The 72,089-nt window shown below is 38.0% G+C and overlaps 2 protein-coding genes across 2 annotated transcripts; one reads left to right on the plus strand and one right to left on the minus strand.

Moving 5' to 3' along the window:
* The first annotated feature begins 7,457 nt into the window (after positions 1 to 7,457).
* LOC125028748 lies at positions 7,458 to 26,257 on the plus strand. The gene is made up of 19 exons (XM_047618230.1): positions 7,458 to 7,482; positions 7,988 to 8,470; positions 8,937 to 9,440; positions 10,403 to 10,885; positions 11,348 to 11,851; positions 12,315 to 12,797; positions 13,261 to 13,764; positions 14,228 to 14,731; positions 15,183 to 15,686; positions 17,085 to 17,567; positions 18,031 to 18,534; positions 18,986 to 19,468; positions 19,933 to 20,436; positions 20,901 to 21,404; positions 21,868 to 22,371; positions 22,833 to 23,336; positions 23,800 to 24,282; positions 24,747 to 25,250; positions 25,702 to 26,257. The coding sequence occupies exons 1-19, from the start codon at positions 7,458 to 7,460 to the stop codon at positions 26,235 to 26,237; spliced, it is 9,003 nt and encodes a 3,000-aa protein (XP_047474186.1). The 3' UTR covers positions 26,238 to 26,257.
* A 16,744-nt stretch (positions 26,258 to 43,001) lies between these two features.
* Positions 43,002 to 49,451, minus strand: LOC125029185. Its single transcript, XM_047619043.1, has 2 exons — positions 49,172 to 49,451; positions 43,002 to 43,793 (listed from the first exon to the last, which is right to left on the minus strand). The coding sequence occupies exons 1-2, from the start codon at positions 49,428 to 49,430 to the stop codon at positions 43,333 to 43,335; spliced, it is 720 nt and encodes a 239-aa protein (XP_047474999.1). The 5' UTR covers positions 49,431 to 49,451; the 3' UTR covers positions 43,002 to 43,332.
* Positions 49,452 to 72,089: the final 22,638 nt, after the last annotated feature.

A 72,089-nucleotide genomic window follows, 5' to 3' on the forward strand; every position in this document is an offset into this window, starting at 1 on the left:
ATTAACTTGGACGCGGGTAATGTTGATATTCCTCTGCCAGACCCGCCCATCAGCAAGGATCCACCCTCCCTGACTAAGGTCATGGAGGCGATTTCCAAGCTGAAGAGTGATAAAGCAGCAGGTGTTTGCGGCATCCCAACTGAACTGTTAAAGACTGGTGGAGAACCTATGGCAAGGGGCTTGCCTGCTGTCCTGTCTGCCATCTGGCAGACTGGTACCATTCCCACTGACTTGCTGAGAGGTGTGGCCATCCCTCTCTGGAAGGGGCAAGGGGATCGGTGGGACTGCAGCAATCACCGAGGCATTACACTACTCAGTATACCAGGCAAGGTACTCATGCATATCCTACTGAGACGTATCAGAGACCAACTGCTGAGACATCAAAGGCCAGAGCAATCTGAATTCACTTCTGGTAAGTCCACAATAGACCGTATCCTGGCGCTTCGAGTTATTGTAGAAAGCCGTCGTGAGTTAGGACGTGGGCTTCTCGCAGCTTACAAGAAGGCGTTTGATACCGTGCATCGCGAATCACTGTGAGATTCTGAGACTAAGAGGAATTACTTTTTTTTTTTTTTTTTTTTTTTTTTTTTTTAAGAAACTAGACCAGGTCCGTTTTCAACGGTCAAAATCGAAAAATTTATTTTTATAATCGAAAAATATTCTTAAGCGCTAATTCGTCTTGAGTTAGCGCTATAGAAAAAAAAATATTGGAGCACAATTTTTTTTTATATTTTCATTGCAACTGTCGATTTCTGTATTCTTATTAAAATCCAGGATTCCTCTGCATTAGCCTCTCGTGTGACCTCCACGGGCCATGGTGGAAACGAGAGGCTTATGATGTAATTTTTTTTTTCTGTACTTATCATGTAATTTTTGAACTTACTCCGTTTCGTGTGCCTTTGTCAAGTGTCGCTGTCAGTTGTCAGTGTCTTTGTTAGCTACTTAGCTGTCGGGTAGTGTTCGCCAGAGGAAGGGAAACGATCGTCTACAGATTAAAGTTTGGGGCTTTCTGTCCCAGATATTCAGCATACGTGAATAATTCCCTTTTCAGAGCATGTTTAATAATGGGCTCGTGAGAATAGAAATGAGGAGCCTGTATAGAGAACATAGGGAATGGCCTTAACTCCTTTGATTAGTTTTAATCTTGTAATATCAAAAATAAAATAGTGAAGTTAGGTTCTTCAGAGTTATCATAGTAAAACAAAGGATGGAGAATACACCTTAATAGAAGAATTTTGAGGATACTCTTGTTATTCCCTAGTATCGATAAATATGAATATAAATAGATACAATGATAAAACATAATACTATTCTCTGTGCGATATCTTCAGTCAACAGGAAAGAAAAGACTTTTGTTTTTTTCAGTCAAAAATCTTCCTGAGAAGGAGTCACTTCCTCGGGGAACGTCACAGAGGAAATCGAACATGTTCTCCAAGATTAAAGAGAAAAGGAAGAGGACAGAGAACCCCAGCCACTGCAAAGCACCGTCTCTCTCTCTCTTTTATTCCAGAAAGAACATAGGAGAACATGCCACGTAGCCCCATTCAGGGAGTACATTGTATATTTCATCTTGTGATGGGATCACGCGCTTGTATTTCTCTGCAGAACATAGACACACATAATTACATATTCAAGCAATGATAAACAATACACATGTATGACACAGACAGTAGAATTAACACACATTCAGCTACCAGCACATCCTTTCACGAGGAGACACGTAAAAATGACTATACAGAAGAACATGCTTGCAGAATGCACACGGCCTGCTTAGTGTTGTGCTTATTCCTTTAAAGTTCCATTCTTTATCTTTTGACTCGTATTTTTTTTTTTTTTTTTTTTTTTCTGTCACGAAATTAATCCATTTTCTTCTAAATGTTCATTTTGCCTTCCAGAAGGACGAAAACATGACTCTGACGAAAATTGTCCAGAAAGTAAGTAAAATACTTTTTTTCAGCATCAAACACAATTAATATCCTTTATTATATATCTTTTTACATACAAGTCTATGCAAATATATATATTTAAAAAATCAGTTCGGCGTAAGGCTAATCTGAAAATCTAAATTTTTTGACACTGTCACTTTTAGCTCTCGGCCCTAGAACTGTTGTAAATATACCTGCGGTAGAGAAAGGTAACACAAAATAAAAAGTAGCTACTCACTAGCGAGCCGGTGAGATCTCAATGGCAATTATGCTTAATTGGGAGTCAAATAAGTCACAATCTAAAGGCATCAATGTCAAAACTGCTCTTGACTGCATAAAGATATTAGATATAAGCACATCTTATGTTACGGATGAAGTCTAGAAATCTAGACTAGCCTTGTTTTCACTGAACTCAAACCTCTTACACCTATTGAAATCCTTCATTTTTAATCAATATTCAAAAGATCCCAAGACAACTTTCCATTTTCCAAAAATGAGTTCAGTTGTCAGAACCTCCATTATTACAGATGAACCGGGACCAACCAGCGGTCCTGTTCCAATCTCAGAAGTGGGAGGTAAGTTTTACTCTGTGATAATGTAACTTGTAACACAATATTAACCTTAGCTGAGTGTCATCTTTATCTCTTTATTTTATACTTTGGTATGATAATGACGACCCTATTTTCAGTAAAATGTAAGATGTTATATGATACCATAATGAATTCTAAATCACTCAAGCATTTTTTTTTCTTTTATCAGTTCTAGAAAAGCCATGTCGAGATCGTATATTGGCTGTGCAGATCTCGATCAACCAAACAATGACTGAAATCGAACAAGTTATATCAAATATCATTTCACAGATCATAATAGCAAATCCTGTAATACCCGATGAACTGTTCCAAAACTTAAGCATTTGTCTTGAAAACGTCTTAATCCTTTTCAACACGACCCTAGAACTTAGTGAGATCCTTAGAGAACTGACAAGCAATGCAGATACTACGGCATCTTGTCCCGTTGAAGAATTCGAGGAACTGCTAGAGGACTTGCAGGCGAAGGTTACAGAACTGCAGTCTTACGAGGACGTGATACTTGGACTGCCTGCTGTGGTTAGAGTGAAGAGAGTCGCCGGAATGGATGTCATGCCTCAGCTTCAAATGTTCCATGGACAGATTATTAGAATTAGAATTCAAATCACCATAAATTTTATAATTGTTACGGAGATATTTGTCGAAATAGAAATGGAGGAAAATGCAGAAGCTTCTGAAAATATAAATCAAGACATACACACAACTACTGATCTTACAACTCCTTTGGCAACAACTACGATGATAACGACCACGTATGAAGGTAAATTTATAATGTATTTAAAGATCAGATCATTAACAGATCATCATAAATTATGTTTTGAATAAAACTTCAGAATGTAATCGATATGCTGGCATCTAAATGCGTGGAAAATATGAGTATGTGGAGTACCCCACATTTCCAACTGGTACACCATGAGTTAAGGTGACAGTCTGGCAATACTTGTGCAGTAAGAAGCATTCCGTAAGTGGAGAGGTCGGTCTCTAACTGTGGCTGTGATTGGTTGTAATATTTTACAAATATCTACAACAGGAAAGAAATCTGACTGAGAAAATATCAAAATGTTATAAATTAAGAACAACTATTGACTTCCATTTGCAACAGGTGTCTCTGAAAAAAGCAACATTTCTTAGATTGGACATTGCACTTAAGCAGTGCTTAACATCTACAGTGTATTGTTGTATTTCTATAAATTAAAAATACTCTACCAAATACTGAATAGTGAAGGGTATTTGTTACCGTGAGCGACTCGTCCTCCAGAGACTAATTCCAAAATCAAGGATATCACGTGAACCTAAAATCCAAACCTAAGTTTTCCTTAGGTTTGGATCTGATTATTACTGTATTTTTATGCACTATATGACAGTGGCTCTTTCCCTCTGTCTCTGCGTCTCTGTCGGTAACATTAACCCAAGCGAAAAATAAAAAATATATTTGTTTAAATCCAAAATCCAGTGTCTATCGCTCTCTCTCTCTACACACACACACACACATACATACATATATTCTCTGCAAATATTGATATCATTCTAAGGGCATCACTCTATTTGACCCCAGTGTGTATTCTGGACCTCTTACATGTCGTCAGTATTAACAGCCCATTAAGCAATTGGGTAATTTGTCATTCATACATTCCACAAGGAAGCCGAGCAGAGACAATGATTCAGATGAGAAATCCTTATGAGTTACATTTACAGATTGTATATGAGATTCGTAGTTTATCTTCTCAAATAATGTTTTTCATTGATAAATTTACCAAAAAATTAATATAGGTTGTTACTAATTATAATGTGAAAATATTTGCGAAATATTCCAGTCTTTGCATCGTATTGGTGTACCAATTGGAACTGTGGGGGACTGTACAATTTGCCTCCAGAAATTATGATCTTTTCTTATTTCAGATAAAGTGTTTCACTCAGATATATAAAATAACTGATATTTATATAACTGAAAGAGGGAGAGAACAGGAAGTTTATTTCGTAAATTGTATATGTTTTTTTTTTTTTTTTTTTTTTTTTTTTTTTTTATCTTGTTTCAGTTGCAGATGAAGAGTGTCGTGAAGCAATCTTCTCAGTGTGGGCCTCCATCAACCAGTCCCTGAGTGATGGTGGCGAGTTACTGCTGAGAGCTCATGAGATTCTGTTGGGATCTGATCTTGAGAATCTTGGGGAACTGGAAACAAATTTTATTCATATTGTTGAAGATCTTGAAATCCTTTTCAATAACACTTGGAAATTGGCCAAACATGTTGAAATGTTAGCAGAAAGTGGGAGTGAGACAATCCCTTGTCCTGTTCAAGAAATGGAAAAGCTGCTACTTAACCTGGAAACTAAAAATGAAGAATTACGTGCTATTGTCATTGAGCTTGAGGAGCAGCTTTCAGCAGGGTCATCGGATGAATCGAGTGTCCTTGTCATGCTGACAATGCAAGTTTATATGATATGTAGGGCTGCGCAAGATGAGTCTATCGTAATCTATGAAAAAGTCTACGTGATGTTCTACGGTCAAGTGACAACGGAAAAAATGACTACTTTATATGGAAAGACAAGTAAGTATCGTTTGTAAACGTCTTATATTTGAAAATGTACTCTCTGATGTGAATATTGGTCAGAACATTATTTGGATCAAGATATTAAAGTTCTATTACTTAATGCCTGGCGAAATACGAAAAGGCATTAAATAATATAATTTTCTCATTTACTCATTTTTCGGTGCGTTTCACTTTAAAATAGTAACCCAATCGACACGGATGGCAAGAATACATGTCATGCCCACTGTAATATAAGTTTATTGTATTTACATTTTTTTTTTTTTTTTTAGGAAGTTTCTTTTGTATTATTTCATTGTCTTTAATGTTATCAAGATTTTAGGAACACTTTGATAATCATGATATCAATAAGAATAACTTGCTTGTTGAGTTATTTGGTTATCGACCCACGGCATATGAGACAGACCAAAACCACCTCCTCCCATCTGACTTTCCTGTGGGCTGTATCCCACAGTTCTATTTCCAGTCTGACTTTGTTAATCAGCTGCAGCTTGGTCCACTCACTTTGCCACAGGAGATGGATTTTTGGTTTTATAAGGGACACAAAACATTTGAGATCTGTGAGGACTATGCTTAGGTCCAGATCACCCATTGACCCTGCTAATTTCTCAGCCTGCTCATTGGCATAGAAACCAGAGTGGCCTGGTACCCATATTAGCTTGATTAATTTATTGGTACTATGTAACGTACGAGTGATATTACCCAGCAATTCACGTTTAGTGGTTTCTAGTGATTCGGTGGTTTTAAGTGAACTTGATGCTTTTGAATAAATGACTTTTTTGTCGAAGGCCGTCGATAGTGAAAAATCTAAAGTTTTATCAAATAGCAAAGAGTTCAGGAAGATCGATGTATGGTTCGGTAGTCTGAACTTTCAATTCACATTCAGTCGACATACACCCGCTCCCACACATTCATCTGTCTTGGAGCCGTCGGTACATATATATATATAGATAGATAGATAGATACAGCACATTTGTATTTTTATCACTGCATCGTAATGAGCTGTGTCCAAACTTTTGGCGCATAGGTTTTTATATATATGGTCGCACTTGGATACATTCATATCCAACAGTGACATACTCTGGAATTTTACTTGAAGCAAAAGTCTGAAAGTACAATATGTTTTTTGTTCGCACATTCCATCTTTCTTGGTCATTCGTTCACGCTCACTACACTTTGGTCATCATATTTTCAAGAATTTTACTCTCCATTGTCCTCAAATCCCTGTTAAAGATTACTGCTTTATGACTGTTTGGGCCGACAGGGATAGTTACTGTGTCAGTTTAATTAAGGCATTAACCTGGGTGTTGAATTGAACTTTTACAAAGAGGCTGCGATCTCGCAATTTACGGACAAAATCAAAATCGCCGTCCACTTGATTTTCATTCATGCATGTGACAGTCAAATACCCTGCACACTCTGGAGGGATTGCAAAAATTCGTCGTTCACGTTTATCTGTAGTAGAGTTTCCACTGTTCAAAGTCGCGTTAGTCTTCTTTAAGAAGAAAAAGGGGTAGCCAGGGAGTCAATCATGCTGGGTTTCGTACCGAGTCCAAACTCTGGGGCCGTGCCCTTTGTCCTGAAGGGACCAGATAAGCCTTAACTATTGGTAATCAACCTAACAGCAATAGCTAAGAGAGAGTATGGCAGTTTTCCGTCCTCTACCTCCCCCACCCCCCATGCCTAAGCGAAGGACGGTAATTCAGTGCCCACCCCCGAAGCGAATGCGGGAGCCCATAAAGGAACTTCGGCAGGCTCAGGAAAGTCACATGAGAGGAAATTAAATCAGAACAAAAGAAAAAGTGTTTCCAAAGGACGCCCCAGACTACTGGGCCTCCTTACACAGGGTTCAAAGCCCGAAGGGTTACCCTGGTATAGGAAAGTACTGCGGGACCTACTGCAAAAACAAAACACTGAAGGTGCAGGCAAAGCACAATGCTGCAAGTTCAGAAAAATCAGATTGTTACTCTATATATTCTACCTTATAAAACTAACGCAGAGCGTGAGAAGAGGCCCCAGACACCAGGGTAACTCATATGGCACAAGGCTTTTTTAAATTTATTGCTGCTGCATCTGGAAAGGAAAGGGGTCTGACCATATCAAAATGTAATAAACGGGTGTGAGAATAATGGCAGTATCGATATCAATAGTATTATATATATACATATATAAATAAAAAAATGTGGAAATCAGGAGCGATCACTAAGGCCTGCTGATAGATGCCTTGCTGGCTGAGCACATGTTGGGCCATCTATTTGTAACAAAATTCATTTAAAAAAAAACAACTGCAGGGGACAGTACATAAATCCGAAGAAAAAACGTAAATAGTAGGATGAGGAGGCAGAGGAAAAGGCCTGTGGATAGATGGGGAAATAAAAAACATTTATAGGTCGTTAAATATGATCAAAGAATATAGTGATAGGAGTAAAGAATACAATTTGTATATATATATATATATATATTGTCTTTAAGGACTAACAAAACATCAGAATAGATATCAATGAAATAATCTACTGAGATTCTTAGTATAACAAATATTTATTCGAATTATACTAATCTTTAGGTATAGACGATATTCGTAAATCTAAGAGACCATTTTCACCTGAGAAAAACTACTGATTTACATCAAGGCAGAATAACATTAGCCAAATATAAAAATGTAGAGGGTGTACATAATAGTCAGATAACTCGTCAAATTCTAGAGAATATATTGAAAAATAGACGATTAGTAATAAAAATGAAAAAATCAATTATGTCAGTTACATTGATAAGAATATTTAGTGATCATTGTATATGGTAATGATAATAATAAATAATAATAACAAATATACATACTTTTGACTTTATTCAAATGAAGTCAAAGAGGCTGAGAACAAGAAGTATATTTGATAAATTAGGATGACTCATATGAAATTTTATCATGTTTCAGTCGCAGATGAAGAGTGTCGCCAAGCAATTTTCACAATGTGGGCCTCCATCAACCAGTCCCTGAGTGATGGTGGCGAGTTACTGCTGAGAGCTCGTGAGATTCTGTTGGGATCTAATCTCGAGACTCTTGGGGAACTGGAATCGAAACTTTTTGCTGTTGGCGGAGAACTTGAAATCCTTTTCAACAACACCTGGACATTGGCCAAACATATTGAAATGTTAGCAGTGAGTGGGAGTGACACAGCTCCTTGTCCTGTCCAAGACATGGAAAAGCTGCTACTTAACCTGCAAATTAAGAATGAAGAATTACGTGCTATTGTCATTGAGCTTGAGGTGCAGCTTTCAGCAGGTTCATCAGATGAATCGGGTGTACTTGTCGTCTTCATAATGCGAATTTATATGGTGTGCAGGGCAGCGCAAGACGAGTCTATCGTAATCTATGAAAGCATCTTAATAATATTCAGCGGTACAACTTCAGATACAAGTATGTATTATTGTTTTCTCTAAATTGAATATTTACCATTGTCTATAAATCGGCATATATATATATATTGTATACTTCTGATTATAAGTGTGTCGTGTATCTGCTAGATTAATGTATCTGTAAAGAATCTGATGTTTGTATATGGAAACTTTACCATTTTTTATGAATTATAGTCTGAAATTGTATATTTTGCTCAAGGTGTATTTTTAATGTTTGGTTAAATAGGAGATTGAATTAAGGAAACGTTATTTTCTCTTTATTTAGTATTGATTTAGATATCCAATAAGAATTTCATTGTTAAATATGAAAGGGAAGAATGTTATTTTATGCATATATATCTTATACTCACACATAGACATATACGCACACATATTAATATGTGTGTATCCGATCAACTGAAAGAGAGAGAACGTTAAGTGTAGTTGCTAAATGGAGCTGGCCATTCATATAAACTTTCACGTTTCAGTTGCAGATGAAGAGTGTCGCCAAGCAATCTTCACAGTGTGGGCCTCCATCAACCAGTCCCTGAGTGATGGTGGCGAGTTACTGCTGAGAGCTCGTGAGATTCTGTTGGGATCTAATCTTGAGACTCTTGGGGAACTGGAAACGAAACTTTTTGCTGTTGGCGGAGAACTTGAAATCCTTTTCAACAACACCTGGACATTGGCCAAACATATTGAAATGTTAGCAGTGAGTGGGAGTGACACAGCTCCTTGTCCTGTCCAAGACATGGAAAAGCTGCTACTTAACCTGCAAACTAAGAATGAAGAATTACGTGCTATTGTCATTGAGCTTGAGGTGCAGCTTTCAGCAGGTTCATCAGATGAATCGGGTGTACTTGTCGTCTTTATAATGCGAATTTATATGGTGTGCAGGACAGCGCAAGACGAGTCTATCGTAATCTATGAAAGCATCTTAATAATATTCAGCGGTACAACTTCAGAGCCATACACCTTACCTGGAGATACAAGTATGTATTATTGTTTTCTCTAAATTGAAGATTTACCATTATATATTAATTGGTATGTATATAACGTGTTCTTCTGATTATAAGTGTGTTGTGTATCTGCTAGATTAGTGTATCTGTAAAGAAACTGATGTTTGTAGATGGAAACTTTATATTTTTGAATGAATTATAGTGTGAAAATTTTATATTTTGCTCAAGGTGTATTGTTAATGTTTGGTTAAATAGGAGATTGATTTAAGAAAACGTTATTTTCTCTTTATTTAGTATTGATTTAGATATCCAATAAGAATTCCATTATTAAATATGAAAGGGAAGAATGTTCTTTTATGCATATATATCTTATACTCACGCATAGACATATACGCAAACATATTAATATGTGTGTATGTGCCATTATAACTTTCAGTTCAGTTGCAGATGAAGGTGTCGCAAGATCTTCACAGTGTGGCCTCATACAGTCCTGAGTGATGGGGCGATTACTGCTGAAGCTGTGAGATCGTTGGGATCTATCTTGAGACTTTGGGAATGGAAACGAAACTTTTGCTGTTGGCGGAGAACTGAAATCCTTTCAACAAACCTGACATGCAAACATATGAATGTTAGCATGAGTGGAGTGACACAGCTCCTTGTCCTGTCAAGACAGGAAAGTGCTATAACCTGCAAATAAGAATGAGATTACGTGCTATTTCATTGAGCTTGAGGTGCAGCTTTCAGCAGTTCATCAGATGAATCGGTGTACTTGGTCTTTATAATGCGAATTTATAGGTGCAGAGCGCAAGACGAGTCTATCGTAATCAGAAGCATCTAATAATCAGCGGTACAACTCAGAAACAAGGTAGTTTATTGTTTTCCTAAATGAAGATTTACATTAATTAATTGTATGTATACGATCAACTGAAAGAGAGAGAACGTTAAGTGTAGTTGCTAAATGGAGATGGCCATTCATATAAACTTTCATGTTTCAGTTGCAGATGAAGGGTGTCGCCAAGCAATCTTCACAGTGTGGGCTTCCATCAACCAGTCCCTGAGTGATGGTGGCGAGTTACTGCTGAGAGCTCGTGAGATTCTGTTGGGATCTAATCTTGAGACTCTTGGGGAACTGGAAACGAAACTTTTTGCTGTTGGCGGAGAACTTGAAATCCTTTTCAACAACACCTGGACATTGGCCAAACATATTGATATGTTAGCAGTGAGTGGGAGTGACACAGCTCCTTGTCCTGTCCAAGACATGGAAAAGCTGCTACTTAACCTGCAAATTAAGAATGAAGAATTACGTGCTATTGTCATTGAGCTTGAGGTGCAGCTTTCAGCAGGTTCATCAGATGAATCGGGTGTACTTGTCGTCTTCATAATGCGAATTTATATGGTGTGCAGGGCAGCGCAAGACGAGTCTATCGTAATCTATGAAAGCATCTTAATAATATTCAGCGGTACAACTTCAGATACAAGTATGTATTATTGTTTTCTCTAAATTGAAGATTTACCATTGTCTATAAATCGGCATATATATATTGTATACTTCTGATTATAAGTGTGTCGTGTATCTGCTAGATTAATGTACCTGTAAAGAATCTGATGTTTGTATATGGAAACTTTACCATTTTTTATGAATTATAGTCTGAAAATTGTATATTTTGCTCAAGGTGTATTTTTAATGTTTGGTTAAATAGGAGATTGAATTAAGGAAACGTTATTTTCTCTTTATTTATTTTAATTTAGATATCCAATAAGAATTCCATTGTTAAATATGAAAGGGAAGAATGTTATTTTATGCATATATATCTTATACTCACACATAGACATATACGCACACATATTAATATGTGTGTATCCGATCAACTGAAAGAGAGAGAACGTTAAGTGTAGTTGCTAAATGGAGCTGGCCATTCATATAAACTTTCACGTTTCAGTTGCAGATGAAGAGTGTCGCCAAGCAATCTTCACAGTGTGGGCCTCCATCAACCAGTCCCTGAGTGATGGTGGCGAGTTACTGCTGAGAGCTCGTGAGATTCTGTTGGGATCTAATCTTGAGACTCTTGGGGAACTGGAAACGAAACTTTTTGCTGTTGGCGGAGAACTTGAAATCCTTTTCAACAACACCTGGACATTGGCCAAACATATTGAAATGTTAGCAGTGAGTGGGAGTGACACAGCTCCTTGTCCTGTCCAAGACATGGAAAAGCTGCTACTTAACCTGCAAACTAAGAATGAAGAATTACGTGCTATTGTCATTGAGCTTGAGGTGCAGCTTTCAGCAGGTTCATCAGATGAATCGGGTGTACTTGTCGTCTTTATAATGCGAATTTATATGGTGTGCAGGACAGCGCAAGACGAGTCTATCGTAATCTATGAAAGCATCTTAATAATATTCAGCGGTACAACTTCAGAGCCATACACCTTACCTGGAGATACAAGTATGTATTATTGTTTTCTCTAAATTGAAGATTTACCATTATATATTAATTGGTATGTATATAACGTGTTCTTCTGATTATAAGTGTGTTGTGTATCTGCTAGATTAGTGTATCTGTAAAGAAACTGATGTTTGTAGATGGAAACTTTATATTTTTGAATGAATTATAGTGTGAAAATTTTATATTTTGCTCAAGGTGTATTGTTAATGTTTGGTTAAATAGGAGATTGATTTAAGAAAACGTTATTTTCTCTTTATTTAGTATTGATTTAGATATCCAATAAGAATTCCATTATTAAATATGAAAGGGAAGAATGTTCTTTTATGCATATATATCTTATACTCACGCATAGACATATACGCACACATATTAATATGTGTGTATTCGATCAACTGAAAGAGAGAGAACGTTAAGTGTAGTTGCTAAATGGAGATGGCCATTCATATAAACTTTCATGTTTCAGTTGCAGATGAAGGGTGTCGCCAAGCAATCTTCACAGTGTGGGCTTCCATCAACCAGTCCCTGAGTGATGGTGGCGAGTTACTGCTGAGAGCTCGTGAGATTCTGTTGGGATCTAATCTTGAGACTCTTGGGGAACTGGAAACGAAACTTTTTGCTGTTGGCGGAGAACTTGAAATCCTTTTCAACAACACCTGGACATTGGCCAAACATATTGATATGTTAGCAGTGAGTGGGAGTGACACAGCTCCTTGTCCTGTCCAAGACATGGAAAAGCTGCTACTTAACCTGCAAACTAAGAATGAAGAATTACGTGCTATTGTCATTGAGCTTGAGGTGCAGCTTTCAGCAGGTTCATCAGATGAATCGGGTGTACTTGTCGTCTTCATAATGCGAATTTATATGGTGTGCAGGGCAGCGCAAGACGAGTCTATCGTAATCTATGAAAGCATCTTAATAATATTCAGCGGTACAACTTCAGATACAAGTATGTATTATTGTTTTCTCTAAATTGAACATTTACCATTGTCTATAAATCGGCATATATATATTGTATACTTCTGATTATAAGTGTGTCGTGTATCTGCTAGATTAATGTACCTGTAAAGAATCTGATGTTTGTATATGGAAACTTTACAATTTTTAATGAATTATAGTCTGAAAATTGTATATTTTGCTCAAGGTGTATTTTTAATGTTTGGTTAAATAGGAGATTGAATTAAGGAAACGTTATTTTCTCTTTATTTAGTATTAATTTAGATATCCAATAAGAATTCCATTGTTAAATATGAAAGGGAAGAATGTTATTTTATGCATATATATCTTATACTCACACATAGACATATACGCACACATATTAATATGTGTGTATCCGATCAACTGAAAGAGAGAGAACGTTAAGTGTAGTTGCTAAATGGAGCTGGCCATTCATATAAACTTTCACGTTTCAGTTGCAGATGAAGAGTGTCGCCAAGCAATCTTCACAGTGTGGGCCTCCATCAACCAGTCCCTGAGTGATGGTGGCGAGTTACTGCTGAGAGCTCGTGAGATTCTGTTGGGATCTAATCTTGAGACTCTTGGGGAACTGGAAACGAAACTTTTTGCTGTTGGCGGAGAACTTGAAATCCTTTTCAACAACACCTGGACATTGGCCAAACATATTGAAATGTTAGCAGTGAGTGGGAGTGACACAGCTCCTTGTCCTGTCCAAGACATGGAAAAGCTGCTACTTAACCTGCAAACTAAGAATGAAGAATTACGTGCTATTGTCATTGAGCTTGAGGTGCAGCTTTCAGCAGGTTCATCAGATGAATCGGGTGTACTTGTCGTCTTTATAATGCGAATTTATATGGTGTGCAGGACAGCGCAAGACGAGTCTATCGTAATCTATGAAAGCATCTTAATAATATTCAGCGGTACAACTTCAGAGCCATACACCTTACCTGGAGATACAAGTATGTATTATTGTTTTCTCTAAATTGAAGATTTACCATTATATATTAATTGGCATGTATATAACGTGTTCTTCTGATTATAAGTGTGTTGTGTATCTGCTAGATTAGTGTATCTGTAAAGAAACTGATGTTTGTAGATGGAAACTTTATATTTTTGAATGAATTATAGTGTGAAAATTTTATATTTTGCTCAAGGTGTATTGTTAATGTTTGGTTAAATAGGAGATTGATTTAAGAAAACGTTATTTTCTCTTTATTTAGTATTGATTTAGATATCCAATAAGAATTCCATTATTAAATATGAAAGGGAAGAATGTTCTTTTATGCATATATATCTTATACTCACGCATAGACATATACGCACACATATTAATATGTGTGTATTCGATCAACTGAAAGAGAGAGAACGTTAAGTGTAGTTGCTAAATGGAGATGGCCATTCATATAAACTTTCATGTTTCAGTTGCAGATGAAGGGTGTCGCCAAGCAATCTTCACAGTGTGGGCTTCCATCAACCAGTCCCTGAGTGATGGTGGCGAGTTACTGCTGAGAGCTCGTGAGATTCTGTTGGGATCTAATCTTGAGACTCTTGGGGAACTGGAAACGAAACTTTTTGCTGTTGGCGGAGAACTTGAAATCCTTTTCAACAACACCTGGACATTGGCCAAACATATTGAAATGTTAGCAGTGAGTGGGAGTGACACAGCTCCTTGTCCTGTCCAAGACATGGAAAAGCTGCTACTTAACCTGCAAACTAAGAATGAAGAATTACGTGCTATTGTCATTGAGCTTGAGGCGCAGCTTTCAGCAGGTTCATCAGATGAATCGGGTGTACTTGTCGTCTTCATAATGCGAATTTATATGGTGTGCAGGGCAGCGCAAGACGAGTCTATCGTAATCTATGAAAGCATCTTAATAATATTCAGCGGTACAACTTCAGAGCCATACACCTTACCTGGAGATACAAGTATGTATTATTGTTTTCTCTAAATTGAAGATTTACCATTATATATTAATTGGTATGTATATAACGTGTTCTTCTGATTATAAGTGTGTTGTGTATCTGCTAGATTAGTGTATCTGTAAAGAATCTGATGTTTGTTTATTTTTGAATGAATTATAGTGTGAAAATTGTATATTTTGCTCAAGTTGTATAGTTAATGTTTGGTTAAATAGGAGATTGATTTTAGAAAACGTTTTTCTCTTTATTTAGTATTGATTTAGATATCCAATTAGAATTCCATTGTTAAATATGAAAGGGAAAAATATTATTTTATGCATATATATCTTATATTCACACATATAACACATATACGCACACATATTAATATGTGTGTATCCGATCAACTGAAAGAGAGAGAACGTTAAGTGTAGTTGCTAAATGGAGATGGCCATTCATATAAACTTTCATGTTTCAGTTGCAGATGAAGAGTGTCGCCAAGCAATCTTCACAGTGTGGGCCTCCATCAACCAGTCCCTGAGTGATGGTGGCGAGTTACTGCTGAGAGCTCGTGAGATTCTGTTGGGATCTAATCTTGAGACTCTTGGGGAACTGGAAACGAAACTTTTTGCTGTTGGCGGAGAACTTGAAATCCTTTTCAACAACACCTGGACATTGGCCAAACATATTGAAATGTTAGCAGTGAGTGGGAGTGACACAGCTCCTTGTCCTGTCCAAGACATGGAAAAGCTGCTACTTAACCTGCAAACTAAGAATGAAGAATTACGTGCTATTGTCATTGAGCTTGAGGTGCAGCTTTCAGCAGGTTCATCAGATGAATCGGGTGTACTTGTCGTCTTCATAATGCGAATTTATATGGTGTGCAGGGCAGCGCAAGACGAGTCTATCGTAATCTATGAAAGCATCTTAATAATATTCAGCGGTACAACTTCAGAGCCATACACCTTACCTGGAGATACAAGTATGTATTATTGTTTTCTCTAAATTGAAGATTTACCATTATATATTAATTGGTATGTATATAACGTGTTCTTCTGATTATAAGTGTGTTGTGTATCTGCTAGATTAATGTATCTGTAAAGAATCTGATGTTTGTTTATTTTTGAATGAATTATAGTGTGAAAATTGTATATTTTGCTCAAGTTGTATATATAATGTTTGGTTAAATAGGAGATTGATTTTAGAAAACGTTTTCTCTTTATTTAGTATTGATTTAGATATCCAATTAGAATTCCATTGTTAAATATGAAAGGGAAAAATATTATTTTATGCATATATATCTTATATTCACACATATAAACACATATACGCACACATATTAATATGTGTGTATCCGATCAACTGAAAGAGAGAGAACGTTAAGTGTAGTTGGTAAATTGAGATGGCCATTCATATAAACTTTCATGTTTCAGTTGCAGATGAAGAGTGTCGCCAAGCAATTTTCACAATGTGGGCCTCCATCAACCAGTCCCTGAGTGATGGTGGCGAGTTACTGCTGAGAGCTCGTGAGATTCTGTTGGGATCTAATCTCGAGACTCTTGGGGAACTGGAATCGAAACTTTTTGCTGTTGGCGGAGAACTTGAAATCCTTTTCAACAACACCTGGACATTGGCCAAACATATTGAAATGTTAGCAGTGAGTGGGAGTGACACAGCTCCTTGTCCTGTCCAAGACATGGAAAAGCTGCTACTTAACCTGCAAATTAAGAATGGAGAATTACGTGCTATTGTCATTGAGCTTGAGGTGCAGCTTTCAGCAGGTTCATCAGATGAATCAGGTGTACTTGTCGTCTTCATAATGCGAATTTATATGGTGTGCAAGGCAGCGCAAGACGAGTCTATCGTAATCTATGAAAGCATCTTAATAATATTCAGCGGTACAACTTCAGATACAAGTATGTATTATTGTTTTCTCTAAATTGAAGATTTACCATTGTCTATAAATCGGCATATATATATATTGTATACTTCTGATTATAAGTGTGTCGTGTATCTGCTAGATTAATGTATCTGTAAAGAATCTGATGTTTGTATATGGAAACTTTACAATTTTTTATGAATTATAGTCTGAAATTGTATATTTTGCTCAAGGTGTATTTTTAATGTTTGGTTAAATAGGAGATTGAATTAAGGAAACGTTATTTTCTCTTTATTTAGTATTGATTTAGATATCCAATAAGAATTCCATTATTAAATATGAAAGGGAAGAATGTTCTTTTATGCATATATATCTTATACTCACGCATAGACATATACGCACACATATTAATATGTGTGTATTCGATCAACTGAAAGAGAGAGAAAGTTAAGTGTAGTTGGTAAATTGAGATGGCCATTCATATAAACTTTCATGTTTCAGTTGCAGATGAAGGGTGTCGCCAAGCAATCTTCACAGTGTGGGCTTCCATCAACCAGTCCCTGAGTGATGGTGGCGAGTTACTGCTGAGAGCTCGTGAGATTCTGTTGGGATCTAATCTTGAGACTCTTGGGGAACTGGAAACGAAACTTTTTGCTGTTGGCGGAGAACTTGAAATCCTTTTCAACAACACCTGGACATTGGCTAAACATATTGAAATGTTAGTAGTGAGTGGGAGTGACACAGCTCCTTGTCCTGTCCAAGACATGGAAAAGCTGCTACTTAACTTGCAAACTAAGAATGAAGAATTACGTGCTATTGTCGTTGAGCTTGAGGCGCAGCTTTCAGCAGGTTCATCAGATGAATCGGGTGTACTTGTCGTCTTCATAATGCGAATTTATATGGTGTGCAGGGCAGCGCAAGACGAGTCTATCGTAATCTATGAAAGCATCTTAATAATATTCAGCGGTACAACTTCAGATACAAGTATGTATTATTGTTTTCTCTAAATTGAACATTTACCATTGTCTATAAATCGGCATATATATATTGTATACTTCTGATTATAAGTGTGTCGTGTATCTGCTAGATTAATGTACCTGTAAAGAATCTGATGTTTGTATATGGAAACTTTACAATTTTTAATGAATTATAGTCTGAAAATTGTATATTTTGCTCAAGGTGTATTTTTAATGTTTGGTTAAATAGGAGATTGAATTAAGGAAACGTTATTTTCTCTTTATTTAGTATTAATTTAGATATCCAATAAGAATTCCATTGTTAAATATGAAAGGGAAGAATGTTATTTTATGCATATATATCTTATACTCACACATAGACATATACGCACACATATTAATATGTGTGTATCCGATCAACTGAAAGAGAGAGAACGTTAAGTGTAGTTGCTAAATGGAGCTGGCCATTCATATAAACTTTCACGTTTCAGTTGCAGATGAAGAGTGTCGCCAAGCAATCTTCACAATGTGGGCCTCCATCAACCAGTCCCTGAGTGATGGTGGCGAGTTACTGCTGAGAGCTCGTGAGATTCTGTTGGGATCTAATCTTGAGACTCTTGGGGAACTGGAAACGAAACTTTTTGCTGTTGGCGGAGAGCTTGAAATCCTTTTCAACAACACCTGGACATTGGCCATACATATTGAAATGTTAGCAGTGAGTGGGAGTGACACAGCTCCTTGTCCTGTCCAAGACATGGAAAAGCTGCTACTTAACCTGCAAACTAAGAATGAAGAATTACGTGCTATTGTCATTGAGCTTGAGGCGCAGCTTTCAGCAGGTTCATCAGATGAATCGGGTGTACTTGTCGTCTTCATAATGCGAATTTATATGGTGTGCAGGGCAGCGCAAGACGAGTCTATCGTAATCTATGAAAGCATCTTAATAATATTTAGCGGTACAACTTCAGAGCCATACACCTTACCTGGAGATACAAGTATGTATTATTGTTTTCTCTAAATTGAAGATTTACCATTATATATTAATTGGTATGTATATAACGTGTTCTTCTGATTATAAGTGTGTTGTGTATCTGCTAGATTAATGTATCTGTAAAGAATCTGATGTTTGTTTATTTTTGAATGAATTATAGTGTGAAAATTGTATATTTTGCTCAAGTTGTATATATAATGTTTGGTTAAATAGGAGATTGATTTTAGAAAACGTTTTCTCTTTATTTAGTATTGATTTAGATATCCAATTAGAATTCCATTGTTAAATATGAAAGGGAAAAATATTATTTTATGCATATATATCTTATATTCACACATATAAACACATATACGCACACATATTAATATGTGTGTATCCGATCAACTGAAAGAGAGAGAACGTTAAGTGTAGTTGGTAAATTGAGATGGCCATTCATATAAACTTTCATGTTTCAGTTGCAGATGAAGAGTGTCGCCAAGCAATTTTCACAATGTGGGCCTCCATCAACCAGTCCCTGAGTGATGGTGGCGAGTTACTGCTGAGAGCTCGTGAGATTCTGTTGGGATCTAATCTCGAGACTCTTGGGGAACTGGAATCGAAACTTTTTGCTGTTGGCGGAGAACTTGAAATCCTTTTCAACAACACCTGGACATTGGCCAAACATATTGAAATGTTAGCAGTGAGTGGGAGTGACACAGCTCCTTGTCCTGTCCAAGACATGGAAAAGCTGCTACTTAACCTGCAAATTAAGAATGAAGAATTACGTGCTATTGTCATTGAGCTTGAGGTGCAGCTTTCAGCAGGTTCATCAGATGAATCAGGTGTACTTGTCGTCTTCATAATGCGAATTTATATGGTGTGCAGGGCAGCGCAAGACGAGTCTATCGTAATCTATGAAAGCATCTTAATAATATTCAGCGGTACAACTTCAGATACAAGTATGTATTATTGTTTTCTCTAAATTGAACATTTACCATTGTCTATAAATCGGCATATATATATATTGTATACTTCTGATTATAAGTGTGTCGTGTATCTGCTAGATTAATGTATCTGTAAAGAATCTGATGTTTGTATATGGAAACTTTACCATTTTTTATGAATTATAGTCTGAAATTGTATATTTTGCTCAAGGTGTATTTTTAATGTTTGGTTAAATAGGAGATTGAATTAAGGAAACGTTATTTTCTCTTTATTTAGTATTAATTTAGATATCCAATAAGAATTTCATTGTTAAATATGAAAGGGAAGAATGTTATTTTATGCATATATATCTTATACTCACACATAGACATATACGCACACATATTAATATGTGTGTATCCGATCAACTGAAAGAGAGAGAACGTTAAGTGTAGTTGCTAAATGGAGCTGGCCATACATATAAACTTTCACGTTTCAGTTGCAGACGAAGAGTGTCGCCAAGCAATTTTCACAGTGTGGGCCTCCATCAACCAGTCCCTGAGTGATGGTGGCGAGTTACTGCTGAGAGCTCGTGAGATTCTGTTGGGATCTAATCTTGAGACTCTTGGGGAACTGGAAACGAAACTTTTTGCTGTTGGCGGAGAACTTGAAATCCTTTTCAACAACACCTGGACATTGGCCAAACATATTGAAATGTTAGCAGTGAGTGGGAGTGACACAGCTCCTTGTCCTGTCCAAGACATGGAAAAGCTGCTACTTAACCTGCAAACTAAGAATGAAGAATTACGTGCTATTGTCATTGAGCTTGAGGCGCAGCTTTCAGCAGGTTCATCAGATGAATCGGGTGTACTTGTCGTCTTCATAATGCGAATTTATATGGTGTGCAGGGCAGCGCAAGACGAGTCTATCGTAATCTATGAGAGCATCTTAATAATATTCAGCGGTATAACTTCAGAGCCATACACCTTACCTGGAGAAACAAGTATGTATTATTGTTTTCTCTAAATTGAAGATTTACCATTATATATTAATTGGTATGTATATAACGTGTTCTTCTGATTATAAGTGTGTTGTGTATCTGCTAGATTAGTGTATCTGTAAAGAAACTGATGCTTGTATATGGAAACTTTACATTTTTGAATGAATTATAGTGTGAAAATTATATATTTTGCTCAAGGTGTATAGTTAATGTTTGGTTAAATAGGAGATTGAATTAAGGAAAACGTTATTTTCTCTTTATTTAGTATTGATTTAGATATCCAATAAGAATTCCATTATTAAATATGAAAGGGAAGAATGTTCTTTTATGCATATATATCTTATACTCACACATAGACATATACGCACACATATTAATATGTGTGTATCCGATCAACTGAAAGAGAGAGAACGTTAAGTGTAGTTGCTAAATGGAGCTGGCCATTCATATAAACTTTCATGTTTCAGTTGCAGATGAAGGGTGTCGCCAAGCAATCTTCACAGTGTGGGCTTCCATCAACCAGTCCCTGAGTGATGGTGGCGAGTTACTGCTGAGAGCTCGTGAGATTCTGTTGGGATCTAATCTTGAGACTCTTGGGGAACTGGAAACGAAACTTTTTGCTGTTGGCGGAGAACTTGAAATCCTTTTCAACAACACCTGGACATTGGCCAAACATATTGAAATGTTAGCAGTGAGTGGGAGTGACACAGCTCCTTGTCCTGTCCAAGACATGGAAAAGCTGCTACTTAACCTGCAAACTAAGAATGAAGAATTACGTGCTATTGTCATTGAGCTTGAGGCGCAGCTTTCAGCAGGTTCATCAGATGAATCGGGTGTACTTGTCGTCTTCATAATGCGAATTTATATGGTGTGCAGGGCAGCGCAAGACGAGTCTATCGTAATCTATGAGAGCATCTTAATAATATTCAGCGGTATAACTTCAGAGCCATACACCTTACCTGGAGAAACAAGTATGTATTATTGTTTTCTCTAAATTGAAGATTTACCATTATATATTAATTGGTATGTATATAACGTGTTCTTCTGATTATAAGTGTGTTGTGTATCTGCTAGATTAGTGTATCTGTAAAGAAACTGATGCTTGTATATGGAAACTTTACATTTTTGAATGAATTATAGTGTGAAAATTATATATTTTGCTCAAGGTGTATAGTTAATGTTTGGTTAAATAGGAGATTGATATAAGAAAACGTTATTTTCTCTTTATTTAGTATTGATTTAGATATCCAATAAGAATTCCATTATTAAATATGAAAGGGAAGAATGTTCTTTTATGCATATATATCTTATACTCACACATAGACATATACGCACACATATTAATATGTGTGTATCCGATCAACTGAAAGAGAGAGAACGTTAAGTGTAGTTGGTAAATTGAGATGGCCATTCATATAAACTTTCATGTTTCAGTTGCAGATGAAGGGTGTCGCCAAGCAATCTTCACAGTGTGGGCTTCCATCAACCAGTCCCTGAGTGATGGTGGCGAGTTACTGCTGAGAGCTCGTGAGATTCTGTTGGGATCTAATCTTGAGACTCTTGGGGAACTGGAAACGAAACTTTTTGCTGTTGGCGGAGAACTTGAAATCCTTTTCAACAACACCTGGACATTGGCCAAACATATTGAAATGTTAGCAGTGAGTGGGAGTGACACAGCTCCTTGTCCTGTCCAAGACATGGAAAAGCTGCTACTTAACCTGCAAACTAAGAATGAAGAATTACGTGCTATTGTCATTGAGCTTGAGGCGCAGCTTTCAGCAGGTTCATCAGATGAATCGGGTGTACTTGTCGTCTTCATAATGCGAATTTATATGGTGTGCAGGGCAGCGCAAGACGAGTCTATCGTAATCTATGAAAGCATCTTAATAATATTCAGCGGTACAACTTCAGAGCCATACACCTTACCTGGAGATACAAGTATGTATTATTGTTTTCTCTAAATTGAAGATTTACCATTATATATTAATTGGTATGTATATAACGTGTTCTTCTGATTATAAGTGTTGTGTATCTGCTAGATTAGTGTATCTGTAAAGAAACTGATGTTTGTATATGGAAACTTTACATTTTTGAATGAATTATAGTGTGAAAATTATTTATTTTGCTCAAGGTGTATAGTTAATGTTTGGTTAAATAGGAGATTGATTTAAGAAAACGTTATTTTCTCTTTATTTAGTATTGATTTAGATATCCAATAAGAATTCCATTATTAAATATGAAAGGGAAGAATGTTCTTTTATGCATATATATCTTATACTCACACATAGACATATACGCACACATATTAATATGTGTGTATCCGATCAACTGAAAGAGAGAGAACGTTAAGTGTAGTTGCTAAATGGAGCTGGCCATTCATATAAACTTTCATGTTTCAGTTGCAGATGAAGGGTGTCGCCAAGCAATCTTCACAGTGTGGGCTTCCATCAACCAGTCCCTGAGTGATGGTGGCGAGTTACTGCTGAGAGCTCGTGAGATTCTATTGGGATCTAATCTTGAGACTCTTGGGGAACTGGAAACGAAACTTTTTGCTGTTGGCGGAGAACTTGAAATCCTTTTCAACAACACCTGGACATTGGCCATACATATTGAAATGTTAGTAGTGAGTGGGAGTGACACAGCTCCTTGTCCTGTCCAAGACATGGAAAAGCTGCTACTTAACCTGCAAACTAAGAATGAAGAATTACGTGCTATTGTCATTGAGCTTGAGGCGCAGCTTTCAGCAGGTTCATCAGATGAATCGGGTGTACTTGTCGTCTTCATAATGCGAATTTATATGGTGTGCAGGGCAGCGCAAGACGAGTCTATCGTAATCTATGAAAGCATCTTAATAATATTCAGCGGTACAACTTCAGAGCCATACACCTTACCTGGAGATACAAGTATGTATTATTGTTTTCTCTAAATTGAAGATTTACCATTATATATTAATTGGTATGTATATAACGTGTTCTTCTGATTATAAGTGTGTTGTGTATCTGCTAGATTAGTGTATCTGTAAAGAAACTGATGTTTGTAGATGGAAACTTTACATTTTTGATTGAATTATAGTGTGAAAATTATATATTTTGCTCAAGGTGTATAGTTAATGTTTAGTTAAATAGGAGATTGATTTAAGAAAACGTTATTTTCTCTTTATTTAGTATTGATTTAGATATCCAATAAGAATTCCATTATTATATATGAAAGGGAAGAATGTTCTTTTATGCATATATATCTTATACTCACACATAGACATATACGCACACATATTAATATGTGTGTATCCGATCAACTGAAAGAGAGAGAAAGTTAAGTGTAGTTGGTAAATTGAGATGGCCATTCATATAAACTTTCATGTTTCAGTTGCAGATGAAGGGTGTCGCCAAGCAATCTTCACAGTGTGGGCTTCCATCAACCAGTCCCTGAGTGATGGTGGCGAGTTACTGCTGAGAGCTCGTGAGATTCTGTTGGGATCTAATCTTGAGACTCTTGGGGAACTGGAAACGAAACTTTTTGCTGTTGGCGGAGAACTTGAAATCCTTTTCAACAACACCTGGACATTGGCCAAACATATTGAAATGTTAGTAGTGAGTGGGAGTGACACAGTTCCTTGTCCTGTCCAAGACATGGAAAAGCTGCTACTTAACCTGCAAACTAAGAATGAAGAATTACGTGCTATTGTCATTGAGCTTGAGGCGCAGCTTTCAGCAGGTTCATCAGATGAATCGGGTGTACTTGTCGTCTTCATAATGCGAATTTATATGGTGTGCAGGGCAGCGCAAGACGAGTCTATCGTAATCTATGAAAGCATCTTAATAATATTCAGCGGTACAACTTCAGATACAAGTATGTATTATTGTTTTCTCTAAATTGAAGATTTACTATTGTCTATAAATCTGTATATATATATATTGTATACTTCTGATTATAAGTGTGTTGTGTATCTGCTAGATTAATGTATCTGTAAAGAATCTGATGTTTGTATATGGAAACTTTACAATTTTTAATGAATTATAGGCTGAAAATTGTATATTTTGCTCAAGGTGTATTTTTAATGTTGGTTAAATAGGAGATTGAATTAAGGAAACGTTATTTTCTCTTTATTTAGTATTTATTTAGATATCCAATAAGAATTCCATTGTTAAATATGAAAGGGAAGAATGTTCTTTTATGCATATATATCTTATACTCACACATAGACATATACGCACACATATTAATATGTGTGTATCCGATCAACTGAAAGAGAGAGATTATTAAGTGTAGTTGGTAAATTGAGCTGGCCATTCATATAAACTTTCATGTTTCAGTTGCAGATGAAGAGTGTCGCCAAGCAATCTTCACAGTGTGGGCCTCCATCAACCAGTCCCTGAGTGATGGTGGCGAGTTACTGCTGAGAGCTCGTGAGATTCTGTTGGGATCTAATCTTGAGACTCTTGGGGAACTGGAAACGAAACTTTTTGCTGTTGGCGGAGAACTTGAAATCCTTTTCAACAACACCTGGACATTGGCCAAACATATTGAAATGTTAGCAGTGAGTGGGAGTGACACAGCTCCTTGTCCTGTCCAAGACATGGAAAAGCTGCTACTTAACCTGCAAACTAAGAATGAAGAATTACGTGCTATTGTCATTGAGCTTGAGGTGCAGCTTTCAGCAGGTTCATCAGATGAATCGGGTGTACTTGTCGTCTTCATAATGCGAATTTATATGGTGTGCAGGGCAGCGCAAGACGAGTCTATCGTAATCTATGAAAGCATCTTAATAATATTCAGCGGTACAACTTCAGAGCCATACACCTTACCTGGAGATACAAGTATGTATTATTGTTTTCTCTAAATTGAAGATTTAACATTATATATTAATTAGTATGTATATAACATATACTTCTGATTATAAGGGTGTTGTGTATCTGCTAGATTAGTGTATCTGTAAAGAATCTGATGTTTGTATATTTTTGAATGAATTATAGTGTGAAAATTGTATATTTTGCTCAAGTTGTATATATAATGTTTGGTTAAATAGGAGATTGATTTTAGAAAACGTTTTCTCTTTATTTAGTATTGATTTAGATATCCAATAAGAATTCCATTGTTAAATATGAAAGGGAAAAATATTATTTTATGCATATATATCTTATACTCACACATATAAACACATATACGCGCACATATTAATATGTGTGTATCCGATCAACTGAAAGAGAGAGAACGTTAAGTGTAGTTGGTAAATTGAGATGGCCATTCATATAAACTTTCATGTTTCAGTTGCAGATGAAGGGTGTCGCCAAGCAATCTTCACAGTGTGGGCTTCCATCAACCAGTCCCTGAGTGATGGTGGCGAGTTACTGCTGAGAGCTCGTGAGATTCTGTTGGGATCTAATCTTGAGACTCTTGGGGAACTGGAAACGAAACTTTTTGCTGTTGGCGGAGAACTTGAAATCCTTTTCAACAACACCTGGACATTGGCCAAACATATTGAAATGTTAGCAGTGAGTGGGAGTGACACAGCTCCTTGTCCTGTCCAAGACATGGAAAAGCTGCTACTTAACCTGCAAACTAAGAATGAAGAATTACGTGCTATTGTCATTGAGCTTGAGGCGCAGCTTTCAGCAGGTTCATCAGATGAATCGGGTATACTTGTCGTCTTCATAATACGAGTTTATATGATTTGTAAGGCTGCACAAGAGGAGTCTATCGTAATTTATGAAAGCGTCTTGAGAATATTCAGCGGTACAATTACAGTGGAGACATACACCTTATATGGAGAGACAAGTATGTATCATTTCTTGTTTAAATTGTAGGTTTAAAGTCTACATACAAATATTTGTATGTATATAATGCATACACCCAATTTCAGGTGTATTGTGTATCTGCTAGATTCATGTATCTATAAAAAAGTGATTTTTTTGTTTAAAGTTGCAGATGCAGAATTGTGATTTAAAGTTTTCTAAACTCCATGCCCACGGGATCTACTTTGCAGTAATAAATAACAGTGGTAGCAGCGGCAATTTATTTTCTTTGTTTCAGCTATAGATACAGACTGCCAACATTACTGCTTATTTGAGGCCTCAATGTAGTTGCTGATGGCGAAGGATGGGAAATTGCTGTGTTGCTTTTGCTCATAAGACTTATTAGCACTATCAGATTCCACCAGTGGTTACCGAACGAGCCATGCATTTCAAAGAACATATGAAACATGGAGTAGTTAGGTCATGTGCATATACACTGACTACAGGACTGGGATGGTTTTTACATACCTATTTAGAATAATGGATTAAAGATCCATTATGTGTGCAAACATTCTCATAATTTCACTGTAATAATAATGAGGATGGCCATAACTATGATGGTAAACACAAAATTGCATTGTTATTATAGTCCTAATTCACTGGCGGGAACTGAAAGTGTATAATGCGCTTTTGCTGCTAATTGAATTTATATTATTAATGCCAGGATCAACCATGAATAGATTTACCCCATCACTACCAGTCTTGGACAAATTTGTGGGAATCTAGTTTTGTCACATGACAAAATGCACATACCATTATTATAGTTGAAGAGTGTGGTCCGTCCAGCCAGACTTTACGTACTGTTCTTACAGGAAAACGTCTCTTCGTCACCACAGCAAGTAGCATCATTCTTTGCATCCCATGAAAAATGCTGGAGAATCTATTGGTTAGCATCTGTTCCACGTATGGAGATGCTGTTCTTAACTTATAGGGCTTTTACAGATGCTTCAGGTTTGACAGCCCTGTCTGGGGCCGAGACTGCTATTATGTTGAAAATGATAATCAGGCTTTTTTCATATAATTTTTGACACATCAGAAGGCATCTGCTTTCCATTCTACCCATAACAATACGTATGAAAACCGTCATATTATGTGTCGTCAGCTCGAAAGTCATTCATTCCAGAATGATTTTGTTGAGGGAAACTTTCAGACTGATTCGCTGTTCGTACGATTTTCTCGAAGCGACCTTATCACATTACTGCAATTTATGTAATATGCACATCCGGAACTTATAACCAGTGATCAAATACGAGGATTATTTTTTCATGGTAGCTGCACGAGCACTATTCGGCTATTTTTTTATAACGGTAAATTTGCAAAGGGCATGTCGCCGGTAGTTACAACGAGAGCTTCACATGGCCATCTACATCAAAAAGTGAGTGTGATCATTTTTGCAGTTAGTAATGCTATTCATTGGTACTATGGTAAACCCATTATTTGCGTGAAACTTATCCAGTTTCAATATAATGATGATAATGGACACTAATCAATAAAATCAATAAATAGGAACATCTGAATGTAAATCCATTAACTTAATATGGAGACATCACGTAAATTTGCCAACTGTTGATTTGATGTCTCCAAATTGATCTGTTAAAAACAATTTTCAGAAATTGTGGATGTCAAATGCCGGTGGAGTTTAATACGGAGGATGCCTTGTTGAAACATGTCGACGATGGTGTGAGCAGCGTTAGCAGACCCTAATATATCTTAAAGGATCCCCTCCTGTCACTGGTGCCGATGAAACTCGCCCGCCGTCCTTGATGACACAGGTGATAGTGGACCCTAAAACTGGGTTAAATATGTACGTGTGTGTTTCTGTGTATATATTTCTAGATATTGGTGGATATATAGAGATGAATATCATATGTATATATAATATTTTTTTTAACAGGTCAGGTCATTTTATGAAATACTCGGAATAGATCAGTTTTACATTCGTGAAATTGGATGTAAACATTGCCACCGATTTCCAAAAAATGAATATTAGAAAGGGCGAACACTGGTATGCATCACGAGCCAGCAGGGAATATTCATAATATACGTATAATCTAATATTTAGACAGAAGTACAATGCAGGATTAACATGTGTAGATATTTGATAATTTGATATATGCACGGTTTAGTGATATACTATGTATATATATGTATATATATGTATATATATATATATATATATACATGTGTGTGTGTGTGTGTGTGTGTGTGTTTGCGTACGTAGACGCATACACACATACACACACGTATGTATACATATATTCATATGTATATATGAATATGTATATATATATCTATACACACATACGTGTATATGTGTGTGTGTACACACACACACACACACACACACACACACACACACACACACACACACACACACACAAACAAACACACACACAAACACACACACACACACATAATACCCAGCAATGAACATACCTGTGTGTACGATGAGAGCAAGCACCCATCTGGAGTATGGTTATGAATATCCCTGCATACTCCCTTCCCGACCATTGAATTGTGATCTTTTGTTCAAACTAACCATTGATAAATAACTATCATAATTTACTCTATGAATTCTAACCTAAATTTTGCTATATCGATATGCCTTCCAAATAAAAATACGTAAATAAACATTTCGGTGGGACCCGGCAACTCGGCATGGTCCTAAGATCTTCACACATAACCAGTGCACCTTTTATATGTCGAATCAGTATTGATCTCGACACACACACACACACACACACACACACACACACACACACACACACACACACACAAAAGAGACTGGGAAGGGACTCTCATTATTGTGCTCTCAGACAGTTGCATTTCCTTCAGTGCCAGCCAGAGGAGGCCGCCTTCTGCAAAGTAGTGCGGCGCGAGTCTGGGAGAGAAGATGTGGGTGTTCTTAATATATAGTTGTTCATTACCATTCTTTTTTATTATAATGTTCTGCAGAATGGACATAAATCAACCCATTAATAAAATTGTCTCTGCTAGACTCATATGCCAATGGTTAACAGTTCAATCACTTACAAGGTCATCTCACCTCATATCTATATTTGATTGGTGATTATTATGATCATATAGCACAGGGATTTCCGTGGAAGGCCCTCGTAACCAACCTACCTCATAACGTATTCATAATTTAGCTGATATTTTGTTGAAAGTTAGTAAGTTAGTTGTCTCTTGTTTGAATTACCAGAATTACCTGGTAGTGGCATTGCTAACAACAAAAGTTCATCTGTAATTGTCAAGTCAAAAGGGCAAAGATACTTCTACCTAGGAGCAAACAGATTATATTTAAGATAAAAGAGCAAGAGAACAGGTGTTGAAGGCGAAAGATGGACCAAAAGGGCATGGACGGAAGAGGCACGAAGAAGACAAAAGAAGCTGCGGAAGAGAAGGCCGGTCGGTCGCGCCCTCTACCAGGGCCGGGACAGAACGCAGGGAGTGATTGCATAGGCCTAGCGCGAAGGCCCCAGGGACAGTGGTGTTGTGGCAGTGGCAAGTATGAAGACAGAACCTCAGTTGCTGCTTCATGAAGTTCAGCCTTATAGTCGATAGGGTATGGATTCTGGGTTTCTTGTACAACTTGGTTATTCCCTGTCTGCCTCTCATTATTTGGTTATTACTGAGAAGTGAACATTTGTATTATGATTGAACATGCATCTGTGTATCTTGGTGTTTCATATTTAATACATTATGCATAATTGTTTCATATTTTATGCAATTTTGCAGATTGTTATGTTAATATTAGAGAAAGGATTTAAAACATACAAATCTAGGATTCTAGTATAGTTTAATAAGATATTTTTTATAATTCAGTGATGGAGCTATGTTATATCATCTATTTTAGAGTCAACAATTGTAGCTAAATTTTGAAGCCTTTCTTTTCCTACATTTGCCAGGTCTGAGTACCAACCTCTCTAAGTGAATTAGTCACCTATTTGTGAAACTTCAGAGACTGGTCAAGGATAGAAGGTGGATGAATTTACACAGCCAGAGAATATACATAAAGTCTGACAGTACCATAGAAGGTTTCATAATGTGTAGACTTTTAATGTGTGTAATCCAAAAATGATGCCAGCTCATGATGTAGAGGTCTAAGGCCGGTAGAGACACCATATCCAAGCATATCCAATGGACACTAACTGTTATTAGCGCCAAAGGAGAATGCCCTTGTAAAATAGACCTGGGAGACAATTAGGGTATTAGAAATGCAGGGCTAGGAAGTGTGAGGGTGTACCAAATCTGACGGTGACTGGATTGAACGAAGGAAAGTGTTCTGGTCTCTTTTCTGTGTACCAGTATTTAAGGAATGAAGTCCGCTGTTGCAACTGTTACAATGTTGGTAATTTGATAGGAAAGAGAAGAGTAAATGAATAACAGAATCGCGGGATAAATATGATTAGGTGTAAAAATGTTTAGAAAGTGTGACTGATTTAGTAGTAGACAATGTGATGGATTTCCATGGAGAAGAGTAACTAGTTTTCGCCTGGTTAACATTTAAATTATTATTATTATTTTTTAGTAATAAAATTGTTCTGATAAAACCAAAACAAATTGAAACAAACTAATGGCGGTTTAACTGAAGAAAGAGTAATGACTGATTTAGAAACTTTGAAAGCCATTTGTATAAATATTGTTTTTTATATGGTCCATTTATTCCATTATTGTTGAATAAATATTTGTTTCTTATATGTGTTTACTAATGTCCTCCCTCTTTAGTATGGGACTATATTAGCCCTTAAAATCGAGGTGTCAGTCCCAGATTCGTGTCTCGTTGATTGACAGTTCGATCAATCACCTGTCAGCTGTATGTTGACCTTTATTTGTATTTGATTTGTTTATTATTATCATATAACAGATATTTCCCTGGAAGTTCACACACACACACACACACACACACACACACACACACACACACACACATACAAACAAACATATATTGGGTAACTGTATAGAGACATCCTCTATCAAAGGAGACGTAATACGCCTTCTTACCTCTGTTAGCCCACGGGTCATCCTAGGTCAAGTTGGAGCACCTGCTCAGTGGTAATGACGAAGCTACTGGCAGCAAGGCAGCTGTTACTTTTGTATATTTTGGTGCGTTTATTTGTGTATATGTATTTGATTATCACACACACGTACACACATATGTATGTATATATATGTTTATGTATACATATATAGATAGATAGATATATTCATATGTATATATATGTATACACTATATATATACATATATATTATATGATATATATGTATACACTATATATACATATAGATATGCATATACTTGTATGTACATATATGTTTTTTTTATATGCATATATGTATTTATATATATATATATATGTATATATGCATATATGCATAAATATATGCATATATACATTTACACATGCATATACATATATATATGTATATATATATGCATATATATGTATATATCTATGCATATATATATGTGTATATATATGTATATATATGCATATATATATATATATGAATATATGCATATATATATAAGAATATATGCATATATATAGATATATAAATATATCTATATGTATATATTTATATATACGCAACACATATACACACAATATATATATATGTGTGTATATATATAATTTTTTATATTTACACACACAGCCCCTGCACTGGGCATGCACAGGAGCTCAAGAGAGGCACTGAATACAATGGTGGTTTTTGTAAAATTGCATGCTTTCATTCTCGCTATGGAGAGAACTCTTACCCTGGTAATACCATTTGCACGCATCGTCTCATTACTGCAACATACATTTTTTTCTAATCGGCTTTATTTGAGCATGTTTAATTAACGCAATTCACTCAATGAGATTTCTCTCAAACATCAGAATGTTCATTGCTATTAAAGCCACATTACATGTTCAAATATTATATACACACACGTTATTGACAATATACAACATCGAAGAAAGGAATGGAGCCACCGTGTGTTTGAGGGGAAAAGTTTCCAAATATTCCCAGTAGCTATCAAAAACAAACAAACAAACAAAACATCTCCGTGTTCATGGTTTGCTTCTTTGAGCTCTGGATACAGAAAGATCTAGAAATACATTTAACGCATTTCCGTTGTAAAATATAAGCACGGGTAGGCTACTCTGGTGAAAAATAAGCACGAGGAATAACACGAGGTTTGCCTTTAGTAACATTTTCAGGCTTGTTATTCTGCTAAAAAGGTTTAAACGTAAATTATCACAACACGTTGCAGAAACTCTGAACGCCTCTCCCGAACGTTTAAAAAAATCCAACTGTTGGTACTTAATTTAATCTACTAGATAGGGAAAATCCAATGACCAACGACACTCACTGATTCATTAAACATCAGAAATGAAGAAAATGCTGCGCGGAGAATAATCCACGGCGATCAGGTGTTGGTCCAGGGAAATACAGCGATCGGTTGGGGGTCTGGAGGCGAAGCCCACGGGTTTGGAAGGATTTGGGTTCATATGACACACACACACACACACACACACACACACACACACACACACACATACATGTATCTCTTGTACTGTCAGTCAGTCAGAAAGGTGGTCAGGGGGGAAATTTAAAACCAATCGAGACCCCAAGATTTTTTTGTTTTCTTTGTTCGAAGTTGCATCTAACGAGGGGGAATACCTCTGCCATTTATTCAATTGTATTAAACTTGAGGCAAGTTTAGTGAATAAATAAAAAAAAACAATGAAGTGTGAAGAACTCAAAATGAACGATGGGAACAGACAAACAAGGATAATTCTCAATATTGCGACCCCCCCCCCCAAAAAAAAAATAAATAAAAATAAAATGCGAAAAAACTAACCACTGAAGAGCAACGAGTGACATACAAAGAATGTAATAAGAAAATTCAAAGAATGACGGGACAAGATAAAAAAAACTTACCGATATATAACTAATCCGACAAATTCCATGTCTCAAGGAATAAAATAAAACACTAAAAATGGCCATAAATAGATGAATCTCGTTCTGCGAATCTCTGTACGAAAAGAATCCCACAGAACAGCAACTGTTTCGGAATCCGTAGCAATTAAAACAAGCGCCTGACTTTCAGAAGTTGAAAGGGTGATGGCAAAGGAGCAGGGGCGGTATCCACGAACGCTCTCGGACAATTTAGAGAAATAGCAACAAATAGATAGATCAAAAACATGCTTTTATATTACTCAAATTTGTATATTACTCAAAAGACGTGGATACGTTCAAATGACGATCAATGAAATTATGATAACTTTTGCTGAAGTACCGGGTATATGGTATCGCTTTTCTAAGGGAAAAATATTTACAAATTACGAAGTAAAACGCACAATGAGAATTAATATTTATTATCTGTTTAATAAATTCTGCCTTGTTAGCATCTAGGGCTATTAGCGGCGTATTCAAAATACAGTGAAAAAGTTAGGCGATGTTTGTAAATCCCCACAGAGGTTAATGGTTAAATCAAATAACTGTGCTAGACATCAAAGGTCATACAGCATTGTGATAGAGTATTGTGGCGAAAAAGGTAAAAATGAGTTAACTATTAGGCTAAGTGGATAGAAGAAGGGGATGAAGAAATGAAAAAGAGGGACTGGGGAGAAGAAAAGATCATGCACAAATTGAATATAAACACATATACATATACATACATATCTATATTTATATATATATCTATATCCATCTATCTATCTACCTATATATATAAATATATATATATATATATATATATATATATATATGTGTGTGTGTGTGTGTGTGTGTGTGTGTGTGTGTGTGTGTTTATATTCATACACAGATATGTAGGCATATATATGTATATTCATATAGATATGTATACATATAATATACACATAAACATACATAAACATATATATATATATATATATATACACACACACATACGTAAGCATGTGTGTATATATATATCTTTATATAGATATATATATACATAAACACTCACATACGTGAGCATGTATACATATATATCTATATATATCTATCTATCTATCTATCTCTCCTCTATATATAAGGATGTCTATATGTATATATATACTATATATATACACACATGCAAATAAGCATGTATATACTGTTAATACATGATTTAGGGTAAGGATGGTAGTGCATTGAGGGCACTGTGGAGGGAAAATTCTCTCTAGATAGGGAGTGAGGTGAGTGATTCTGGTGACATTGATCCTGAGACGGGCCAAACCCACCTCCTCCCTTCTGACTTTCCTATGGGCTGTGTTCCACAGTTCTATTGTTGTTTTAATCGTATTGTGTATTTGTAGGTTGGTCCACTCCCTTTGCCACAGATGTATTTTTGCTTTGTTGAAACACAAAACACCTGAGATGTCCAGATCGCCAATATGTCAGCCCGTTCATTGCCATGGATACTAGAGTAGCTTGGTACCCATATTAGCTTGACTGATTTGTTGGCACCATGTAGCTTACGAATGATATTACCCAGTAGTTCATTTTTGGTGGTTTCTAAGGATTTAATAGCGTTAAGTGAACTTAGTGAATCTGAAAAAAATAACTATTCTATCGTGGGTCGTCGATAGTGCAAAATCTATAGCTTTATCAATAGCAAAAAGTTCAGCAAGAAAGATCGATGTATGATTCGGCAGTCTGAACTTCAATTCACACTTAGTCATCCATACACCCGCACTCACACACTCATCTACCTTAGAGCCGTCGGTATATATATGGAAAAAGCCAGGCTTCCATGATGGAAAAGTTGGGTGTTTCCCATGGCACTATGTTTGACTGAACTAGGGAATCGATGGTAGAGAGATCTATACCGACTTTATCGATGAGGTTGTGGAGTCTCGTGGCAAAGGGCCTAATGCCTCCATTGCCATTAGGATGGCTCGGGTCTCAAGCCATCTTTGCGGCATAGGTCAGTGCTAACTGGCCGCGTCTGAGTCGGAGGGAGGTACTCCTGACTCCACCTAAAGATGCTCGATACAAGGACATTTCTTGGTTCCAAGACATACACGCAAACACGCTTTATATATTAGCAAAGACTTTCTATCAGTTCCCCATTTATTACCAGCAATGAACTTTAATAAATTTAGTGCTCTTTGACATTTCTTCTTTAATTGACCAATATAGTCTTTCCAATTAAGTCTACTATCTAAGAGTAGACCAAGAAATCTAGCAGAATTTTGAATAGGTATTGGGTGATTGTCTAGTTAGCCTGATGTTCGGCTTCCTACAATGTGAAAAACATACCCCAGTACTCTTTCTTGTGGAAAATTTAAAACCCCACTGGAGGCCCCAGTTATGAATCATATCCAATGCCAGTTGGATGCGATTTGCCGAAAAAAGTGACATTGTCAGAAAACAATTAGACAGCAAAAATTCTGTCAGAAATGAAATTTTGAATAAAACAAGGCAAGTTTCCACGTAATCCAAAAGATAGTTTTCTGGGTAGGCCATATCGCCATGTCATGTTGTAGGCTCTCTCTATATCTAAAAATACTGAAATCAGAAAATCTTTTTTGGCATTTGCCTCTTGAATATGACTGTCCATTTTTATTAGTTGATCGAGAGTTTGGCGTCCCTTTCGGAAGCCGCACTGCTCGTCAACTAGTAAATTACTGGAATTTAAGAAATGCAAAAGCCTAATATTAACAATTCGTTTCATGACCTTGCATTAGAAATTGTCAACGCAGTTGGGCGGCAGGAGATGGCAGAAATGGGATTACCCTCTCCTTTCAATATGGGAATAATGTGGGTGAAGTGCCATGAGTTTGGAAAAGTGTGGCTTTTCCAAATTGTATTGTACACTTCTAGCAACTTAGTCATGGCATCATGATTAAGATGCTTTATCATCTCATATCGAATCTCATCGGGACCTTGAGATGTTCCTCTAAAGACTTCTAGGGCTCGGCCCAGCTCATCCATTGTTAGATCTTTATTGTCATTTCCTGTGGCAAAGTGAATAGGTTGCAGCTCAGCCGCTTCCTCGGTGGCCAGGAGTGCGGGATGGTAATTGTCTGAGCTGCTTGTATAAGCGAACTGCCTGACAAGTGCATTAGCAATGTCTCTAGGTGAATCGAATTGAGTACCCTCGTGAATGATGTTTTTAATTTTGAGATGTTTTTTCTTATTTATTTTATTGGTAGACCAAACCTCTAGTATTTGTGTATTGCTATTTATTGTAGAAACAAAGCTCTGCCAGGGGTCTCTTCTTGCTTGTCTTATTATTCTAGGAGATCTAGCTCTTGCTTGTTTATAATCGCAAAAGTTGTTATTAATGTTATTTTTGAAAAGCTTGTAAGCCCTATTGCGTTGGCACATTACCCTGCGGCAGTCTGGTGTCCACCATGGATCTCTATGGTTAACACTATCTGTCGAAGTTTTAGGAATGGATAGCAATGCTGCATCTAAAATAAAAATCTGAATATTGTTTACTTTATCATCAATGGTTTCTCCAACAAGCTTGATGCTCCTTGTGAGGGCGACCCAGTCTGCTCCTTTTACGTTAAATTTAGGTGCTGAAGGCGTTCTAACTGTGTCGCATGAATATTCAATAAAAATAGGAAGATGGTCGCTTCCCAACGAGTCGTCAATGGTGTGCCACAGGCACTTGGCTGCTACTGATGAAGAGACCAGTGATAGGTCAATAAAGCCCAAATTACCGGTGTTATCGTCCACCAGCGTCGGACTACCATCGTTCAGAAGGACCAGATCAGAATCATTTATCAACTTAACTACTTGCTCAGGGAACCCCATAATTTATGATGAGCATTAGAATCACCTAAAAATAATTCATTTTGTGGCAGACTATCCTGAAAAGCAAAGAGCTCATCATAGATTATCACATCATAAGGTCGACAATAAACTGAACACATATTCAGGGGCCGGATACTCAAAACAGTTTACAATGTTGTACCTCACCACGGAGCCGTTACAATGTCGTAAGGCCTCCAAAGGCCATACTCGAAACAAAATTAGCAGCCATGTTCTGATGTCACACATTGTAAAGTACCTTGTAAGTTACAACTGCTCCGGGGCTCTCGTACTGTAATGAGCACAAGGGAAGTGAAGTTAGAATGACCAAAAAAAATCGTCTAGAAACCACCCTGTATATACCTCACTTGGTCTTTATGCATATGAATTACTTATATATACCTCAGAGTTTGTCTTTAGCTATGTAAGATAAAAGTACTTAATTATTTTTATAGAAAGATGACACTTTATTTTATTAGTTTTACATAAAGTCTATATATTTCCATATTATTGTTCTACTAATATTAGGAAATTGTAAAATATAATAGTTTACCCTACAAATTACAAGTTTTTTTTGTTACCCCACCATACATTCTCTTTATTTAAAGGGTACAATGTTTTATGTCAATAGTACTGTTACATAAAGGGTGTATAATTGATAATTTGATGAAGAAAACAATATGTACTATTTTTGTTATTGGAAAATTAATTTAAGTTCTGAAAATTATGCATGTTAAGAAGAACTATATGTTTGTACTATATGTGATCTGAGTAGACTTTAAATTTTGAAATATATACAGTACTAAAGCCTGATACTATTGCTATAATCATAGAGAGAGAGAAAGAGATCAGAGAAGAGTGCCATACAATAGCCTGCATGTCTTTTAGATTATCGTGAAATATCTGAGGTAAGAAAGAATATTCAACTGTAATTATATAATTGATAAAATCATAAAATACTAAATATTTTATTTATAGAACAAAAGAAAGTAAATATTTGAGATCAAACTAGAAATTAGAGATAAATAGTATGTCTTCTTCACAGCTAGAGGCACATGGCACTTGAACATCCCGATGTGTCTCTCTCATTATTATTAAGAATTAAAAACCCATTCAAAGCGTAAGTGTTCTTAACATTTATAATTGTATACTATTAAAATGATGTTTAGTCAAAAATTACTATAATGTGCATACAATTACTAAGATCATATATAATAACATAAATGCTATACATAATTTGTTTGTTTGCAAGAAATATTTAGTTCTTTCAAGAAATGATTTGTTTAGATTTATAACTTTATATTGTTTTATCATTCCTAAACTAGAATATTGTTTCTTTACTAGGAATGGGTTTATGTTTTTAGTTATTTAGTTTTTTATGTTTTTGTTTTGTTTTTATTTGGTGTTGCGGAAGATTGGATTTATTCGTTCGTGGTGCTGTGCACAAGAATGAAAGAAAATAACATCTTTGGGAGCCCAGGAAATGGATCAAGAAAAGGAAAGAAGATAGCTGAGAAGAACAACTAGTGTAAAGAGTGACAGGTTGGAGTACCTGGACATTTTGGTAAATGTATGTTTATTTTATTGTAAAAGAGTAATGATTTATGATTCATAATGTCAACTAAAATTTGTAAGCTCATTAAGTGTTTTGATATTAACCCTTCTCTCAGTTACCTTTAAGGCGGAAATTAGATCATAAATACCCTGTATGATTCTTCTTCTTTTATGGTGTGCATTCTAAAGATAACTTTTGGAGAAAACACACCTTGGAAATAACAGATAGTGCCCATCTGGATAAAATATTTGAGCGGTTCCCAGAGGGAGCTACAGTACGGGTTTGAAACCGGATATAGTACGGTTTATTTCCCGATTACTTAGTCGACAGAAACCTTTATTTGACAGTAACATACCTTTTCCATATTCAATACCGGGGAATTTTAATTGTTTAGCATATTCTTGGTTTTCCATGTATTACTGTTATCTTGAATCGAATATAAATTGATTGTAAATGTTTTGGTGGCTGCTCATCTTCATGACCGAGCATTGCAGCGTGAAAGACATTATTACAGGGAATCATCAGTTTCACTCTATGATGAGGATAAGCACAGATTTCTTAGATTTGTTTTAATATAACCTCTGATGCCAAATATCCAACTAGACAATCCTTTCAAAAATTGTTATTCCGATAATCAGTGACTCTTCCGTATGTATGTTTACATCAATTTACTTTCGATGAAATTATGATTATTTGCCTTATACTTCCGAAAAAAATGTATGTAAAAAGTCATATGTGAGACCTCATAAACACATTGTTAAAAATATAGGAAATGATAATGTATATTATATTTTTATTTTTTGTTTGAATATGAATGCTGCGTATTATCATTTTCTCTTGTGTATAAAACTTGTACTATGAAAGGCAGAGTTATTCTTTGGAATTCATCTTAGTTCATTTATTTTACAACACTTGGATGAGTCTTTCAAAAATATCACTCGGGGAGACAGTCGCTGGGCCTACCATGGTGTTGATGACAGTTGGAGGCGTGGGAATAAGACAGCCATGGCTTTCCATTGGTTGTTATGTCTAGTAGGCTGAATGCTGATTGGTCAATCGACTCCGGTCTGTCCTCTTTTGGTAGTCAATGGAATTAACTTACAATGTAAACACGGGCCTTACAATGTGCTTACTACATCGTATTTATTTTTTTAGCATGGGTGGATTACAATGTAGTAAGGAGATCGGAAGGTACGATGTAGTATAGCGGTTACAACGTCCTCGGCCTTGTAACGGACAGATAGTTTTAAGTATCTCGGCCCTGAAAAAACGGGGTGGAGCTAGTGACATCACGTTTAGCCAATGAGAGTGCACTGTGAGATATCAGATATAGGTACATACATAATTATTTGTATAATTTATTCGATATTGTTATAAAAATCAGATGTAAAACCAAAATTATCCCCCTTTCTTTATTATAACGAAAAGTTCCTTACCATTAACAGCCATCAGAAAACCCTCGGGAAAAAGTCAATTTCATTTTTAGGTTCTATAGGCTAAATGGAAGTGGAGATACCTGTTAGTATATTCCTTGGAAATACTTATGTGTGTACAAAACGGTATATATAATTAATTTCGTTCATCACAAAATGCACTTTATCTTCAGCTAAATTATAATAAAAGTTTTCTCTATCATCATTCCATATACCATGACGTTTCTACAATGAGACACATCCGCAATCGAACCTCTGGTCAAGGAAATGCATGTTTACTTGTTTCAATTCAACCAGCCATAAGTTGGGTGGTTTCAGTGGGGGTGAATAACAAAGGCTACATATTTTATTCTCCCGTTTGTCATTTTGAGTCTATTCACAGTATATTTGAAGGTATAGATAAAGTTAGTATACTTATCCTTTATAACAAAGTCAGTGATTTTATCTATACATTTTCTTTATATGATTAAGAAATAATTATTTTCCGCTGTCTGAAATGCATTGGAAATCATTGGCTTTGAAGTGGAATATTTTCAAATATAATTTTTTGGAATTACGTAGTAAACATATAAATATAGCTGCATATTTCTTTGAACTTATATATGCTTTTATTTTTAAACACCCAAGTATGGCAACTGTTGAAATTTTAAAAATCTCTGGAAATTTGCGGAGATATTTGCATATATTCATAACAAAAATATCGGAAACCAGCTAATGGAATCAACGAAGTGACTTAAAGATTTTCTTTTCGTCGGATCCAAACACTGATTCCTTCAATAAACAGAAAATAAAACTTATCTTCATTGTAGGACATTAACTAAATTTAAAATCTGCAGATTAACGATTAAAATACATAATAAATGTGCTAGACATCAAAGGTTATGTAGCACTATACGAAGACAGTAACGGAAAGAGTAAAGATAGTTAATGAGTAGGTGCTTCATGTCAGCAGCCGTTCAGCAGTAGGATGGTATTGGAAAGGGTAAGGAGGGGTAAACGTGGATAGGATGAGTAAATGGGTCAAGGTAGGAATAAGCAAAGAGGTAACAAGATGAAGTGAAGTATATGTATACGACTGATGAAGGAGAACGACTTGAGAAAGGAGAAAGTATGGAATTCTGTAAGGATGCCTAACAGGGGCCGGATACTCAAAACAGTTTACAATGTTGTATCTCGCCACGGAGCCGTTACAATGTCGTAAGGCCTCCGAAGGCCATACTAGAAACAAAATTAGCCGCCATGTTATGACGTCACACATTGTAATGTACCTTGTAAGTTACAACTGCTCCGGGGCTTTTGTACGGGTTTGAAACCGGATATAGCACGGTTTATTTCCCGATTACTTAGACGACAAAAAACTATATTTGACAGAAACATGCCTTTTCCATATTCAATACCGGGGAATTTCAGTTGTCTAGCATATTCTTTGTTTTTCATGCTTTACCATTATCTTGAATCAAATATAAATTAAGTGTAAATTGAGTTGACAGACGACAAACAACAATGTTTTGGTGGTTGCTCTTCTTCATGACCGAGCTTTGCAGCGTGAAAGACCTTATTATAGGGAATCATCAGTTTCACTCTATGAAGAGGTTAAGCATTTATTGCGCTATCACAGATTTCTTAGATTTGTTTTACTATGACCTTCTTTGATGTCAAATATCCAACTAGACAATCCTTTCAAGAATTTTTATTCCGTTTATATCAATTTACTTTCGCATGAAATTATGATTTTTTGCCGTATACTTCCGAAATAAATGTATGTAAAACGTCATATGTGAGACCTCATAAACACATTGTTAAAAATATAGGAAATAATAATATATATTATATTTTTATTTTTTGCCTGAAGGCGATTGCTGCGTATTATCATTTGTTCTTCGTGTATAAAACTTGTACTATGAAAGGTAGAGTTATTCTTTGAAATTCATCATAGTTCATTTATTTTACAACACTTGGATGAGTCTTTCAAAAATATCACTCGGGGAGACAGTCGCTGGGCCTACCATGGTGTTGATGACAGTTGGAGGCGTGGGAATAAGACAGCCATGGGTTTCCATTGGTTGTTACGTCTAGTAGGCAGACTGCTGATCGGTCAATCGACTGCCGGTCTGCCCTCTCTAGGTAGTCAATGGAATTAACTTACAATGTAAACACGGGCCTTACAATGTGCTTACTACATCGTATTTATTTATTTTAGCATGGGTGGATTACAATGTAGTAAGGTGATCGGAAGGTACGATGTAGTATAGCGGTTACAACGTCCTCGGCCTTGTAACGGACGGGTAGGTTTGAGTATCCCAGCCCTGGGCAATCTATGCTATATATATATATATATACATATATATATATATATATATATTCAGTGCTTTTTGTTTAATGTGTGTGTGTGTGTGTGTGTGTGTGTGTGTGTGTGTGTGTGTATGTGTGCATATAAACATATTAAAATACGTATAAGTAAATATATGCGCACACACACATACAGATATATACGCATACACACACATACAGATATATACACATACACACATACACACATACACAATATATATATATATATATATATAATTTATATGTGTGTGTGTTTGTATTAAAATAGATAAACATTTTCTTATGCTGTAAATGTGCGAGTATATGTACACACAATCACACACAAATCCACATTACGCCGTGTTCCTTTAAACAGCTTTCGCTGAATTTGATTGTGCTGCATCCTTTTGATTCTGACAATCTGTGTTTGGTTATAGTCGCTATTTATTCCGGTACATATCTAGTGATCTATCATAGTACCCGATACCCCGGTTTCGCACTCTCATATGTTTATGTGAATGTGTGTGTAACAAGTGTAGTCCCCCCCCAAAACAAAAAAATAATAATAATAAAAAAAATAATAGTAATAAATAAATAAATAAATAATAATAATAATAATAATAATAATAATAATAATAATACAAAGAATGTAAGTATTTCAGACTCTTGAAGATGTATAATATATTACATTACATAAAAGGGTTACTCAAACAACACTGGGTGAATAGAATTTTATTGATGTTTCAAAGTTACTATCATGAAATTCTTGAATCAAAAATAGGGGGATACAAGCCCAGAATACAACATCCTTTACTTTTGTTTCCATTCTCTTTATAATGGATAAATTATAAAAACAATCTAATGTCCTGATACATGTTTAAAGCATTTACTGTAGATGTATTAAAAAGAACAGCAACTAAGTAGACTGTCAAATAAAGTAAAGGCAGAGAAAACAACAGCGATCAATTGTTTGGTATGGTTTAACACTATGTTCAAGGGGAATTCGTTTGAATCCTTGCACTAATGGCCATATCGGTTAAAATCTAGGCTATTGTACACTCATCTGAACCACAGTGATAGTTTGTTCCAACTCCTCCATTCCTTCCCATAGTTTCGGTAAGTCTTCCTCCAATCCGAGATAAATGTTCTCTATGGTGAGGACGAGGTTTGGATACAGCACCGAATCTGGAGAGAAGTGCAGCAGAATTGCCGCGTCGACTTTCAACCCTTCCGTCTTGGCTTCGAGATCCTGTGCCTTCTGCTCTAGCTCCTCCAGGGGGCACCCGCCTGAGGAGTTCGTGCTTGTCATAGAGAGGAAATGGAAGAATATCCGGAATGTGGATTCGAAGTCTTCTACAGATCGGGTCGCGTTCTGTATGACTAAATCAGAAATGCTGGCATTTTCGGGATTGCTAATGATGCCTGACATAATACTTATAGCTTCAGTCAAAGAACTGTTGACGGCGGCTTCCACTCTCAAGAAACGTTCATAACACGAGATCACGGGAGCTGAAAGGGAGTCACTCTTAGATTAAAGAGAACGAATAGTCTTTGAATCATAATCATTTTAAGAGCCAGCTTTGAGCTGATAACCTGGTATCATATATAATCATAATTCTTACTGTATATTATTATTCAGCAAAAAATGTAAATGTAAATATTCCATGAACAGGAAGATTTACTTACAGTCTAAATATTATAAAGCCTTACGAAATGGTGATACTCACTTCTTATCTCCAGTGAGATGTGTGTGCGTGTGCGTGTGAGTGTACTTGTGTGTGAGCGTGTGTGTGTGTGTACATACATGTATGTATTTATGTATATATACATATATGTGTGTGCGTGTGTATACGTACATGTATGTGTATGTGTATATATATGTGTATGTGCGTGTATTTGTGTGTTTATGTGTGTGTATGTATATGTATATACATACCCATACACACATACCTACCTACATACATACATACATAAATACATACATACATACATACATACATACATACATATATACATGCATACATACATGCATACTTACATGCATACATACATGAACACACACGCACCCTCATATATATACACACAAATATACATATACATGGATAGATGCATATGGGTATCCATACATATTTACATATATATATATACACACAGAAACAAACACACGCACACATATATAAACATACGTAAATAAACAAATACAAACTTTTTTGCTATATAATTCTATATCAAAATTTCAGAAAACATTTTCCGGATATTCTGATATCTAAACGGTCCTGTCATGACCCTCCTCTCACCTCCAGCTAACAATCTTAGGAACACGCGTAAGAACTGGACTCACGAAATGTTCTAATGGCAGCACGAGAGGGTCATTGCACAGCCGTCACTCCTCCGGGTAGTAGAACATACTTCACTCCTCCGGGTAATAGAACATACTTCACAGATGGATCAGTCGATACCCTGACCCACACTGCAGGCACCGGCTTTGCAGCTTCACAGTGAGAAAACGAGATCCTCCCCCTCGGCCAGATGGCACTAGACTCCACAGGCTATGGACCACTGGCACTCGCTGAAGTAATCAACAGAGGTCATTCTTCACAGAATCAGACCACAGTGCATGGCAAATCATAGAGACAATAGACCATGAAAAAAGGTGTTGCATGCATTGTGGCGAGCCGAACGCAACCCTGGTACACTGCTTACAGAATTGTGAGCACACACAATTCCTGAGACAGAGACCACCCACAACATTGGAATTATGCGATATTATGCGGTATTCCAGCAGGAGCGCCTGCTGGCAATCCCGTTGTCAAGGTAAGTACAGAGTGTCAGAGAACAAAATGAGACAGCGATAAAAAGCTGACAAAGGCTGGGCCATATATGAAAGACTCGGGCGAAGCTAGATCTTCGCAAATATCAATCATTCAGTCAACCCATAAATATATAAACATGCACAGTGCAGTGAGCGGGGACGGTGCTTGAGCGCGACATGGTGTGCCTCAGCCACGTGAGATCTTGATGACCTTGCAACAGGCGTTCTAAAGCTCATTCTAGGGTAGCCATAATTGTCATCTCGTTTCCCGCCGAGGCACTAGCTTTGGAACCCATGTGGAGCCTGGCTTGGCTTAGGTTTGCAGGTGCCATCTTGAGCTAATGGATTTCATATAATCATGATTATATGCCCGCCATATCGCTCGGGCCTCGCCCTAAAGGCGCCTTTGGATTTGCCTTAACGGGTGAGCCATCTTTGTACCTGTCTACGTTGTCCTTGGGTCCTCCTCGTAGTTGCTCCTCCTTGTCGGCCTCTTCTTTCTGGTCTTTTGTGGCATGCATCCAACCTCGACGTCCACACATCTTCGAAGGTTTTGCCCAGGTCCTCCTCATACAGATTTCCACATAGTCCTTATCCAGTCTAATTCCAGTACCTGCAGCAGGTTCCTCCTTCAGTGCCGTGCCGGATATCATCGGTCCAACTGCTATGTCTAGTCGGTGAATCAGATCATACATGCAAGGGCCAAAATTGTAAGAGAAAAATACAGAGAGAGGGGGGGGGGATGTAAAAGTGTTTACTAGGCGTCTTTTTATATAAATTTCTCAGAAACGTATGTAAACTAAGAATTGTGCATCATGTATTATCCACTCGTCACCACTGGTAAAATTACATCATCGAACTTTACGTCTACATCTACAACAGCAAACCCTATTAATGAAAGGTTTCAGTGTCTTGTTCTGTATGGATAAGTGAGAGAGTAAGAATGTAAGTGGGAGTGAGTTCACAAAGAATAAATCACAAACACGAAGATAAACAATAATGCCATAATTAGCAATGACGTTAATACAAAATTATTTCAACAACCACACTGAATTCAACATTTAATGATATTCGGTGGAATGTATGCATTAGTAAATGGTAATACAAAACTTCACGGTTCAGATATGCACCTCACCATTCACGATTCTATTCAATCTTAATTTCAGATTTGCTACAAAATGATGATATATCTGATATATCGAGATAGCCATGTCTAGCTTAAGGTGTCAGACTACATAAGACTTCATCAACAGGGGTTCATATGCCAAAATTACCGAAATGAATTGAACTGAAGATACGAGACGGGAAAATTTATAATTTACCCACTCTACTCTGCGAAGTGCTCATCACTTCCACAAGCGATTACGTGTGTACATCACACAAAATCGCAAGGACTTTAGCGAGAACATGCAGTACACGCCAGGGAGAGAAAAGATATGGCCCATGGCATGTACTCACAGGGTTTGGAAGACATGTTGGTTGGCGCATCGTTGACGTTGAGCAAGTGGTGGTTGGAGATGTTTGTTCGTTTAGCAAGCCGAAAGGGCGCATAAAAAAAGTAAAAATAAAAAACATTGCTGTCACCAGTCCCAAGAGGCGATACTTACAAAAGCGATAACAGTTTAAGGCTTGGCTCTTTATTATTGAAAAGTACAACACATGATACGGTGAACTGGGATAGTGCTTGAGTGTGACATGGACGGCTAGCCCTGAGGGGGCGTTCACGTATGACGTCCATGTACAGGGCACGTTCTGACGGTCATTCCCGGTCAGCCACAGCTGTCATCTTGGTTCCCGCCAGGGCGCTGGTTTTGGAACACGCGTGGAGCTTGGCTTAGGTTTGCAGGCGTCATCTTTAGCTAATGGATTTCACATAATCCTGCTTATATGTCCGCCATATATATAGAGAGAGACAGATGACATAGAAGAACAAGAAAGAAAGTCAGTGTTAATTGTCCCACTGTTAACAGCAATCTGTCAGAGGGTTTCTTGTTGGAGTCGCCCATGATGGTGGTGTAGGGAATCGTACAGTCTGGCTTGTTGAATATGGTTGCCTGGGCAGAGGCTGAAGATGTCTTGTGTCGTCCTGCAGAGCAGACCCGTCAAGGCGGAGGATAACGAGCGAACTTGGCGCGGATAGGTCAGCTCGGCGGCGAGGAAGTGGGTTTGCCGCCGTGATTGGTAACCTGCACCCGTTAGAGGGCATAACCTTTGGAGACAATCTGACCATTTAGAGAGAGGAAGAGAAAGAGAAAGAAAGAGAGCGAGGGGGGAGGAGTAGGGGGGGGGGCATGTGAGCATAATTATGTACAAGCCATTAACGAGGTTACTTGTGGCTTGTGCGTCTGACTACATGGGTTCTAAACCAGCGTTCCCGGCAGAAGCCAAGATGAAGATAAAGGGTGCCCAAGAATGACCTGCAGAACGCCTCCAGAAGTCACACAAAAATGCAAGCGTCTGGCCCCCCTGAGGACTAGCCGTCCACACCGCACTCGAGTACCATCCCACTTCACGTATCGTGTGTTAATGTATTTGTGCATTATACTCTTATAACAATAAAGAGTCAACAAGTCGTTAACTACTATCCCTGTCTTTCCAATACCTAATATTGAGACTTTCACTACCAAAGTACAGCCTCGTATGAGAGTGAGAGAGAGAGAGAGAGACTGCACTGTTTCCTCCAGCAAGAGTGTATGTGATTACTAGTCCAAGGCCTCGCTCACTGAGCGAGCGAAACACTGTTGTCAAGTGTTTTGGCCGAATTTTTTCTAGACACTTCAAGTCTTCTCAGTGTGTCATACATCCCAAAGTTTTCCTTTTTATATCGTATGTTATTTAATTTTAACATATTTTATGAACTTGGATAATGATAGCTATAGATGTAAAAGCCCCATTAAAATTTGGCACACAGTCCAAGGTGGCATGTCGGATTTCGGCGTCTCACAGCGGTCACAAGTGGCAAACACGACGTGTCACGCCCCTTCTGTTTGCAACATCAGCTAAGTACAATAACAATACTCTTCATGGTCGAATTATCAAAATATTTTGTTTATGATCTCATGCTCCAGTACATTCAAGTCGTATGCAGTAACAAGAGTTTGCTATCTGCTATCCAACAAAAAACTATTATACCAGCTATGAGTGCAGGCAACTGTACATTGATGTGCAGAGCTGAGGGGTCACCCCAAATTTATCCCTCATACAAATCTGCCACACCGTCTGCCCCAAAGTTCTCCAACTTATGCCTCCAAATGGCAGTTAAATGATTATCACCAAATTGCATAGGGCTTAGAACAACAATTACATCCTCATTCTACGATGATGCCACCTGTGAACCAAATCTGTAATCACAGTGACACCTGACAAATGCCATGTGTAACATGGCATGCTGGTGTGAAGACAGCTCAAAGAACTGGTGAACAACCTATTTAAATGTTCAGGTATAGATGGCGGTGAGATTTGTATGACTCACATATGTATATCATATGGACCTACACAGGCATACTGAGGTATGCTAACCAAAACCTTACATTTACAGAGAACACTATGTGAAAACTGCCGTGTATCATCCTGACAGGATAAGGCCATAACAGAAGCTATTACTAATAAACTAACTATTTGATACTCCAAACAATGATAATCATAACAAATTAATTAGACTTTCATTGTAGAAGCAAGTAATATATATTACTTATACATGCCTCAATAAAATTTTAAAGATTATCAAAACAAACATCCATTTGATCAAAGTATACAAACCCACCCTCTCAAATACATTAAAGATATGGAGCTTATCTAATTAAATAATTATTTATTTCCTACCAGCCAACGAGAATTAAGGTTAAGAAATTTAAAAAGAAATTGAGTGAAACTATCAAGAAACTTGAGATATAACACAAAGACATCACTGTTTACCTTTCACTGCAAATTACCTTCCATATCAACATTTAAACATCCACATTATTCAAGCAAATACATCACACTCATACAGGTAATGACACAATTGCATATACTATGTGTTAGTATAAGTATCAGATCTAAAAGATTTAACTTACAACACAGAACTGTGACATACTTGTTATTGCAGATGATGTAGTCGATTCTTCTGAAGTTCCTGTAGTACTTGTCTCTTCACTCCTGAATACTTCAGAGACTTCCGAAAAGATTACAACGTACTCAGTTTGAACGCTCACGCAGACAAAGTAAACAACCGTAATTTCAGTAACTAGGGAAACTGATTCTTCTGATGAAGCTGCTGGAAGTTGTGATACATCATCAGTATATGCAGCTAATTCTTCATTTTTGGCTTCTAGCTCAGATAGAATGATTTCCATCTCTTCAACAGGACATGGACCTGTACCAATATGTGCTAACTCTCTTACATATATTGCCATCTTCAAAGTCGCATTAAATACACTTTCAAGTTCTCGGACAATACGGCTGATATTATCTCTTATCGAAACAGGTAGATCAGGTCTAGACTGGTTAAGGAGGGAGGCAATTCTCAGCAAAACAACACCTCCATCACTCAGTGACTGGTTGATAGAGGCTTCAAGTCGTAGTATATTATCACGGCATTCTGCATCTGCAACTGCAACAGTGAAAACAAATAAGTCATGTTCTTTCACTCATATCACTACTATTTCTTAGCGTAAGCCACTCTTCCAGAGAATAAGCCTGAAATCTAAAATAGTACATAACTACGTCTGTAAATGAAACACTAAAACAAATCATTTTTCACATATCTTTCAATGCAAATTACCTTCCATATCAATACCTAAATAGTCACATTATTCAAGCAAATACTCCACTCTTATACAGGTTATGACATGAATATATACAATATGTCAGTATATGTATCAGATCCACAAGGCTTCACAGCCAACACGGAATTGTGACATACTTGTTATTCCAGATGAGGTAGTCGATTCCTCTGAAGTTGCTGCACTACTTGTCTCTTTACGGCTGAATATTTCAGACACTTCCGTAAATATTTCAACGTACTCAATTTGAACGCTCACACAGACAAAGTAAACATCCGTTATATCAGTAACTAGGGAAACTGATTCTTCTGATGAAGCTGCTGGAAGTTGTGATACATCATCAGCATATGCAGCTAATTCTTCATTTTTGGCTTCTAGCTCAGATAGAATGATTTCCATCTCTTCAACAGGACATGGACCTGTACCAATCTGTGCTAACTCTCTTACATATATTGCCATCTTCAAAGTCGCATTAAATACACTTTCAAGTTCTCGGACAATACGGCTGATATTATCTCTTATCGAAACAGGTACATCAGGTCTAGACTGGTTAAGGAGGGAGGCAATGCTCAGCAAAACAACACCTCCATCACTCAGTGACTGGTTGATAGAGGCCTCAAGTCGTAGTATATTATCACGGCACTCTGCATCTGCAACTGCAACAGTGAAAACAAATAAGTCATGTTCTTTCACTCATATCACTACTATTTCTTAGCGTAAGCCACTCTTCCAGAGAATAAGCCTGAAATCTATAATAGTACATAACTACGTCTGTAAATGAAACACTAAAACAAATCATTTTTCACATATCTTTCAATGCAAATTACCTTCCATATCAATACCTAAATAGTCACATTATTCAAGCAAATACTCCACTCTTATACAGGTTATGACATGAATATATACAATATGTCAGTATATGTATCAGATCCACAAGGCTTCACAGCCAACACGGAATTGTGACATACTTGTTATTCCAGATGAGGTAGTCGATTCCTCTGAAGTTGCTGCACTACTTGTCTCTTTACGGCTGAATATTTCAGACACTTCCGTAAATATTTCAACGTACTCAATTTGAACGCTCACACAGACAAAGTAAACATCCGTTATATCAGTAACTAGGGAAACTGATTCTTCTGATGAAGCTGCTGGAAGTTGTGATACATCATCAGCATATGCAGCTAATTCTTCATTTTTGGCTTCTAGCTCAGATAGAATGATTTCCATCTCTTCAACAGGACATGGACCTGTACCAATCTGTGCTAACTCTCTTACATATATTGCCATCTTCAAAGTCGCATTAAATACACTTTCAAGTTCTCGGACAATACGGCTGATATTATCTCTTATCGAAACAGGTACATCAGGTCTAGACTGGTTAAGGAGGGAGGCAATTCTCAGCAAAACAACACCTCCATCACTCAGTGACTGGTTGATAGAGGCCTCAAGTCGTAGTATATTATCACGGCACTCTGCATCTGCAACTGCAACAGTGAAAACAAATAAGTCATGTTCTTTCACTCATATCACTACTATTTCTTAGCGTAAGCCACTCTTCCAGAGAATAAGCCTGAAATCTAAAATAGTACATAACTACGTCTGTAAATGAAACACTAAAACAAATCATTTTTCACATATCTTTCAATGCAAATTACCTTCCATATCAATACCTAAATAGTCACATTATTCAAGCAAATACTCCACTCTTATACAGGTTATGACATGAATATATACAATATGTCAGTATATGTATCAGATCCACAAGGCTTCACAGCCAACACGGAATTGTGACATACTTGTTATTCCAGATGAGGTAGTCGATTCCTCTGAAGTTGCTGCACTACTTGTCTCTTTACGGCTGAATATTTCAGACACTTCCGTAAATATTTCAACGTACTCAATTTGAACGCTCACACAGACAAAGTAAACATCCGTTATATCAGTAACTAGGGAAACTGATTCTTCTGATGAAGCTGCTGGAAGTTGTGATACATCATCAGCATATGCAGCTAATTCTTCATTTTTGGCTTCTAGCTCAGATAGAATGATTTCCATCTCTTCAACAGGACATGGACCTGTACCAATCTGTGCTAACTCTCTTACATATATTGCCATCTTCAAAGTCGCATTAAATACACTTTCAAGTTCTCGGACAATACGGCTGATATTATCTCTTATCGAAACAGGTACATCAGGTCTAGACTGGTTAAGGAGGGAGGCAATTCTCAGCAAAACAACACCTCCATCACTCAGTGACTGGTTGATAGAGGCCTCAAGTCGTAGTATATTATCACGGCACTCTGCATCTGCAACTGCAACAGTGAAAACAAATAAGTCATGTTCTTTCACTCATATCACTACTATTTCTTAGCGTAAGCCACTCTTCCAGAGAATAAGCCTGAAATCTAAAATAGTACATAACTACGTCTGTAAATGAAACACTAAAACAAATCATTTTTCACATATCTTTCAATGCAAATTACCTTCCATATCAATACCTAAATAGTCACATTATTCAAGCAAATACTCCACTCTTATACAGGTTATGACATGAATATATACAATATGTCAGTATATGTATCAGATCCACAAGGCTTCACAGCCAACACGGAATTGTGACATACTTGTTATTCCAGATGAGGTAGTCGATTCCTCTGAAGTTGCTGCACTACTTGTCTCTTTACGGCTGAATATTTCAGACACTTCCGTAAATATTTCAACGTACTCAATTTGAACGCTCACACAGACAAAGTAAACATCCGTTATATCAGTAACTAGGGAAACTGATTCTTCTGATGAAGCTGCTGGAAGTTGTGATACATCATCAGCATATGCAGCTAATTCTTCATTTTTGGCTTCTAGCTCAGATAGAATGATTTCCATCTCTTCAACAGGACATGGACCTGTACCAATCTGTGCTAACTCTCTTACATATATTGCCATCTTCAAAGTCGCATTAAATACACTTTCAAGTTCTCGGACAATACGGCTGATATTATCTCTTATCGAAACAGGTACATCAGGTCTAGACTGGTTAAGGAGGGAGGCAATTCTCAGCAAAACAACACCTCCATCACTCAGTGACTGGTTGATAGAGGCCTCAAGTCGTAGTATATTATCACGGCACTCTGCATCTGCAACTGCAACAGTGAAAACAAATAAGTCATGTTCTTTCACTCATATCACTACTATTTCTTAGCGTAAGCCACTCTTCCAGAGAATAAGCCTGAAATCTAAAATAGTACATAACTACGTCTGTAAATGAAACACTAAAACAAATCATTTTTCACATATCTTTCAATGCAAATTACCTTCCATATCAATACCTAAATAGTCACATTATTCAAGCAAATACTCCACTCTTATACAGGTTATGACATGAATATATACAATATGTCAGTATATGTATCAGATCCACAAGGCTTCACAGCCAACACGGAATTGTGACATACTTGTTATTCCAGATGAGGTAGTCGATTCCTCTGAAGTTGCTGCACTACTTGTCTCTTTACGGCTGAATATTTCAGACACTTCCGTAAATATTTCAACGTACTCAATTTGAACGCTCACACAGACAAAGTAAACATCCGTTATATCAGTAACTAGGGAAACTGATTCTTCTGATGAAGCTGCTGGAAGTTGTGATACATCATCAGCATATGCAGCTAATTCTTCATTTTTGGCTTCTAGCTCAGATAGAATGATTTCCATCTCTTCAACAGGACATGGACCTGTACCAATCTGTGCTAACTCTCTTACATATATTGCCATCTTCAAAGTCGCATTAAATACACTTTCAAGTTCTCGGACAATACGGCTGATATTATCTCTTATCGAAACAGGTACATCAGGTCTAGACTGGTTAAGGAGGGAGGCAATTCTCAGCAAAACAACACCTCCATCACTCAGTGACTGGTTGATAGAGGCCTCAAGTCGTAGTATATTATCACGGCACTCTGCATCTGCAACTGCAACAGTGAAAACAAATAAGTCATGTTCTTTCACTCATATCACTACTATTTCTTAGCGTAAGCCACTCTTCCAGAGAATAAGCCTGAAATCTAAAATAGTACATAACTACGTCTGTAAATGAAACACTAAAACAAATCATTTTTCACATATCTTTCAATGCAAATTACCTTCCATATCAATACCTAAATAGTCACATTATTCAAGCAAATACTCCACTCTTATACAGGTTATGACATGAATATATACAATATGTCAGTATATGTATCAGATCCACAAGGCTTCACAGCCAACACGGAATTGTGACATACTTGTTATTCCAGATGAGGTAGTCGATTCCTCTGAAGTTGCTGCACTACTTGTCTCTTTACGGCTGAATATTTCAGACACTTCCGTAAATATTTCAACGTACTCAATTTGAACGCTCACACAGACAAAGTAAACATCCGTTATATCAGTAACTAGGGAAACTGATTCTTCTGATGAAGCTGCTGGAAGTTGTGATACATCATCAGCATATGCAGCTAATTCTTCATTTTTGGCTTCTAGCTCAGATAGAATGATTTCCATCTCTTCAACAGGACATGGACCTGTACCAATCTGTGCTAACTCTCTTACATATATTGCCATCTTCAAAGTCGCATTAAATACACTTTCAAGTTCTCGGACAATACGGCTGATATTATCTCTTATCGAAACAGGTACATCAGGTCTAGACTGGTTAAGGAGGGAGGCAATTCTCAGCAAAACAACACCTCCATCACTCAGTGACTGGTTGATAGAGGCCTCAAGTCGTAGTATATTATCACGGCACTCTGCATCTGCAACTGCAACAGTGAAAACAAATAAGTCATGTTCTTTCACTCATATCACTACTATTTCTTAGCGTAAGCCACTCTTCCAGAGAATAAGCCTGAAATCTAAAATAGTACATAACTACGTCTGTAAATGAAACACTAAAACAAATCATTTTTCACATATCTTTCAATGCAAATTACCTTCCATATCAATACCTAAATAGTCACATTATTCAAGCAAATACTCCACTCTTATACAGGTTATGACATGAATATATACAATATGTCAGTATATGTATCAGATCCACAAGGCTTCACAGCCAACACGGAATTGTGACATACTTGTTATTCCAGATGAGGTAGTCGATTCCTCTGAAGTTGCTGCACTACTTGTCTCTTTACGGCTGAATATTTCAGACACTTCCGTAAATATTTCAACGTACTCAATTTGAACGCTCACACAGACAAAGTAAACATCCGTTATATCAGTAACTAGGGAAACTGATTCTTCTGATGAAGCTGCTGGAAGTTGTGATACATCATCAGCATATGCAGCTAATTCTTCATTTTTGGCTTCTAGCTCAGATAGAATGATTTCCATCTCTTCAACAGGACATGGACCTGTACCAATCTGTGCTAACTCTCTTACATATATTGCCATCTTCAAAGTCGCATTAAATACACTTTCAAGTTCTCGGACAATACGGCTGATATTATCTCTTATCGAAACAGGTACATCAGGTCTAGACTGGTTAAGGAGGGAGGCAATTCTCAGCAAAACAACACCTCCATCACTCAGTGACTGGTTGATAGAGGCCTCAAGTCGTAGTATATTATCACGGCACTCTGCATCTGCAACTGCAACAGTGAAAACAAATAAGTCATGTTCTTTCACTCATATCACTACTATTTCTTAGCGTAAGCCACTCTTCCAGAGAATAAGCCTGAAATCTAAAATAGTACATAACTACGTCTGTAAATGAAACACTAAAACAAATCATTTTTCACATATCTTTCAATGCAAATTACCTTCCATATCAATACCTAAATAGTCACATTATTCAAGCAAATACTCCACTCTTATACAGGTTATGACATGAATATATACAATATGTCAGTATATGTATCAGATCCACAAGGCTTCACAGCCAACACGGAATTGTGACATACTTGTTATTCCAGATGAGGTAGTCGATTCCTCTGAAGTTGCTGCACTACTTGTCTCTTTACGGCTGAATATTTCAGACACTTCCGTAAATATTTCAACGTACTCAATTTGAACGCTCACACAGACAAAGTAAACATCCGTTATATCAGTAACTAGGGAAACTGATTCTTCTGATGAAGCTGCTGGAAGTTGTGATACATCATCAGCATATGCAGCTAATTCTTCATTTTTGGCTTCTAGCTCAGATAGAATGATTTCCATCTCTTCAACAGGACATGGACCTGTACCAATCTGTGCTAACTCTCTTACATATATTGCCATCTTCAAAGTCGCATTAAATACACTTTCAAGTTCTCGGACAATACGGCTGATATTATCTCTTATCGAAACAGGTACATCAGGTCTAGACTGGTTAAGGAGGGAGGCAATTCTCAGCAAAACAACACCTCCATCACTCAGTGACTGGTTGATAGAGGCCTCAAGTCGTAGTATATTATCACGGCACTCTGCATCTGCAACTGCAACAGTGAAAACAAATAAGTCATGTTCTTTCACTCATATCACTACTATTTCTTAGCGTAAGCCACTCTTCCAGAGAATAAGCCTGAAATCTAAAATAATACATAACTACGTCTGTAAATGAAACACTAAAACAAATCATTTTTCACATATCTTTCAATGCAAATTACCTTCCATATCAATACCTAAATAGTCACATTATTCAAGCAAATACTCCACTCTTATACAGGTTATGACATGAATATATACAATATGTCAGTATATGTATCAGATCCACAAGGCTTCACAGCCAACACGGAATTGTGACATACTTGTTATTCCAGATGAGGTAGTCGATTCCTCTGAAGTTGCTGCACTACTTGTCTCTTTACGGCTGAATATTTCAGACACTTCCGTAAATATTTCAACGTACTCAATTTGAACGCTCACACAGACAAAGTAAACATCCGTTATATCAGTAACTAGGGAAACTGATTCTTCTGATGAAGCTGCTGGAAGTTGTGATACATCATCAGCATATGCAGCTAATTCTTCATTTTTGGCTTCTAGCTCAGATAGAATGATTTCCATCTCTTCAACAGGACATGGACCTGTACCAATCTGTGCTAACTCTCTTACATATATTGCCATCTTCAAAGTCGCATTAAATACACTTTCAAGTTCTCGGACAATACGGCTGATATTATCTCTTATCGAAACAGGTACATCAGGTCTAGACTGGTTAAGGAGGGAGGCAATTCTCAGCAAAACAACACCTCCATCACTCAGTGACTGGTTGATAGAGGCCTCAAGTCGTAGTATATTATCACGGCACTCTGCATCTGCAACTGCAACAGTGAAAACAAATAAGTCATGTTCTTTCACTCATATCACTACTATTTCTTAGCGTAAGCCACTCTTCCAGAGAATAAGCCTGAAATCTAAAATAATACATAACTACGTCTGTAAATGAAACACTAAAACAAATCATTTTTCACATATCTTTCAATGCAAATTACCTTCCATATCAATACCTAAATAGTCACATTATTCAAGCAAATACTCCACTCTTATACAGGTTATGACATGAATATATACAATATGTCAGTATATGTATCAGATCCACAAGGCTTCACAGCCAACACGGAATTGTGACATACTTGTTATTCCAGATGAGGTAGTCGATTCCTCTGAAGTTGCTGCACTACTTGTCTCTTTACGGCTGAATATTTCAGACACTTCCGTAAATATTTCAACGTACTCAATTTGAACGCTCACACAGACAAAGTAAACATCCGTTATATCAGTAACTAGGGAAACTGATTCTTCTGATGAAGCTGCTGGAAGTTGTGATACATCATCAGCATATGCAGCTAATTCTTCATTTTTGGCTTCTAGCTCAGATAGAATGATTTCCATCTCTTCAACAGGACATGGACCTGTACCAATCTGTGCTAACTCTCTTACATATATTGCCATCTTCAAAGTCGCATTAAATACACTTTCAAGTTCTCGGACAATACGGCTGATATTATCTCTTATCGAAACAGGTACATCAGGTCTAGACTGGTTAAGGAGGGAGGCAATTCTCAGCAAAACAACACCTCCATCACTCAGTGACTGGTTGATAGAGGCCTCAAGTCGTAGTATATTATCACGGCACTCTGCATCTGCAACTGCAACAGTGAAAACAAATAAGTCATGTTCTTTCACTCATATCACTACTATTTCTTAGCGTAAGCCACTCTTCCAGAGAATAAGCCTGAAATCTAAAATAATACATAACTACGTCTGTAAATGAAACACTAAAACAAATCATTTTTCACATATCTTTCAATGCAAATTACCTTCCATATCAATACCTAAATAGTCACATTATTCAAGCAAATACTCCACTCTTATACAGGTTATGACATGAATATATACAATATGTCAGTATATGTATCAGATCCACAAGGCTTCACAGCCAACACGGAATTGTGACATACTTGTTATTCCAGATGAGGTAGTCGATTCCTCTGAAGTTGCTGCACTACTTGTCTCTTTACGGCTGAATATTTCAGACACTTCCGTAAATATTTCAACGTACTCAATTTGAACGCTCACACAGACAAAGTAAACATCCGTTATATCAGTAACTAGGGAAACTGATTCTTCTGATGAAGCTGCTGGAAGTTGTGATACATCATCAGCATATGCAGCTAATTCTTCATTTTTGGCTTCTAGCTCAGATAGAATGATTTCCATCTCTTCAACAGGACATGGACCTGTACCAATCTGTGCTAACTCTCTTACATATATTGCCATCTTCAAAGTCGCATTAAATACACTTTCAAGTTCTCGGACAATACGGCTGATATTATCTCTTATCGAAACAGGTACATCAGGTCTAGACTGGTTAAGGAGGGAGGCAATTCTCAGCAAAACAACACCTCCATCACTCAGTGACTGGTTGATAGAGGCCTCAAGTCGTAGTATATTATCACGGCACTCTGCATCTGCAACTGCAACAGTGAAAACAAATAAGTCATGTTCTTTCACTCATATCACTACTATTTCTTAGCGTAAGCCACTCTTCCAGAGAATAAGCCTGAAATCTAAAATAATACATAACTACGTCTGTAAATGAAACACTAAAACAAATCATTTTTCACATATCTTTCAATGCAAATTACCTTCCATATCAATACCTAAATAGTCACATTATTCAAGCAAATACTCCACTCTTATACAGGTTATGACATGAATATATACAATATGTCAGTATATGTATCAGATCCACAAGGCTTCACAGCCAACACGGAATTGTGACATACTTGTTATTCCAGATGAGGTAGTCGATTCCTCTGAAGTTGCTGCACTACTTGTCTCTTTACGGCTGAATATTTCAGACACTTCCGTAAATATTTCAACGTACTCAATTTGAACGCTCACACAGACAAAGTAAACATCCGTTATATCAGTAACTAGGGAAACTGATTCTTCTGATGAAGCTGCTGGAAGTTGTGATACATCATCAGCATATGCAGCTAATTCTTCATTTTTGGCTTCTAGCTCAGATAGAATGATTTCCATCTCTTCAACAGGACATGGACCTGTACCAATCTGTGCTAACTCTCTTACATATATTGCCATCTTCAAAGTCGCATTAAATACACTTTCAAGTTCTCGGACAATACGGCTGATATTATCTCTTATCGAAACAGGTACATCAGGTCTAGACTGGTTAAGGAGGGAGGCAATTCTCAGCAAAACAACACCTCCATCACTCAGTGACTGGTTGATAGAGGCCTCAAGTCGTAGTATATTATCACGGCACTCTGCATCTGCAACTGCAACAGTGAAAACAAATAAGTCATGTTCTAAATCTAAAATAGTACATAACTACGTCTGTAAATGAAACACTAAAACAAATCATTTTTTCACATATCTTTCAATGCAAATTACCTTCCATATCATAGTCACATTATTCAAGCAAATACTCCACTCTTATACAGGTTATGACATGAATATATACAATATGTCAGTATATGTATCAGATCCACAAGGCTTCACAGCCAACACGGAATTGTGACATACTTGTTATTCCAGATGAGGTAGTCGATTCCTCTGAAGTTGCTGCACTACTTGTCTCTTTACGGCTGAATATTTCAGACACTTCCGTAAATATTTCAACGTACTCAATTTGAACGCTCACACAGACAAAGTAAACATCCGTTATATCAGTAACTAGGGAAACTGATTCTTCTGATGAAGCTGCTGGAAGTTGTGATACATCATCAGCATATGCAGCTAATTCTTCATTTTTGGCTTCTAGCTCAGATAGAATGATTTCCATCTCTTCAACAGGACATGGACCTGTACCAATCTGTGCTAACTCTCTTACATATATTGCCATCTTCAAAGTCGCATTAAATACACTTTCAAGTTCTCGGACAATACGGCTGATATTATCTACAGGTACATCAGGTCTAGACTGGTTAAGGAGGGAGGCAATTCTCAGCAAAACAACACCTCCATCACTCAGTGACTGGTTGATAGAGGCCTCAAGTCGTAGTATATTATCACGGCACTCTGCATCTGCAACTGCAACAGTGAAAACAAATAAGTCATGTTCTTTCACTCATATCACTACTATTTCTTAGCGTAAGCCACTCTTCCAGAGAATAAGCCTGAAATCTAAAATAATACATAACTACGTCTGTAAATGAAACACTAAAACAAATCATTTTTCACATATCTTTCAATGCAAATTACCTTCCATATCAATACCTAAATAGTCACATTATTCAAGCAAATACTCCACTCTTATACAGGTTATGACATGAATATATACAATATGTCAGTATATGTATCAGATCCACAAGGCTTCACAGCCAACACGGAATTGTGACATACTTGTTATTCCAGATGAGGTAGTCGATTCCTCTGAAGTTGCTGCACTACTTGTCTCTTTACGGCTGAATATTTCAGACACTTCCGTAAATATTTCAACGTACTCAATTTGAACGCTCACACAGACAAAGTAAACATCCGTTATATCAGTAACTAGGGAAACTGATTCTTCTGATGAAGCTGCTGGAAGTTGTGATACATCATCAGCATATGCAGCTAATTCTTCATTTTTGGCTTCTAGCTCAGATAGAATGATTTCCATCTCTTCAACAGGACATGGACCTGTACCAATCTGTGCTAACTCTCTTACATATATTGCCATCTTCAAAGTCGCATTAAATACACTTTCAAGTTCTCGGACAATACGGCTGATATTATCTCTTATCGAAACAGGTACATCAGGTCTAGACTGGTTAAGGAGGGAGGCAATTCTCAGCAAAACAACACCTCCATCACTCAGTGACTGGTTGATAGAGGCCTCAAGTCGTAGTATATTATCACGGCACTCTGCATCTGCAACTGCAACAGTGAAAACAAATAAGTCATGTTCTAAATCTAAAATAGTACATAACTACGTCTGTAAATGAAACACTAAAACAAATCATTTTTTCACATATCTTTCAATGCAAATTACCTTCCATATCATAGTCACATTATTCAAGCAAATACTCCACTCTTATACAGGTTATGACATGAATATATACAATATGTCAGTATATGTATCAGATCCACAAGGCTTCACAGCCAACACGGAATTGTGACATACTTGTTATTCCAGATGAGGTAGTCGATTCCTCTGAAGTTGCTGCACTACTTGTCTCTTTACGGCTGAATATTTCAGACACTTCCGTAAATATTTCAACGTACTCAATTTGAACGCTCACACAGACAAAGTAAACATCCGTTATATCAGTAACTAGGGAAACTGATTCTTCTGATGAAGCTGCTGGAAGTTGTGATACATCATCAGCATATGCAGCTAATTCTTCATTTTTGGCTTCTAGCTCAGATAGAATGATTTCCATCTCTTCAACAGGACATGGACCTGTACCAATCTGTGCTAACTCTCTTACATATATTGCCATCTTCAAAGTCGCATTAAATACACTTTCAAGTTCTCGGACAATACGGCTGATATTATCTCTTATCGAAACAGGTACATCAGGTCTAGACTGGTTAAGGAGGGAGGCAATTCTCAGCAAAACAACACCTCCATCACTCAGTGACTGGTTGATAGAGGCCTCAAGTCGTAGTATATTATCACGGCACTCTGCATCTGCAACTGCAACAGTGAAAACAAATAAGTCATGTTCTAAATCTAAAATAGTACATAACTACGTCTGTAAATGAAACACTAAAACAAATCATTTTTTCACATATCTTTCAATGCAAATTACCTTCCATATCATAGTCACATTATTCAAGCAAATACTCCACTCTTATACAGGTTATGACATGAATATATACAATATGTCAGTATATGTATCAGATCCACAAGGCTTCACAGCCAACACGGAATTGTGACATACTTGTTATTCCAGATGAGGTAGTCGATTCCTCTGAAGTTGCTGCACTACTTGTCTCTTTACGGCTGAATATTTCAGACACTTCCGTAAATATTTCAACGTACTCAATTTGAACGCTCACACAGACAAAGTAAACATCGTTATATCAGTAACTAGGGAAACTGATTCTTCTGATGAAGCTGCTGGAAGTTGTGATACATCATCAGCATATGCAGCTAATTCTTCATTTTTGGCTTCTAGCTCAGATAGAATGATTTCCATCTCTTCAACAGGACATGGACCTGTACCAATCTGTGCTAACTCTCTTACATATATTGCCATCTTCAAAGTCGCATTAAATACACTTTCAAGTTCTCGGACAATACGGCTGATATTATCTCTTATCGAAACAGGTACATCAGGTCTAGACTGGTTAAGGAGGGAGGCAATTCTCAGCAAAACAACACCTCCATCACTCAGTGACTGGTTGATAGAGGCCTCAAGTCGTAGTATATTATCACGGCACTCTGCATCTGCAACTGCAACAGTGAAAACAAATAAGTCATGTTCTAAATCTAAAATAGTACATAACTACGTCTGTAAATGAAACACTAAAACAAATCATTTTTTCACATATCTTTCAATGCAAATTACCTTCCATATCATAGTCACATTATTCAAGCAAATACTCCACTCTTATACAGGTTATGACATGAATATATACAATATGTCAGTATATGTATCAGATCCACAAGGCTTCACAGCCAACACGGAATTGTGACATACTTGTTATTCCAGATGAGGTAGTCGATTCCTCTGAAGTTGCTGCACTACTTGTCTCTTTACGGCTGAATATTTCAGACACTTCCGTAAATATTTCAACGTACTCAATTTGAACGCTCACACAGACAAAGTAAACATCCGTTATATCAGTAACTAGGGAAACTGATTCTTCTGATGAAGCTGCTGGAAGTTGTGATACATCATCAGCATATGCAGCTAATTCTTCATTTTTGGCTTCTAGCTCAGATAGAATGATTTCCATCTCTTCAACAGGACATGGACCTGTACCAATCTGTGCTAACTCTCTTACATATATTGCCATCTTCAAAGTCGCATTAAATACACTTTCAAGTTCTCGGACAATACGGCTGATATTATCTCTTATCGAAACAGGTACATCAGGTCTAGACTGGTTAAGGAGGGAGGCAATTCTCAGCAAAACAACACCTCCATCACTCAGTGACTGGTTGATAGAGGCCTCAAGTCGTAGTATATTATCACGGCACTCTGCATCTGCAACTGCAACAGTGAAAACAAATAAGTCATGTTCTAAATCTAAAATAGTACATAACTACGTCTGTAAATGAAACACTAAAACAAATCATTTTTCACATATCTTTCAATGCAAATTACCTTCCATATCAATACCTAAATAGTCACATTATTCAAGCAAATACTCCACTCTTATACAGGTTATGACATGAATATATACAATATGTCAGTATATGTATCAGATCCACAAGGCTTCACAGCCAACACGGAATTGTGACATACTTGTTATTCCAGATGAGGTAGTCGATTCCTCTGAAGTTGCTGCACTACTTGTCTCTTTACGGCTGAATATTTCAGACACTTCCGTAAATATTTCAACGTACTCAATTTGAACGCTCACACAGACAAAGTAAACATCCGTTATATCAGTAACTAGGGAAACTGATTCTTCTGATGAAGCTGCTGGAAGTTGTGATACATCATCAGCATATGCAGCTAATTCTTCATTTTTGGCTTCTAGCTCAGATAGAATGATTTCCATCTCTTCAACAGGACATGGACCTGTACCAATCTGTGCTAACTCTCTTACATATATTGCCATCTTCAAAGTCGCATTAAATACACTTTCAAGTTCTCGGACAATACGGCTGATATTATCTCTTATCGAAACAGGTACATCAGGTCTAGACTGGTTAAGGAGGGAGGCAATTCTCAGCAAAACAACACCTCCATCACTCAGTGACTGGTTGATAGAGGCCTCAAGTCGTAGTATATTATCACGGCACTCTGCATCTGCAACTGCAACAGTGAAAACAAATAAGTCATGTTCTTTCACTCATATCACTACTATTTCTTAGCATAAGCCACTTTTCCAGAGAATAAGCCTGAAATCTAAAATAATACATAACTACGTCCGTAAATGAAACCCTAAAACAAATCATTTTTCACATATCTTTCAATGCAAATTACCTTCCATATCAATACCTAAATAGTCACATTATTCAAGCAAATACTCCACTCTTATACAGGTAATGACATGAATATATACAATATGTCAGTATATGTATCAGATCCACAAGGCTTCACAGCCAACACGGAATTGTGACATACTTGTTATTCCAGATGAGGTAGTCGATTCCTCTGAAGTTGCTGCACTACTTGTCTCTTTACGGCTGAATATTTCAGACACTTCCGTAAATATTTCAACGTACTCAATTTGAACGCTCACACAGACAAAGTAAACATCCGTTATATCAGTAACTAGGGAAACTGATTCTTCTGATGAAGCTGCTGGAAGTTGTGATACATCATCAGCATATGCAGCTAATTCTTCATTTTTGGCTTCTAGCTCAGATAGAATGATTTCCATCTCTTCAACAGGACATGGACCTGTACCAATCTGTGCTAACTCTCTTACATATATTGCCATCTTCAAAGTCGCATTAAATACACTTTCAAGTTCTCGGACAATACGGCTGATATTATCTCTTATCGAAACAGGTAGATCAGGTCTAGACTGGTTAAGGAGGGAGGCAATTCTCAGCAAAACAACACCTCCATCACTCAGTGACTGGTTGATAGAGGCCTCAAGTCGTAGTATATTATCACGGCACTCTGCATCTGCAACTGCAACAGTGAAAACAAATAAGTCATGTTCTTTCACTCATATCACTACTATTTCTTAGCATAAGCCACTTTTCCAGAGAATAAGCCTGAAATCTAAAATAATACATAACTACGTCCGTAAATGAAACCCTAAAACAAATCATTTTTCACATATCTTTCAATGCAAATTACCTTCCATATCAATACCTAAATAGTCACATTATTCAAGCAAATACTCCACTCTTATACAGGTAATGACATGAATATATACAATATGTCAGTATATGTATCAGATCCACAAGGCTTCACAGCCAACATGGAATTGTGACATACTTGTTATTCCAGATGAGGTAGTCGATTCCTCTGAAGTTGCTGCACTACTTGTCTCTTTACGGCTGAATATTTCAGACACTTCCGTAAATATTTCAACGTACTCAATTTGAACGCTCACACAGACAAAGTAAACATCCGTTATATCAGTAACTAGGGAAACTGATTCTTCTGATGAAGCTGCTGGAAGTTGTGATACATCATCAGCATATGCAGCTAATTCTTCATTTTTGGCTTCTAGCTCAGATAGAATGATTTCCATCTCTTCAACAGGACATGGACCTGTACCAATCTGTGCTAACTCTCTTACATATATTGCCATCTTCAAAGTCGCATTAAATACACTTTCAAGTTCTCGGACAATACGGCTGATATTATCTCTTATCGAAACAGGTAGATCAGGTCTAGACTGGTTAAGGAGGGAGGCAATTCTCAGCAAAACAACACCTCCATCACTCAGTGACTGGTTGATAGAGGCCTCAAGTCGTAGTATATTATCACGGCACTCTGCATCTGCAACTGCAACAGTGAAAACAAATAAGTCATGTTCTTTCACTCATATCACTACTATTTCTTGGCGTAAGCCACTCTTCCAGAGAATAAGCCTGAAATCTAAAATAATACATAACTACGTCTGTAAATGAAACACTAAAACAAATCATTTTTCACATATCTTTCAATGCAAATTACCTTCCATATCAATACCTAAATAGTCATTATTCAAGCAAATACTCCACTCTTATACAGGTAATGACATGAATATATACAATATGTCAGTATATGTATCAGATCCACAAGGCTTCACAGCCAACACGGAATTGTGACATACTTGTTATTCCAGATGAGGTAGTCGATTCCTCTGAAGTTGCTGCACTACTTGTCTCTTTACGGCTGAATATTTCAGACACTTCCGTAAATATTTCAACGTACTCAATTTGAACGCTCACACAGACAAAGTAAACATCCGTTATATCAGTAACTAGGGAAACTGATTCTTCTGATGAAGCTGCTGGAAGTTGTGATACATCATCAGCATATGCAGCTAATTCTTCATTTTTGGCTTCTAGCTCAGATAGAATGATTTCCATCTCTTCAACAGGACATGGACCTGTACCAATCTGTGCTAACTCTCTTACATATATTGCCATCTTCAAAGTCGCACTAAATACACTTTCAAGTTCTCGGACAATACGGCTGATATTATCTCTTATCGAAACAGGTACATCAGGTCTAGACTGGTTAAGGAGGGAGGCAATTCTCAGCAAAACAACACCTCCATCACTCAGTGACTGGTTGATAGAGGCCTCAAGTCGTAGTATATTATCACGGCACTCTGCATCTGCAACTGCAACAGTGAAAACAAATAAGTCATGTTCTTTCACTCATATCACTACTATTTCTTAGCGTAAGCCACTCTTCCAGAGAATAAGCCTGAAATCTAAAATAGTACATAACTACGTCTGTAAATGAAACACTAAAACAAATCATTTTTCACATATCTTTCAATGCAAATTACCTTCCATATCAATACCTAAATAGTCACATTATTCAAGCAAATACTCCACTCTTATACAGGTAATGACATGAATATATACAATATGTCAGTATATGTATCAGATCCACAAGGCTTCACAGCCAACACAGAATTGTGACATACTTGTTATTCCAGATGAGGTAGTCGATTCCCCTGAAGTTGCTACACTACTTGTCTCTTTACGGCTGAATATTTCAGACACTTCCGTAAATATTTCAACGTACTCAATTTGAACGCTCACACAGACAAAGTAAACATCCGTTATATCAGTAACTAGGGAAACTGATTCTTCTGATGAAGCTGCTGGAAGTTGTGATACATCATCAGCATATGCAGCTAATTCTTCATTTTTGGCTTCTAGCTCAGATAGAATGATTTCCATCTCTTCAACAGGACATGGACCTGTACCAATCTGTGCTAACTCTCTTACATATATTGCCATCTTCAGAGTCGCATTAAATGCACTTTCAAGTTCTCGGACAATACGGCTGATATTATCTCTTATCGAAACAGGTACATCGGGTCTAGACTGGTTAAGGAGGGAGGCAATTCTCAGCAAAACAACTCCTCCATCACTCAGTGACTGGTTGATAGAGGCCTCAAGTCGTAGTATATTATCACGGCACTCTGCATCTGCAACTGCAACAGTGAAAACAAATAAGTCATGTTCTTTCACTCATATCATTACTATTTCTTAGCGTAAGTTACTCTTCCAGAGAATAAGCCTGAAATCTAAAATAGTACATAACTACGGCTGTAAATGAAAGGAACCAGCTGGCAAAAGGACAAAACCCCCCTGCCCTCACGGAGGTGAAACAACCTTTGGGTGGTTGCTTCAGAGGAATGTAAGGAACTGCCTGGCAAGAACGCAAAACTTCCCTTCCCTCACTGAGGTAAAACAGCCTTTGGGTGGCTGTTTTAGAGGGAAGGGTGAACTACTTTGAAAAGACAACAGGTCCTTTCCTTCCTCACTGAGGTGAAACAACCTTTGGGTGGTTGCTTCTGAGGGATGAAAGGAACCAGCTGGCAAAAGTGCAAAACCTCCCTTCCCTCACTGAGGTGAGGCAGCCTTTGGATGACTGTCTCAGAGGGAAGGAGGAATCCCTTTGAAAAGACACAGGTCCTTTCCTTCCCCACTGAGGTGAAACAACCTTTGGGTGGTTGCTTCAGGGGAACGAAAGGAAGTGCCTGACAAGAACGCAAAACCTCCCTTCCCTCACTGAGGTGAAACAGACTTTGGGTGGCTGTTTTAGAGGGAAGGGGGAACTACTTTGAAAAGACACAGGTCCTTTCCTTCCTCACTGAGGTGAAACAACCTTTGGGTGGTTGCTTCAGAGGGATGAAAGGAACTGCCTGGTAAAAGTGCAAGACTCCTCTTCCCTTACTGCGGTGAAGCAACCTTTGGGTGGCTGCCCCAGAGGGCTGAGCAAAAGGGCTTCAAACAATGATGTCTCGTAGGTGGAAGGGCATCCCCTCTGGTCTCTCCCCAGGGGTTTACACCTACCCACGCGTTTGCCGTGCGTGGCAGCCTTGTGCGCTGTGGAGACGGTAGTCCTGGAGGTTGAGCGATGCCGTGAACGAGTACGCCCTGCGGCTAGCAACACGCCTCTTTGGTCCTCTATTTCAGCAAGACAGGCGGCCTGATCCTCTCATCACTCCTGTTGCTGTTAGACACTGGTTCTGACACTCAGCTTCCCCTTGTTGGACTCTGTGGTGGGTGGGGGCGTGAGAGGATGAAGCACTTACCAATTCATGGAAAAAATAATCAAACACCCCCCACAGACTGACAAAAATGTTGACGAAAGGCCCAGACCACGGTAGTCACCATGAAGGCATATGTGCCTTCCGGTGGCAAAAGAAAGCCCCATGCACAGGATGACACTGTCACCCCTGCTGCTAAGGTGGACAAGACCGAAGCCAATGGGTCTGTCCACCGAATAGTCAAAGATCTTGACTCGCGAGCTGGCCTCTCCAGGCCAGCAGCTAAGCCAGGGAGGCCCCTGAGTTCACAGACGGCCTCCCCGATTGAGAGGGGAGAGCAGGCTGAACCAGCTGCATCAGCTGCTGCCTCCACAAACAAGCCCGAAAGCCGAAAGGGCGGGCCGAAGCGTCCGAGGCCGGAGACCGACTCTGATGAAGAGTCGGGACCCCCTAAACGCTTCGCCCAGTTCAAAGTGCCAGCTAAACCCGAAGGCTTCGACAATGCCTACCAATTGGTCAGGGCATTGGAGTTGCAACGGAAAATCCGGTTGTCGATCCGGGTCGCCCGAGATCAGGGCATGATCATAATGCCCAAAGATCAAGCTACCTTGAATTTCCTCCGGGAAACGAAGGAGCTAGCCGATGGGAGGAAAGTGAGTCTTTCCCCACTAAGTCCCGAGGAAAAGAGAACCAAGATGGTGCTACTTGGCTTCTCAGTCTCGTACGATGTGGAGCTGATCGCTTCACACCCACAGGTCGTGCAGGCTTCCCGAATGTCAAAGGGGAAGACCCCAACCAGGCAAGTCCTGGTGACCATGAAAGGTGCCCCAACCACTACCCTTGATCTGGGTAACTGGGGCACCTACAACCTTCGAACGTATGTACCAGAACCACTTCGGTGTTTCAAGTGCCAGAAATACGGTCACCACCAGGCTAATTGTACAGCCAAGCCTAAATGTGGTGTCTGTAGCAAGGCACACAACACAGAGGTATGCCTCAAGGCATACAAAGAGGAAAAGAGGGACACAACAGCCAAATGTCCCAACTGTACCAAGAAGCATCATGCCTGGAGCCTGACTTGCTCTGTCAGGAAAAAGGCGGCCCTCAGGCGACAAGAGGTTGCTCAAAACCGACCAGACTTTGTTCCTGCCCCACCGGGCACCCATGTCTGGGGAAGGAACAAAAGCGAAAAGGCCTCCCGACCTCCTAAGAGGAAGGAAGCCGCCCCCCAGCCGACACCGGATGTCTCCAACAAAAAGGAGTTTCCGACAATGCCAAAGGTGCAGAAAAAGAAACTAAAGAAAAAAGTTTCTAAGAGCACCACAAAAACCTCCCCAACAGATGATCATCTCCTCTTTGACGAGGACGATATGACTCTCCTGTTAACTGCTGTTGTCACAGCAGTAGCAACAGCCCTGGGGAGGTCGAGTGAGGAGGCCGAGAAGGCAGTTTCAGTCGCCATGACGGCAATGACCCAGACTATCGCAGCCCTGAAGGGAAGAAAGCTGGCTAGAGCAAAACCAGCCTCACACTCACCCCAGGACGAGACTCCCCTCCCCACTCCAAACCAGGCCATGCCTTCACAGGCAGAGCCAAAACAGGCTGAATCTGTGCAGCCAGAGCCAGATCACGCTGACCTTGCCCAGGCAAGGCCAGCAAGGCCAGCCAAGAAAAAGCCTGAGAGAAAAGCCGAACCAACCAAAGTCAGAGCTACCAAAGGCTCTCCAACCCCCAGTGGACCCAAGGATAGCCTGACAACAGACGAGGAGCCCTCAACCAGCGAGGACCTCGCAATGGAGTTGTCAGACTCCAACGATGTCTCTGATGTAACTATCACTGAGTAACATCATGACACACCATCTAAGCATCATCAATAGCTTCTCTGCAAAGAACGCTTTTCTCAAAGCAGTAGTGCGATCAAGGAACATTGACATTGTCATGCTCCAGGAGACATTAACAGTGGACACTGTTCACTTCTCAGGGTACCATGCCTTCACACTGCCACGAACACCTGGCAAGAGAGGCTTGATCACCCTTGTGAGAGCAACAATCCCCTGCTCCGCAATAGCCAATGCATCGCACTGTGGAGACGATGTTGAATCCCTTGCTGTCGAGGTTCACCTGGCCGGGGGGCCCCTCAAACTGTACAATGTGTACAGCCGCCCACGCTGTAGAAGCTTAGACATCAGCCAGGTCTGTGCTTCTGCTGCACACGACCGAGTGATCATAGGGGGAGACTTCAATGCACACCACCCCATCCTGGCTCCCTGCCAGGCACCGGATGCGGCTGGCTATCACATAGCCGACGTGCTAGAGACATTCCCTGAGATCGCTCTCCTCAACACCCAAGAGCCAATGCACGTCAGAGGAGGGGTCCTAGACCTCACCCTGGCCACTGCGACTCTAGTGGGGAGGATTGGCTGGTGTGTCGATGAGACTGTCACAAGTGACCATTACGGCACTATAACTACCCTCATGGATGCTGGCCCAGCCGAAATCCTAAGACCGAATCCAAGATGGAAAACAGACAAGGCCAACTGGCAGGCGTTTCAAAACGCCTTGGCCCTCTGTCTGAGATGCAGCGATCCCCCACAAAACGAAAATGTGGAAGTGCTCGAAGCTAGCCTGCTAAACGCCATTAATGAAGCAGCCTCACAGACCATACCCAAAACTCGGCCTGGGTCCAGAAGTCACAAAGATGCCTGGTACTTCAATGACGAGATCAGGGAGGTCAACCACAGGGTGAACATGTGCCGAAAACTATTCCGAAGGCAAAGAACCCCTGACAACTTATCCCTCCTAAGGAAAACTGTCACGGATGCCAAGGAAACTGCCAACAGAGTCAGGCAGGAAAAGTGGCTGGAATGGTGTGAGTCCTTCGACCACCAAACCACCCTTTCAGAGCTGTGGCAACGGGTCAAGCGAGCTACCAGCCGCTCAGCCCCGAGGTGCACCCATCACGACCCCCAAGCAGAGGCTAACAGACTGGCGCACGAGTTCTCTGCGAGAACGAGCAGCAACAGTCTGCCAGCCGAGCTGAGGGCAAGAGAAGAGCATCTACAGCCAGACAGACACGCTCAGATCAGAGAAAGGGCAGCCGAACCCGATAACTCAGACGTTATCTTTTCTCTGGGGGAACTAAGGAAAGCCTATAAAACCAGTTCCAACACAGCCCCGGGCTCTGATGGGATCTCGTACCCCATTATCTCCTACCTAGGACTAGCAGGTGAGCGTGCACTCTTGCAACTCATCAACAAGTCCTGGGAAACTTCCACTCTACCCCAGAGTTGGAAGAGGGTTACCATAGTTCCCGTCCCAAAACCAAAGGAGACGGGGAAGTACCGCCCCATCTCTCTGCTCAGCTGCCTGGCCAAGATGGCTGAGAGGATGGTACTAAACCGGCATCAATGGAAAACGGGACCCCCGCACGAACACCTTCACGGGTTCACAAGG

The sequence above is a fragment of the Penaeus chinensis genome, chromosome 9 (genome assembly GCF_019202785.1).
Source record: "Penaeus chinensis breed Huanghai No. 1 chromosome 9, ASM1920278v2, whole genome shotgun sequence".
Lineage (NCBI taxonomy): Eukaryota > Metazoa > Arthropoda > Malacostraca > Decapoda > Penaeidae > Penaeus > Penaeus chinensis.

What these genes read in the sequence shown, in the direction of transcription:
- LOC125028748 (XM_047618230.1), top strand. Translation starts at nt 7,458, where the DNA reads ATGATCAAAGAATATAGTGATAGGA. An exon ending in CGGTACAACTTCAGATACAA is followed by an intron (nt 8,471 to 8,936) that starts GTATGTATTATT and finishes TTCACGTTTCAG; the next exon opens with TTGCAGATGAAGAGTGTCGC. An exon ending in CACCTTACCTGGAGAAACAA is followed by an intron (nt 20,437 to 20,900) that starts GTATGTATTATT and finishes TTCATGTTTCAG; the next exon opens with TTGCAGATGAAGGGTGTCGC.
- LOC125029185 (XM_047619043.1), bottom strand. Translation starts at nt 49,430, where the DNA reads ATGGAAATCATTCTATCTGAGCTAGAAGCCAAAAATGAAGAATTAGCT. An exon ending in TACATCATCTGCAATAACAA is followed by an intron (nt 43,794 to 49,171) that starts GTATGTCACAGT and finishes ACTCCCTTTCAG; the next exon opens with CTCCCGTGATCTCGTGTTAT.